This window comes from Mus musculus, chromosome 7 (assembly GCF_000001635.26).
Source record: "Mus musculus strain C57BL/6J chromosome 7, GRCm38.p6 C57BL/6J".
NCBI lineage: Eukaryota > Metazoa > Chordata > Mammalia > Rodentia > Muridae > Mus > Mus musculus.
This window is the reverse complement of record NC_000073.6, coordinates 106,495,628-106,567,716: the sequence shown is the minus strand read 5'-3', so window position 1 is coordinate 106,567,716 and position 72,089 is coordinate 106,495,628. Positions and strand designations below refer to the sequence as shown.

Genomic DNA, 72,089 nt, shown 5'->3' with positions numbered 1-72,089 from the left:
TCTCGCCCATATACCCAGTGTGAGTAGCTCTTAGCGTTTTTGTTTTGTTTTTTTTTTTTTTTTTTTTTTGTAATTTCTGGCCTCTGCTTTTGTATGATAGAAGCAGTTAAGGCAGGTCAGAAAATTTTCATGGAACAACAAGAAAGTATGTCAGAGGAAGATAGGAAACACATAAGTAAAAGAAAGAAAAGAGTGAAAAAGAGAGAGAAAAGGAAAAGGGAGAAAAGGCAAATTCAAAAGGAAAAGGAAATAATGAGAAAGGAAAGGAAATAGTAAAAAGATATCCCTCATTAAAAGACTTAACAATAAGTTCAGCAAGTTCTGACTCCAGTGACTCAGAGCTTGATAAAGATGAGGAAGCTGACCTAGAAGAAGAGGCAGCTCGGTATAAGAGGGATAGGTATGATCCAGATTGGTCATACAAAACCTAATCCTTTAAAAAAAGGGGGGGGGGTCGGCTGGCAAAAGAGTAAAATCCAAAGTGCTGACCACTCCACCTCTTAACCCTGAGTATACAGGAAAAAAGGAATCCACAAAAGCTGGTAAACAAGGTACCTCATTGTGCCCAGTGGTTTGGAAGGAAGATGAACTGACTTTCCCTGTCTTCTTAGATGGCCAGGGACGATGGTATCATGAGCCAATAGATTTTAAAACTATTAAGCAGCTGGCTGAGTCAGTCGGTACCTACGGGGTGAGTGCAGCTTTTGTATTTGCACAGGTCGAGGCGCTTGCTAGATATTGCCTCACCCTGGGGGACTGGAATAATATTACTCGAACTTGTTTGTCGTCTGGACTGTATTTAGACTGGAAGTCCTTGTCCTATGAATATGCAAACAGTCAGGCAGCAGCAAATTTAGCCACAGGACAAGATCCTCAGAGACATTGGGATGCAGACAGGCTTCTAGGTTTAGGATGCTTTGCTTTAGATCAAACAAATTATCCTGAAGCAGTCTATGCCCAAATAAATGAGGTAGCTACCAAAGCCTGGAAGGCATTGCCGAACAAAGGCACAGTCTCAGGCAATCTTATGAAAATCTTGCAGGGTCCCACAGAACCATTTTCAGACTTTGTAGCATGCCTCATTAAAGTAGCTGCTAGAATTTTTGGAGACCCTGATATAGCTATGCCTTTGGTAAAACAGCTAGTGTATGAGCAATGCACTAAGGAGTGTAGAGCAGCTATTACACCCTATAAACATAAAGGTTTAGAAGTTTGGGTGAAGGTTTGCAGAGAACTAGGGGGCCCATTAACCAATGCAGGCCTGGCGGCAGCTCAAAGAATAAAGAACGTTTATATGAAGCCTATATTAAGCTAGTAAAAGAATTAGAAATGAAACAATTATTTATAGCTCCTGACAAAGTTCAGATGGGAAGTTTAGGAGAGTTCTTGGATGCTGGAGTTACTCCACATTTTATTACACCTCAAAAGATAGAATCACGTAAAGATCATTTAAAAACATTAAATGATTTCCAGAAATTGCTAGGTGATATAAATTGGGTTCGTCCATATATGAGGCTATCAAATTTTGAATTAATCCCTCTTTTTGATATATTGAAGGGCGATCCACAGCTTTCGTCACCTCGTGCTCTCACCCCTGAGGCCCGAGTAGCATTAGAAAAGGTAGAAAGGTGTTTAGAAAAGGCCAAGCTGTGTAAATGGAAAGAAGGAGAGGACATCCTCCTATGTGTTTTGAAGACATTCCGTCAACCAACAGGAATGTTGTGGCAGTCAGGTCCCCTATTGTGGATTTATCCTCATGTGTCTCCCAATAAAACCCTTGAATATTATCCCATTGCTGTAGCTCAATTAGTGATTTTGGTCATTAAATCGTGTATTCAACATTTTGGAGCACCCCCTCAGAAAATCATTACACCTTATAATGCTAATCAAATACAGATCCTAAGTTCTTTGATAGATGATTGGGCCCTATTGCGCTGTAGTTTTGATGGGGAATTAGATAATCATTATCCCAAAGATCCTTTGCTACAATTTTTTAGTGAACATCCAGTGATTTTCCCCAAAGTCACAGCATCTAAACCCATATCGGGTGCATTGGATATTTATACAGATGGTTCTAAAACAGGTGTTGGTACCTATGTAGTTAATTCTCAAAAACCGGTTCTTTTTCAATACAATCCTGGCACCCCACAACTTACTGAATGTAAAATTGTGATGGAAGTATTCAAAGCTTTTAAGGAATCTTTTAATCTAGTCTCTGATTCGGCTTATGTAGTAAATGCAGTGCGTGCATTAGAAATTGCAGCACCCATTAGACCTACCAGCCCTGTGTGCACCATCTTATTAGAGTTACAAAAATTGATTTGGAAAAGAACACATAAATTCTTTATTCAACATATTGGAGCTCACTCTACCTTGCCAGGCCCTATGGCTGAAAGAAATGCCTTAGTGGACGCTAGCACTCACATGGAATTTATTTTTCATGCCACCCCACTGGAGCTTGCAAAAAGATTTTCATCGATTGTATCATGTTCCTGCTGCCACACTTCAGCAGAAATTTGATATCTCTCGAGCCTCAGCACGAGATGTGGTATTACAATGCCCACAGTGTGTACAATTTCACCACCCTCCTCATGTTGGTATTAACCCTCGCGGATTGCTTCCTCTAAAACTGTGGCAAATGGATGTTACTCATGTCTCAGCATTTGGAAGATTAAATGTTCATGTTTCAATTGACACCTGTTCAGGTGTCATTTTTGCCTCCCCCATGTCCGGTGAGAAATCCCGCAACGTGGTCAGCCATTGCCTAGAAGCCTGGGCAGCTTGGGGAAAGCCAGATAGTTTAAAAACTGATAATGGCCAGGCATATACATCAAAATCATTCCAAACCTTTTGCAAAATAATGCAGGTTAGTCACTCTACTGGCCTTCCCTACAATCCACAGGGCCAAGGCATTGTGGAAAGAGCACATCAAACCTTAAAAGAACTCTTACAAAAACAAAAAGGGGGAATCGCCGATGGCCGGCCACCCAAAGAACAATTATCTTTAGCCCTCTTTACTTTAAATTTTTAAATTCTGGACGAACATTGTCGTTCGGCTGCAGATAGGCATGCCATGACATGACCTAGCCTAGCCTTAAACAGGATGTCAAATAGAAAGATGTCCTAACTGGAAAATGGTATGGCCCAGATTCCATTATTTTGAGATCCAGGGGAGCTGTTTGAGTTTTTCCACAAGGTCAAGAACACCCGATTTGGGTACCAGAGAGGCTGACGCGAAAATTGCTCCCCCTGACAGAGATATAGATATAGATTGTAATAGTTCCCAAAGGACATGTTTTTTAGCACTTCCCACCTTTGTGCCTATAGTAGATTTTGAAATGTTTGCCACCTATACCCATTAGGTGCCCCTTGTATAAAGTTGTACAAGCTACTTTCTCTCAGTCTCTTGAACAGATTCACCTCTTATCTGAGTAGGAAATTGGTTGGCTAAAGCGGAGCAGTTGTCCAGAAAGCTGCTCCTCCAGAATGCAAAACTCAACAGCACTCGACTGGATCCTGTCACCTTGGGGGACTTCACCTCCTGGATCACCAATGCCTTCTCATCTTTTAAGGAATAGGCGGGTATGTTGGCCTGGGGGCAGGGGCAGTGGTCCTCCTGGGTTGTGTCTTTTGTATCTGGCTATTGTGTTGATTCAAACGAGAGCATGCTCAGTATAAGGCAGTGGTGTACCAAGCATTGATGACGCATCTCCCAATGTTTGGCTGGCCTCTTTAAAAAATTAAGAGTCACCCTAGGTCGTCTGGCAGTTGTAGTCACACAGATCCACGGTATCCAGTGACAGGCAACTTTCCTTATGCACAGACCAACCTAAGACATGGGGCCTGGAGTTGATAGGGTAACCCTAGGATGGGTAAGGCTGTGACATGAAAGGATCGACCTAAGACAGGAGCCGTGGCTGATGGACAGACTTGCCCAGACATAAAACCTGGTTGGAAAAAATTTAGCGGAGAAATCATGATCACCCTGTCGCGTGCAATGAGGAAACCTCAGCGATGTGCAAGGGCTGATCAATGATCATTGAGTCTCTCTCATCCCAGTGCAATGGATCCGCAGATCCGTGGGGTACAAGAGCAGAGAACTCAGATGCCAATTAAGTCTTAAGCATGGATAGCCAAATTTCAGGGGAGGCCCCTTGTTCAATGGCCACAAATGCTTGAGTGATCACGACCTTGTCACGTTTCTGTTGAGATCTGAGTTTGCAAACCAACCATAGCATAAACACTATCCCACAACATAAGGTTGCGCCAAACAATATAACCCCCACCCACTCCTTAAAATAAGAAACTGCAGAGGTACGCCAAGAGGTAAAATCTCCAAGGGTCACTGGTTCCACTCTGATCCCATTAAGGTTCAGGATCTGTATCTGCAGCCTCGTCTGCAACCTTTCCAGCTTCTGCGACCACTTCCCCTTCAGGTAATTCGATAGGTCTGTACTTCTAATAAAAGAATCATTAATATACATAACGGGAGTAATGCACACATGCGGAGTGGATGCCACACAACTCATTTGTATGACATCCATCATTTGTTCCATGTTATGTTGTAAAATATCCATTCTCTGATTCACTAACATTAACCCTGAGGCGATATGAGAATCCACCCTTTGCAGGGTAAGCAATGCCTCAGACGTTTTTTCTGCTATCTGACTTATAGTGTCAGCAGTATTAATTTGATCTGCCCAATTAGAGATAATCTTTTTCTTTAAAAAATATACAGGGTGTAAAAGGTTTATCCACATTATGCACAAAGCATAGTGTATAATTTAAATGAAAACTAGTACTCTTATACACCCGTGGCTCTTGAGGAGTTTGTCATGCATAAGGCACATCCAAAAAACATTCCTTTGCAAAAAACGAAGGTAAGGTAGAAGAATTGGAATGTACCTGTAAAGGTACTGGCCATGATCTTACTATGGCCCACAAAGGTATACTTATCCTGGTCTCAATCATCAGGAGCAAGAGGATCATCTTGGGGTTCATCTTGCTCTTTCACGATCCTTGTCAGTCGAGTTGGGATCCAAAGTGGATTTTCTTCACCCTGTGGAAAAACACAAATAGCTCCCCAAGATCTGATTAAGATAGGATCCGGGCCATACCATTTATTATCAAGGACATTTTTCTATTTGACCATTTCCTTTGGCCTATCGGGCTCCGAACTATGATGATCAGCCACAGAGTGACCATGCTCATCAAGATTTAAAAAATTAATAGTAAAGAGTGCTATGGAAACAGCTACTCTTGGTATGGAGGGTATTACTTCATCAACTCCCCCTTTTTGTTTTATTAAATAAGATTTGATAGTGTGATGAGCACGTTCCACAATGCCTTGTCCTTGTGGATTGTAAGGAAGGCCAGTCAGCTGTGAAACATTCATTTGATGGCAAAATTGTTGAAACTTATTAGAGACATATGCTGGCCCATTGTCAGTTTTTAGAATTTTAGGTTTACCCCAAGCACTCCATGCCTCTAGGCAGTACTGTATTACATGTGTTTCGACTTGAGATAAAGTAAAATTGGCACTAACTCCATAATTACGGACCGACTCGGCAAGTTCCTTGATCTGTATGTGCTCCACAGACGCGTGAACGTGTCCTCCATCCGCTGCCTCAAAGACAGGAAACACCTGCTGTAATTTTTGCCGCTCGTCTCGAGGGATAAAAGAATCTGAATGAAAATTTTCCACATAAGGTGGAGGGGCACTAGGACTGGAAGACTGAACAACGACCTGACCCTTGCTTCCATTCCTTTTGGACTTCCTCTCTGATTCACTAGGCCGTCTTTCATCAGGATGATATCTCTCTTCCTCATAACGAGCTGCTTCCTCCTCCAAATCTTCCTCATCAGTGGGACTAAGCTCCTCACTTGAATCTGAACCATCAAGTCCCAGAGCCTCAAGTTCCTTTACCGGATGAAGGCTCTTCTTTTTGGGGGCCTCTTTTCCCCACTCCTCTCTCTTCTCTTCTGGGGCGTCCTTTCCCTATTCTCTCACTTCATCGGATCCAGGGTCCATGGAAGGGCCTTTTTTCTTAGGTATACCTTTTTTTCTTTGAGCTCCTAATCTTTTACCCCGCTCTGTTTCTGACATGCTGTCTTGAATACTCCTCCAGCACTCCCTGTCCTGCTTTCACTATAAGGAAAAGGATAAGTGCCGCAAGAACAATTACGAAGGCTTCCACTGCCCCTTCTAGTTGTGGAGAAAGACCAGAACCAATCATGCCTCTCAGAGCTTACCTTAAAAACCTAACCTGGCTGCAGTTCTGAATCTGCCCCGCAAACGGAGAGTCTCCTCGGCGCTGGTGATGGTAAGGCGTTTCCCAGATTTTGGCACCACTTCTCACGCGCTATTGTCTCGCCAGCAAGAACACACACGCAAACAACCAGATCCTTCTGCTGCAATTCTTTATTACGCTAGCTTCAGCATGAAGATGAAGACCCCAAGCCCCAAAAAGGCGCTGCTTATATACACCTCAGTGCGGCATGTCCACACCTGATTCGCTGCTCTCTCAGCATGCCCCAGGATGGGCAGTGACTTGGCGTGAACACACTCTTGCACATGCGCATATTGCTTGTTTACCAGGTAGGCCACGCAGGCACAGTGGAAACCGCTTCCCACAGAAATCTGTTCTTTGCTAATATGAAAGAAAGGAATAAACCTGGAAGGAAGGAAGGAAGGAAGGAAGGAAGGAAGGAAGGAAGGAAGGAAGGTGGAGAGGAACTGTGAGGAGTGTTGGGAAAGGGCATACTCAGGAAATGTGTGAGAAAATAATCTATTTCTTTTTTAAAATTAATTTATTTTTTACACTCCATATTTTATTTCCCTACCATCTACCCTCCAACTGTTCCACATCCCACACCTCCTCCCCCATGCTGTCTCCACATGGATGTCCCCACCCCATACCACCTGACCGCTAAACTCCCTTGGGCCTCCAGTCTCCTGAGGGTTAGGTGTATCAATTTTCCATGAAAAAAAAAAGTGAATAAAAATAATTTTGAAGCTTAGAATTTTCATTGGCACTAAAATCAATGCATAGAAATGTAAACTTCAAAACCTAAGTTTCACAATTGACAAACAAGAAGTATTTCTTCATTCATATCAATTCTTTTCATTTCTCTTTTAAGTGTTTTACAGTAGATTGAACTCCAAATGCAGCCTCCTGCATATCCTTAACTTGTGACAAAACCGTCAAACCTGGGTAGGAAAGACAATGTTTTCAATAAATGGCTCCTGAAACTCTAGTTAGCTCTGTGTGCAATAAGAAGACCCTAATTTACCATTTCATACCAAAGGCAAATATTAAAGCAAAGTAGATGACAGGCTAAATTAAAAATAATTAGTAAATTGTTTTTTTAAAAGACATGACAAATCATTTGAATGAGAGTGATTAGACAAAACATGTTTAATTTAATAATCCACTAATTAGTTAATTAATATTAAGCAATGAAAAAAATTACTAAGTAAATCTCATTAAGATATTTGAGTTCCTGTGGAAGAAAAAAACAACAGTAAAGACAACGAAATATCAAGCCACAGAAGAAAAAGGTATTCATGAAAGTGTCTAGTCAACGATTTAAAATACCTAAAGAAATCTGAAAATAATCAAAAGTAGAAAAACAGCCAAAAAGAAAACAGGAATAGTATTTGAGAAAAAATTATAATAGAAAATATGTTAATGATTATTAAGAACATGAAAATCTATTCAACATAGTCCCACAACAACGCAAATTCAAACCACAATATAAGATTATTTCAAGTCCATTCAAACAACTAGCAGAAGCAGTGAGGGCTAGTGGGTGGCGCCAGTGGGTGGCACATGGCCAATTTACATACACTGCCTGTAAGGATAACAAATGGTCCAAACATTTCAGAAAACACCACTTCAGAATTTGAACATAAACATCGATTTACCATGTCTTCCTGCCACATACTTTTAGATGTTTAATGACGAGGGATGAAAATACATGCCTATTAACCACACATACACAAGTATTTGTAGTAACATTATTGATAAGAATCACAGTTGCAAACAATTCCAGCAATTATCTGACCAAGAGATAAAGAAGCTGTTGTACCATTGCAAGTTTTAGGTTTTGTGAAACAGTAGTAGTAGGTCTAGTGAGACAACTCACAGGGTATAGACTCTTGCTGCCAACTCTGAGCATCTGAGTGAAATCACTAAGACCCACATGGTAGAAAGAGGAAAGTTATTTCTGCAAACTGCTCTCTGACTTCTACACACATGTAATTGTATGTGTGCCCCCAGACATACACACTATAGATAGCTAGATATGGAAATAAAATGTTAAAAGTACTAACTCAGGGGAGTAGTGTTTGTTTTCTAATTCATCTTCCCAAGTATGTTTGTGCTGGATAGGTATGTCTTAAAGAACAAAAGTCTAGCTCACAAACTATCTCGTAGACAGGAGAAACTGGACTTACTTGAAGATCAATTTTTTTAAGAGTTGATGTTTTGCTTCATTATGTTCATAGAAGCCTTATATATAATAGCCAGAAGCTGGAAAGAACCCAGATGTCCCTCAACAGAGGAATGAATACAGAAAATGTGGTTCAGCCAGACGCATGCCTTTAATCCCAGCACTTGGGAGGCAGAGGCAGGCAGATGTCTGAGCTCAAGGCCAGCCTGGTCTACAAAATGAGTGCCAGGATAGCCAGGGCTACACAGAGAAACCCTGCCTCAAAACAAAACAAACCAAAACAACCAACAACAACAAAAAAAGAAAATGTGGTTCATTTATACAATGGAGTACTTCTCAGCTATTAAAAATAATGAATTTATGAAGTTCTTAGGCAAATGGATGGATCTGGAGGAGATTATCCTGAGTGAGGTAACCCAGTCACAAAAGAACATACATGATATGCACTCACTGATAAGTGGATATTAACCCAGAAACGTAGAATATCCAAGATACAATTTGCAAAACAAACGAAAATCAGGAAGGAAGACCAAAGTGTGGCTACTTCCTTCCTTCTTAGAATGGGGAACAAAATACCCATGGAAGGAGTTAATGAGACAAAGTTCAGAGCTGAGACTGAAGGAAGGACCATCCAGAGACTGCCCCACCTGGGGATCCATCCCATAAACAACCACTAAACCCATATACTATTGCATATGCCAACAAGATTTTGCTGACAGAACCCTGATATAGCTGTCTCTTGTGAGGCTATGACAGTGTCTGGCAAGTACAGAAGTAGATGCTCACAGTCATCTATTGGATAGAACACAGGGCCCCCAATGAAGATGCTAGAGAAAGTACCCGAGGAACTAAAGGGTTCTGCAACCCTATAGGAGGAACAACAATATGAACTAACCAGTACCCCCAGAGCTTGTGTCACTAGCTGCATATGTAGCAAAGGATGGCCTAGTTGGCCATCAATGGGAGGAGAGGCCCTTGGTCTGGCAAAGATCATATACACAATTATAGGGTGATTCCAGGCCCAGGAAGCAGTAGTAGGTGGGTTGGGGGAAGGAGGCAGAGGGGGGTGGGGTTGGGGACTTTCAGAGAGAAAACTAGGAAAGAAGATAGCATTTTAAATGTAAATGAAGAAAATATCAAATAAAAAAAGAAAAAGAAAGAGTTAATGTTCATTGCTTCACAATAACTAAGAAATAGAAACAGCCTAAATATCCTTTAATCAATGAAAATGGAGTACATATGTATTATGAAGAGCTATTCAGCAGTAAAAAAAAAATGAAGATATGAAAATTGTAGGTAAGTGAATGGAACTAGAAGAGATCATATTGAATGACGTAATCCTCAAACAGAAAGTGTCAACATGTTCTCCCTCATGAGACCCTCCTAGATCCAAATCTTTAGATGTGAGAAATATCTGGGAGTAACAGCAGGAACCAGAAAAGTAAAATGAATCCATTTCTAGGAAAAGGATTTGGGAGCAATAGAAAAAAAATAGCAAGGTAAATGTGACCTGATTGGTTAAATGAAAAGTGAGCTCTTGAAAGAGAAGGGGATAGCTGCAGAGAAAGAAGGGGAGATGGTAAAGGGGAATAGGAAGATACAAGTTACCTGATAAGAGAAATGGGAAAGAGGAGGGTTCCCTTAAAAAGGAAAAGGAAATAAATACAGAATAAAGAGGTAAAATAACAATAAGAATATCTGAAAAAAGGAATCATACTACTCACTATCCAAGAAAAATCATATAATATGTATAATTATTTTTATAAACACACAGATATAGTTTTAATGGACTTCTCTCACCTGGACTGACAATGCTACCTCCACAAGCCAAATACCACCTGATAAAGCACAGGGACAATCATGAAAATTCTTCTTTTGACTTGTTTTACCAGGTTATTCATGTGACTCCCAAACATACAGCCAATTACTATTTCCCTTGGCTGTCCCCAAGAGATGGTCTTACCCAGAGGTAAGTTCCTGTTGCTGAACATATCATTTACTTCAGAAACAGGGCCCAACAAGCCCTGGTCTGAAACTAACTTGAATGTACTTTCCCTGAGGACTAACATTCCTAATACCAAAAGGCATCATGCAAGCTTCCACATGAAAGAGGGAACCAACAGATCTGCCCAGTTGTGATACATATGAACCACACTAACAAGCAGCATGGTACAATAATCCTAAGAGTACAGTAGTGGCATGCTTACGAGTGGAAGGTGCTAGAATAAGAAACAGAAAAATAAAAAAATAATAATAATAAAGAAGACAGAATAGTTGGGACCAGGAGGTCTTGCATAAACTTATCACTTATATAAAGCAAGTTGATTAAGAAGTACATCATCATACAACTATTTACAGGGGGTGGGGAGAATGCCCAAGGACAGAAAAGAACTAAGTTAGACAATGTTGGCAAAAAAAACAAGGGATATCTCAGACACAGCTGCCTATAGACTAATAATTACAGCCCAAGGGGACTAGTTAAGCTCCCAGAAGCTGTCAACTTTAACACCTCTGAGGAGGCTCCAGCCATAGACCAGCCTCACCACTCCTGAACAAGGACACAGAACTAAAGTTTCTCTTTCTCCTTTCATCAAAGTCTCTGAGAAAGTCTTGAGTCAGTCTGGTTCTCTGAATTCAGTAAAGATCACTTGATGCCCATATAGAGCGTCTCCCACATAGAGGTTGAAGTGTGCTTTGAAATCACAACACATAACAACAGTTAAAAAAAAGACTGCTGGCACTAGCAAGTATGATTGGAGTGCTGCTACTAATTCTGCACTGTAGTACTGAAAAGGTCAGGGCTATAGTTTTCCCTTCTCCTTATTGTCCAGATGAGTAGTTTGAATAACTTAAAGAAGGATATGAATGGGAGAGAGATAAAAGAGGTCCCAAGAAATTTCAATTTATTTACTGAATTGAGACTTGGATGTTCCTATATCTAGGCTTACACCAATCTCTCATCCAAATTCCTATTCAAAAAACTCCAAGGGTTTGTCTACTAGTGGGAATCTTTTGTAAGTCTCTCCAAAGAATATGTATTAACTAGAGATTGAATCTGCAGGGGAAATGCCAATCACCAACACGAAGCCTCTAACATGAAAATGTGTTAGGTGGTGCTACATAGTCTACAGTGCCCTTGGTTGAGTGTCTGACCTCTTTTAAGTCCTATAGCACTGTTCTGTGCCTGACTACTTGCTCTAATAAATCTGCTTCTTGAATAACAGTCTACTTCAGGGACCCTCTTTTTATAAAATTGATCAAGCCTGGGAGGAGGCTGGAAGTAGGAGGTTGATCACTGGGGCTCCCAACCCTTGCACTGCTTCCTTCATGCCAAGCACTGGCTCCATACGCCACTTGAAATGAGTTTTAGCTCATCAGGAGCTCTGTCATCTACCCTAAGATTCTTCAGTGAAGTGCAAGATAAGACAATCTAGAGGTATGTATAAGGACAAAGAGTGTAGAGTATCACTATGTTCATAGCATCTTTATTCATAATAGCCAGAAACTGGAAGCATCCCAGATGTCCCTCAACCAAAAAAAAAAAAAAAAATGGATACAGAAAATGTGGTCCATTTACACAATGTAAAATCAGCTATTAAAAACAACAACATCATGAAATTTGCAGGCAAATGAATGGAACTAGAAAATACCATCTTGAGTGAGTTAACCCAGCCCCAAAAGGACAGGCATGGCATATACTCACCAATGAGTGGACATTAGCACAAAAATTCAGAATACCTACAATACAGCCCACAGACCAAAAAAATGTTAAAGAAGATGAGGAGTCCACTTTCTCCTCTATAAGTTTCAGTGTCTCTGGTTTTATGTGGCGTTCCTTGATCCACTTAGATTTGATCTTAGTACAAGGAGATAGGAATGGATCAATTTGCATTCTTCTACATGATAACCACCAGTTGTGCCAGCACCATTTTTTGAAAATGCTGTCTTTTTTCCACTGGATGGTTTTACCTCCCTTGTCAAAGATCAAGTGACCATAGGTGTGTGGGTTCATTCCTGGGTCTTCAGTTCTATTCCATTGGCCTACTTGTCTGTCCCTATACCAGTACCATGCAGTTTTTATCACAATTGCTCAGTAGTACAGCTTTAGGTCAGGCATGGTGATTCCATCAGAGGTTCTTTTATCCTTGAGAAGAAGCCTCGAAGATATGGGCACAGGGGAACAATTCCTCAATAGAACAGCAATGGCTTGTGCTATAAGATCGAGAATTGACAAATGGGACCTCACAAAACTGCAAAGCTTCTGTAAGGCAAAAGACACAGTCAATAAGACAAAAAGGCCACCAACAGATTGGGAAAGGATCTTTAACTATCCTAAATCAGATAGGGGACTAATATCCAATATATATATAAAGAACTCAAGAAGGTGGAATCCAGAAAATCAAATAACCCCATTAAAAAATGGGGCTCAGAGCTAAACAAAGAATTCTCACCTGAGGAATACCGAACAACTGAGAAGCACCTGAAAAAATGTTCAGCATCCTTAATCATCAGGGAAATGCAAATCAAAACAACCCTGAGATTCCATCTCACACCAGTCAGAATGGCTAAAATTCAGGTGACAGCAGATACTGGCAAGGATGTGGAGAAAGAAGAACACTCCTCTATTTTTGGTGGGATTGCAAGCTTGTACAACCACTCTGGAAATCAGTCTGGCAGTTCCTCAGAAAATTGGACATAGTACTACCGGAGGATCCTGCAATACCTCTCCTGGGCATATACCCAGAAGATATTCCAACTGTTAGGAAAGACACGTGCTCCACTATGTTCATAGCAGTCTTATTTATAATAGCCAGAAGCTGGAAAGAACCCAGATGCCCCTCAACAGAGGAATGGATACAAAAAAATGTGGTACATTTACACAATGGAGTACTACTCAGCTATTAAAAAGAATGAATTTATGAAATTCCTAGGCAAATGGTTGAACCTGGAGGGCATCATCCTGAGTGAGGTAACCCAATCACAAAAGAACTCAAATGATATGTACTCACTGATAAGTGGATATTAGCCCAGAAACTTAGTATACCCGAGATATAAGATACAATTTGCAAAACACATGAACCTAAAGAAGAATGAAGACCAAAGTGTGGACACTTTGCCCCTTCCTAGAATTGGGAACAAAAAACCCATGGAAGGAGTTACAGAGACAAAGTTTGGAGCTGAGACAAAAGGATGGACCATCTAGAGACTGCCATATCCAGGGATCCATCCTATAATCAGCCTCCAAACGCTGACACCACTGCATACACTAGCAAGATTTTGCTGCAAGGACCCTGATATAGCTGTCTCTTGTGAGACTAAGCCTGGGCCTAGCAAACACATAAGTGGATGCTCACAGTCAGCTATTGGATGGATCACAGGGCCCCCAATGGAGGAGCTAGAGAAAGTTCCCAAGGAGCTAAAGGGATCTGCATCCCTATAGGTGGAACAACATTATGAACTAACCAGTACCCTGGAGCTCTTGACTCTAGCTGCATATGTATCAAAAGATGGCCTAATCATCTATCACTGGAAAGAGAGGCCCATTGGACATGCAAACTTTATATGCCTCAGTACAGGGGAATGCCAGGGCCAAAAAGTGGGAGTGGGTGGGTAGGGGAGGTGGGGGTGAGGGAATAGGGTGCTTTTGTGATAGTATTGGAAATGTAAATGAGGAAAATACCTAATAAAAATATTTTTAAAAAAAGAAATATTGAATGAGTCCAGAAGAAGAATGGTGTTTGAAAACACACAATTTCTGAGCAGCTGACAGAGGGTACTGAGAGGCTCATAATTTTTCTGATATGTTCATATTTCTTTAAATATTATGGTTGTCTTTCAGTTAAAAGATGTTTAATTCAATTTGATGCTATAAATAAAATGTTTGGGACATAAAAAAAAAAAAGGAGTCCAAGTGAGGATGCATGAATCTCACATAGAATGGGGAGGAAAATAATCATAGAAGGCAGAGGGAGGGAGGAATCTGGGTGGGTGGAGAGCTAGGAGATAGGGGTCAGGATCAGGCATGAGGAAAAACAGGAGTGAGTCTCAGAGGACCAGGTGAACAAATGGAAATATGCAGCTGCCAGGAGTCAGGGATCGAGGGATTCTCTAAGAAATCCCAGAGACACAGGATGAGAAGTCAGTGCAGGTGAACTTAGCAAAATGACCAACCTTTGGGATATGGAACTTGAAGAGACGACCTCCAGTAGCCGGACAGCCCCCTAATGGAGGGATGGGGATACTGACCCACTTACAAACTTTTGATGCAAAATTGGACCTGTCTCAGAGAACACCAGGGACAAACATGGAGCAGAGACTTAGGGAACTGCCAACAGCCACTGGTTCATTTTGACATGCATCCCATGGGCAGGTATTGATGCCTCACACTATTAATGATGCAGACATGAGGCTAGCAAACCACTCCTCTGAGACTCTACCCAGCAGCTGACTGAGACAGATGCAGGCACCCATAGAAAAACATTGGAAGGAGTTCAGGGACCCCTGTGAAGAAGGAAGATTTTCCCCTGTGAAGGGGAAAGATTAAAAACCCACAAAAAGATGGCAATCACACAGAAAAATCACAAAGTCTACTAACCTGGACCCCTGGGAGCTCCCAGAGACTGAGCCAACAAACAAAAAGCAGATAGATAGATAGATAGATAGATAGATAGATAGATAGATAGATAGATAGATAGATAGATAGGTGGGTCTGAGACCCAGACTCATATGTAGTAGAGGGCTGCCTTGTCTAGCCTCATTGAAGAGGATATGCCTAATCCTCTAGAGTCTTGGTGCACAAAAGGGTGGAGAGGTTAGGGAAAGGGTGCTGCCCTCTCAGAGACAAATGGGAGACTGGGATGAGGGGCATTTAGGATGTGAATAAACCAGTGTGTAGGGTAGTAAATAGAAGAAGTCTACAGATAGTTGAGAAGCCCAGAGCTGAGGTGGACAGAATGACATATTCCCAAAAGACAACCACAAGAACTGGTGTTTGGAAGATGGATTTGGGGGAGGCTGGAGACATTTTTCCCCAAGGCAGTCAGAATGAGAAATGAGCTATCTGAGTAATTAGAAGTGGAAATGAACTATGGTTCTTAAGTAACTTAAATGTTCCCCATTTTAGAATATGATTAGATTGGAAGAAATCTAAGAAATTCCAATATATAAGAGCTTGAAATACTCCATGAAACCCTAATGATTCATTTGGAGAAAAAAAATACATTCCTATGAGGTTTGTGGCTAAAGACTTTTGGTTTGAAAGTACAAACCTTTTTGCCTCCACCCTTCTTTATGAAATGAATTCAGATGATTGTCTATAAAACAAATAATCTCCTTCATAGTGTGTAGATCAACAGAGGGTAAGGAAGGTATTTGGCTGTCCCCAGAGGAGACAGTATTTATTTATGCTTCTTACTAGTATTTGGTCTGGCTATACCTGTGGTCTAAAGTGGCCTTTGGGACTCATACCATCCTGGGATAAATGGAGTAAAGCAGTTTTCTCCTTTCTTCCTGACTTCACTGGATATAAGATATCAGCCTATACAAACAATAGTATTGAGGACTCATTAAGTTTTCACAGTTCTCTGAACATAACAGGAAAAAAAAAGGGACTGTGCTATCAAATTTTCTTACTTCAACATTCTGAACAGTGTATGATTTGGGGAGTAACAGCAAAAGAAAAATTGGAAGAAACAAGAAAATGTAAGGAAAAATAACTTCCAAAAGATATTGGTTAATCAACAGACACCCAGTTAACTGACACTCTCCTTTTACTTGTGGTTAAAAATAGGCATTTCTGAGAAATTGGCTTTGATGAAAAAACGAAACTGAATGTCTCTGTTTAGCAACAGGATGCGGGCTGGCTTAAACAGTAGGAGGAAAATATTAACTGAATTTTATGGGGGAAAGAAGCAGAACCTACATTAATCTCTCTACAAAGCTGACTGACTAAAACCAAAATTAGTTTTGGAAATTTGGAATGCTGTATGTCTTTCAAGTTGCTTTGGGCTGTCTTAACCCCTAAACAGTCATCAGTGTACACTTCTATATTTGACCTAACAACCTTGTAACTATTATGTAAGTATATCAGAAAATGCAAGCAAACCCCTAACTTCTACCAAGTTTTAGGTTTTTGGTGCCATCACATATGACTCAAACAGTGAGTCATAACAGACTGATTTACTTTGATGGAGCTTGCCTCACTCATGTTTCTTTTGGCCAGTTTGTTTGTAAATGTCAGAAGAAGTTAAAAATGTAGACTCAAATACCCAAGTGGAGCTCATGAGACTGCAAGAAAAAGAGTAGGCATAGAATGGTGCTTAAAGAAGCTAGGGAAATGTTGTAAGTGCATCTTGTCAGCTTTAAGACAGACCACACATCAAGAAATGTTAGAGGTTCTAGGAAGAGGGCTGTATAGTGAACCTGCCCTGCAATGGATCTGAAGAGGCTGAGGCTAAGGGCATGCCTGAGAAGACCTCATAAGTGAAGCAGAGCAGGGGGGAGAAGAATTGGTCAGAACAGTTTGAGTTTACACATTATTTCAGATAAGTGTTGTTTGAGAACAGTGTTGGTGTATTCTACTTTCCTTGAGGCCTGTGGTCTATAGGGATATGAAAAGAATACTTAGTACCTAGGGTGGGAGTGAGATATTGAGTTATCTTAGAAACAATATCAAGTCTGTTGTTAGATTGTAGATAGCTGGGAGCAGACCAAAATGAGGAAAGACGTAAGATAGGATGTGAGCATCTCTTTCTTGTGTTCTCTCATACCTGGTAGAGAATGCTAACATCCAACCAGACAACAAGTCTACCAATGAGAGAAGATAGTAGAGTCACTAGAAGGAAAAATTTCAGTCCTGTAATGGGAGGTGATCTCATGTCCAGTGGGTAAGAAAGGGAGGTTGCCTGATAGCTCCTTGGATAACAGCTTGAGGGTGATGTGAAGAACCTGTGGCAAGGAGGGAGAATAGAGAGAAAGCAAGGTGAGATATCTCACCATATAATGTGCAAGTGGGAGCCTGTCCTTGAGCAGAAAAGAAAACACAATAGTTACTGAAAATACATCCTGAGTCTTTGAAAATGGCTTCTTATTTATAGTTGAGAACCCTGTGATGAGATTAAATAGGCTAACATGAGACAAGGAATAGGACATGTTCATTAGCACAGGAGGACATTAACTATGGCATATAGGAAGGATATGAAACAGAAGATGATGCATCCAGTTCAGCAATAACATCAGGTTTAGTGTTGCCTTTGACTGTTTGTTCAGAAATGCTCTGATGGCCTCTGCAGTAGATAACAAAGGCAAGTTATAAGAGCTTACAGGTTAATTTGCTTTTAATTAAATGAGTCTAAGGTAAGAGAACCTCACTTTTACCAAATTAATTCAGGAGGGCAGAGAGTGTGGTATGCATGATCATGGTCAGTGTGGGCAATAACCTTTTGTTTTTTGACTGGTGGAATTTCAGTGAATTCTGCCTGTTGTGAATTCTAATGTAGGCTTCTAAGATGATAGTTTCTATGTCAATGACATAGCATTCAGATGGATGGAGTTCTTTCTTTAGGGTCTAGGATCTCTAAAGCAGAAGCTGACAGAGGGACCTCTTTAATTTTGAATCATAAAAGTTGGGCAGGTTGGGAGGGACCTAGAGAGGATCATGAATATCTTGGGGTCCAAATACAAACTTAACTTATTAGTTCTAAAAAAGAGAGAAAGTATCATTTGGTCTGGAAGCAGGGGAAATATGTCCTGCTCTATAGTTTCACAGCTTTGATGTATGTTGGATGAAGAGAGAGGTGAAGTAAATCTATGGTAAGTTCATGCTGAAGGAAGCTGATCTTTACAAGGGATATGATAGTTAATCTTAGTTGTCTACTTGACTAGATCTGGTATCACCTAAAATATAAGCTATGGAGCACACATGTTGGACTCTGTGGTCAGATTATTTGAAGATTGAAGGCCCACCCAAAACATGGTCACCACAACATGATAAAAGAAAGACAGAGGGTTTCTGTCTGTGCCCGAAGCTGATCCTCTGTCTCAGGGCTCCATACTCAACTAGCAACAGGTGAGAGAGAACTAGTCTCCCAGGAGTGCAGACAAGCCTGTGAGTGCAAGTAGAACTACCACTGCTACTCAGATGGACCCTCCCGGAACCCTCGGGACACAGGACCTAAGGAGCAGCTTGGGATAGAAGCCTTCTGTTTTCCATCTGCACCCAGAGCTAATACTGTACCACACCTCTTTATACCCAAATTCCTCTCAGAGAGAACTGGTCTCCCAGGAGTACTAACACAGAGGCTTGCACACAAATACCTTCAAGAGAGAGCTGCTCTCCCAGGACAGCTGAAATACCTGCAAGCTCAGGAAATACCACCACTTCTGTTAAAATTTGTGACCCAAGAGGGACCTTCCCAGAGCCATATGACACAGGAATCAAGTAACATCTGGGGACAGGATCCCTCTGGTTTCTGTCTGCACCCCAGTGCTGACCCTGTACTACAACTCTTCATACCCAAATTCTTCCCAGAGAAAACTGGTCTTCCAGGAGTACTGACACAGAGGCTTGCAGGAGGGACAAGCCACAATCAGAGACAGCAAGATGAGCTAACATCAGAGATAACCAGACAGTGAAAGGCAAGGGCAAAAACATAAGCAACAGAAATCAAGGTTACTGGGCATCATCAGAGCCCAGTTCTTCCACCACAGTGAACCCTGAATATCCCAACACACCAGAAAAGCGAGACACTGTCATATCTCCTGATGATGATAGACAAATTTAAGAAAGACATAAATAACTCCCTTAAAGAAATACAAGCGAACACAGATAAACAGGTAAAAGACCTTAAAGAGAAAAGAAAAAAAAATACTTAAAGAATTAAGGAAAATAAAACCAAACAGGTGAAGGAATTGAACAAACCCATCCAGGATCTAAAAATGGAAATAGAAACAATAAAGAAATCACAAAGGGAGACAACCCTGGAGAGAGAAAAAAAAAAAAAAAACCTAAAAAGAGATCAGGAGTCATAGATGAAAGCATCACCAACAGAATACAAAAGATAAAAGAGAGAATATCAGGGGCAGAAGATACCTCAGAAAACATTGATACAACAGTCAAAGAAAATGCAAAATGCAAAAAGCTCCTAACCCAAAATATCCAGGGAATCCAGGACACAATGAGAAGACCAAATGTAAGTATAATAGGTATAGAAGAGGGTGAAGATTCCTAAAGTAAAGAACCAGCAAATATCAAAGTTACACCAGGATCAGATAAACCATCTAAGCCAAAAATCCCCTTAAGAAATAGAAGTCATTAATAGTCTGCCAACCAAAAATGGACCAGCACCAGATGGGTTTAGTGCAGAATTATAGGAGACGTATAAAGTAGACCTAATGCCAATACTCTTCAAACTATTCTACAAAACAGAAACAGAAGGAATACTACCCAATTCTTTCTATGAACCCACAGTTATGCTGATACCAAAACCTCACAAAGACCTAACAAAGAAAGAGAACTTCAGACCAATTTCAATTATGAATATTGATGCAAAAATACTGAATAAAATTCTCACAAGCCAAATCCAAGAACACATCAAAATGATCATCCATCATGACCAAGGAAGCTTCATCCCAGGAATGCAGGGATGGTTCAATATATGGAAGTCCATCAATGTAATCCACTACATAAACAAACTCAAAGAAAAAAAAAACCACATGATCATTTCATTAAATGCTAAGAAAATATTTGACAAAATTCAACAAACCTTCATGGTAAAATTCTTGGAAAGATCAGGAATTCAGGGTCCATATATGAACATAGTAAAAACAATATATGGCAAACCAGTAGCCTATATCAAACTAAATGGAGGGAAAGTTGAAGGAATATCTCTAAAATCAGGGAGTAGACAAGGCTCCCCACTCTCCCCTTATCTATTCAATAAAAGGAGGTCAAAGGGATATAAATTGGAAAGGAAACAGTCAAAATATTACTATTTACAAATGGTATGATAGTATACTTAAGTGACCCCAAAAACTCTACCAGAGAACTCATAAACCTGAAAAACAAATGTAGCAAAGTGGCTGGATATAAAATTAACTCAAACTAATCAGGGGCCTTCCTCTACTCAAATGATAAACGGGCTGAGAAAGAAATTATGAAAATGACAACCTTCAAAACAGTCACACACAATATAAAGTATCTTGGTGTCACCCTAACCAAACAAGTGAAAAATGTCTATGACAGACAAGAACTTCAAGTCTTTGAAGAAAAAAATCAAAGAAGACCTCAGAAGATGGAAAGGCCTCCTCCCATGCTCATGGATTGGCAGGATTAATATAGCAAAAATGTCCATCTTGCCAAAAGCAATCTTCAGATTAAATGTAATCCCTATCAAAATTCCAACACAATTCTTCATAGAGTTAGAAACAGCAATTCTCAAGCTCATTTGGAATAACAAAAAACCCAGGGTGGTGAAAACTATTGTCAAAAATAAAAGAAATTCTGAAGGAATCACCATCCCTGACCTCAAGCTACACTACAGAGCAATAGCGTTAAAAACTGCACAGTACTTGTACAGTGATGGGAAGGTAGATCCATGGAATAGAATTGAAGACCCAGAAATGAACCCTCATACCTATGGTCACAAGATATTTGACAAAGGAGCTAAAGCCATCCAGTGGAAAAGACAGCATTTTCAACAAAAGGTGCTGGCACAACTGACAGTGAACATATAGAAGAATGCAAATTTATCCATTATTATCTCCTTGTACACTGTTCAAGTGCAAGTGTATCAAGGAACTCCACATAAAACCAGATACACTGAATCTAATAAAAGAGAAAGTGGGGGAAACCCTCGAACACATGGGCACAGGGGGAAAGTTCCTGAACAGAAAGCCAATAGCTTATTCTTTAATATCAAGAATTGAAAAATGGGACCACAGAAAATTGCAAAGTTTATTTAAGGCAAAGGACACTCTCTATAGGACAAAACAGCAACCAACAGATTGGGAAAGGATATGTACCAATCCTAAGTCCAATAGGGGACTAATATCCAATATATACAAAGAACTCAAGAAGCTAGACTCCCGAAAATCAAATAACCCCATTAAAAATGGGTATAGAGCTAAACAAAGAATTCTCAGCTGAGGAATACTGAATGGCTGAGAAGCACCTAAAAAAATGTTCAACATCCTTAATCATCAGGGAAATACAAATCAAAACAACTCTGAGATTCCACCTCATACCACACAGAATGGTTAAGATAAAAAACTCAGGTGACAGCAGATGCTGGCAAGGATATGGAGAAAGAGGAACACTGCTTCATAGTTGGTGGGATTGCAAACTGGTACAACCACCAACCACACTGAAAATAAGTCTGGTGGTTCCTCAGAAAACTGGATATAGTAGTACCTGAGGACCCAGCAATACCACTCCTGAGTATATACCCTAAAGATTCTCCAACATATAGCTAGGAAACATGTTCCACTATGTTTAAAGCAGCCTTATTTGTAATAGCCAGAAGCTGGAAAGAACCCAGATGCCCCTCAACAGAGGAATGGATACAGAAAATGTGGTACATTTACACAATAGAGTACTACTTAGCTATTCATAAATTCATGAAATGCTTAAGCCAATAGATGGAACTAGAAAACTTCATTTTGGGTGAAGTAACCCAATTACAAAAGAACACACATGGTATGCACTCACTAATAAGTGGATATTAGCCTAAAATCTCAGAATACCCAAGATACAATTCACAGACCACATGAAGCTCACTAAGAATGAAGACGAAAGTTTGGGTGCTTCCGTCCTTCTTAGAAAGGGGAATAAAACACTCACGGGAGTAAATATGGAGACAAAGGGCAGAGCAGAGACTGAAGGAAAGGCCAACCAGAGACTTTCCTACCTGGGGGTTCACCCCAGATACAGTTACCAAACTCTGACACTTTTGTAGGTGCTAATATATACTTGCTGAAAGGAGTCTGATTTAGCTGTCTCCTGAAAGGCCCTGCCAGAGCCTTACAAATACAGAGTAGGATGCTCTCAGCCAACTATTATACTGGATGTGGGGTCTCCAATGGAGGAGTTAAAGAAAGGATGGAAGGAACTGATGGGGTTTGCAACCACATAGAAAGAACAATATCAACCAACCAGACCTCCAGAGATCTGAGGACTAAACCACCAACCAAGTAGTACACATGGCTCCAGCTGCATATGTAGCAGCGGACAGCCTGGTCAGGTATCAATGGGAGGAGAGATCTATGGTCCTATGAAGGCTCCATAGATGCCCCAGTGTAGGGGAATCAAAGGAGGGGTAGTGGGAGTGGTTGGGTGGGTGGGTGGAGGAACACCCTCTTAGAAGCAGGAGGAAGGGGAATGGGATAGGAAAAATTGGGTCAGGGGATAACACTTGAAATGTTAAAAAAAATAAAAAAAAACAATAATGTGTATGTGTGTGTATGTGTGTGTGACAGAGACAGAGACAGAGAGACAGAGAGAGACAGAGACAGAGAGACAGGCAGAGAGAGTAAGGAAAATTTGCTTTTTGCCTCTTTAACTTCATGATTGTGGGCAAGTTCATTTATCTTCTGTTGCCTCACTGCAATTTCCTCACTGATATTAGAACCACCTTCTTCAAGCATAGAGCATAAACTGAAGACTCTAGGAGTTATCTAAGCCTTCAGTATCAGATTGGGACTGCGATATATATAGCATTGTAGAGTGAGAAACTACTAGATTCTTGGTCACTCTGGTATGAGACAGCCACTTTTGAACTATCCAGATATTGTCATAAAAGCCAATACAACAAATCCCTTTTCAATAAATATTCATGTTATAGGATTTGTTCCTACCTAATACAGCTGATAATACTGATCAACCAGGAAATTAAAGACAATAGGGCCAGCTCAAAATCTGTTTGGAAGTGTAACCTGTCTGCCACAAATGAAGATGTTCTAAAGAGATTCTTCTGTCTCAATCTTACTATCAGACTACTGAAACAATTCAGACTGTTCACCAAAGAAATGGAAACTACCACCAACACTTGGTGGGAAAAAAGGAACGTCAGGGCACTCTGGAGCTGAAGCCTAGATAATGATGGGTCAATGGTAGGCAAAATTATACCTTGATGAAACTACTCACGTGTCCTGATCCTTGTTTGCCATCCACTTAACTTTGATCACATTTGAAGATCCTGAAGATGGACTTGAGGGACTTGGGGAACTATTTGTACCTCTTTTTACAAAGGCTGCATTGGAAAATCTCCTTTTTCTTCTTTCTTCTATTAATATTGCTCTTTTAATTGGCTCATTGATGATGGGTGTGTAGACCTGGCCTAGGGAATAAATAATGAACTGCAAATTTGATATCAAAAGGACTAGCAAGATCAGAGGCGTAGACTTTTGGATATGAGAGTCTGTTTGTATAGAAGTGGTAAAATTGTGACAAAATGAGTTAAGGGAAATAAAAGTATCTTTGGGATTCAGGAGTAGGAAATGAGAGACAAAAAGAGGAGTATCAGATAGAAGGTTGAAGATGGCCAAGTGGGTAGAAATTATAGCTTACTTACTTACTAGGTCATAAGCCTTACCTTTGGGTTAAAAGTCATCTGGATTTTATACTGCCATAATACATGGTTGCAAAGTAAGTTATTGGCCATAAAATGTAGGTTGAAAATTATAAAATGAAGAAGCCTGATAATTATAGAATGAATTCCCTTAAATCCCTCTGGAATTAGATACTGAATCTGGCACAGAGGAATAAGGGACCTCCTATTGATTAGTATTGGAGAATAATGGATAGCAGCAGTTGGGAGGAGGAGCCTGAGGATGGATTGATGGTAGGGGAGAGGTAGGAGATTCCCTGGGAGGGGATGAGTCAGGAAGACAACATAGTAAGAACCATTCAAGGGAAGTTTTATGATGGAAAAATAATAAAGCCATGAAATTTTCTAAAATGTCATGGGGACATGGAGTGGGGGCAACAACCAAAAATGACCAGGAAGAAATGGGAAATATCTGTGCAGTGACAGGTCAGTCTTTTTAGATTTGGTAGGAATTCCATCCAGTCCCATAATAAAGTGAGTGAAAATCCATTTCAATAAAAGAAAAAAATTAAAAACATTTCTGACTTAAATCAACATTATTTCTGCTTGTTACATTCATTCATTCTAGAGCAAAAAACAAAAATTCATATTTATTTACATATGTAACATATTTATGCTTATGTCATATATTACATGTTTTCTGTGACATGTGGAAACAGAAAAGAAAATCTGAAACAAAATCATAAGAAGAGGTGAAGTGAGAGTAGAAAAATGGGGAGATGGTAAATGCAGAATACATGAATGTATAAAAATAGTAAAGTGTGCCCCCTTAATTCTAATAACCACTGATAATTATAGATAAATATCTGTACAGTCAAAGAGAAAATGATTTAAGCCTTTCACTGTCCTTGCAGAAGTATTTTAACACTTAGTATAATTTGATGAGGAAATCCAATTTTAAAATATCAAAACTTATTTTAAATCAACCAAAGAAACTACATTTCAGTGCTACTTATATTTTGAATGCAAAATATTCATTTTCCAGTTCCAACCTATTGGATTTTTAAAAAGATTAAGATATAGTGACCTACTCTCTAAAAGTCTCTATAACATCCCCAGATGCTTCATCAACATAAGCTTTAAATCTATTTACATTGCTTAGAGATACCAAAGTTTTGGAATTGCTTGCCTTATCCAAATGACACAAAAGACATCAAGCTCTAATAATAATATTCATGACATTTTATATTTTTTTGCCTTTGTTTTTATTGTTGTTCCTGCTACCGTTGGGTTTGTTGTTGTTAATGGTAGTGGTGATGGGTGTCTGTGTGTCTGTGTGTGTCTGTGTGTCTGTGTGTGTGTGTGTGTGTGTGTGTGTGTGTGTGTGTGTGTGTGTATGTGAGAGAATGAGAGAGAGAGAGAGAGAGAGAGAGGGAGGGAGGGAGGGAGGGAGGGAGGGAGGGAGAGAGAGAGAGAGAGAGAGAGAGAGAGAGAGAGAGAGAGAGAGAGAGAGGAGAGAGAGAAGCTCTCATGTAGCCCTGGTTGCCCTGGAACTCACTCTGTAGACCATGCTAGCTGGTCTCAGACCCACGGAGATCTGCGTGTATTTACCTCTCACATGCTGGTATTAAAAGTGTACACTACTATGCCTGGCTCAAAGCACTTTAAATTTATTTAATCATTTTTTTTACAGTCCAGATTTTATCCCAATCCCGGTCTACCCTATGACTGTTCCACATCTCATACCTCCTCCCCGCTGTTTCCATGAGGATGCCCCCACCTCCCTAACCCCACCCCACCAGATCTCTCCCCTACCTGGGGCGTCAGGTCTATGGAGGGTTAGGTGTATCTTCTCTGATGGAGTCCAGACCCGGAAGTCCTCTGCTGTATATGTGTTGGGGGCCTCATATCGGCTGGTTTATGCTACCTGGTTGGTGGCCCAGTGTCTGAGAGATCTCAGAGGTCCAGGTTGGTTGAGACTGCTGGTCGTCCTACTGAGTCGCCCTCCTCCTCAGCTTTTCCCAGCATTTCCCTAATTCAACAACAGGAATCAACTGCTTCTGTCCATTGGTTGGATGTAAACATCTGCATCTGACTCTTTCAGCTGCTTGTTGGGTTTTTCTTAGAGCAGTCATGATCGTTCTCTTTTTGTGAGCATTCCATAGCCTCAGTAACAGTGTCAGGTCTTAGGGCCTCCCCTTGAGCTGTATCCCAATTTGGGTCTGTCCAAGGTCCAGCATTTTTTGTCTTAAGAGCAGACTTTTCTTGTTTTTCTTTTGTTTGTTTTATGTTTTTCGTTTGTTTGTTTGGTTTTGGTTGTTTTTTTTTGTTTTTTGGTTTTTTTTTTTTTTTGTATTCTATAGTATTCTTGTCCAGGATAGTTAAATATTCATATTTTTGGCAAGATATTGAATCTGTACAAAAGTTAATATTTTTCCACTCAGGAACGAAGTGCACTCTATTGCACTGACACCAGCTAGGGTCCCATTTCCCTTGCTAACTATTAAATTTAAAGTTAGATTTGGTTATGTCTACAAGACCTATAAAATTCTGATTTCTAACTGAACTTCCCTTTAATGTTATTAATAATATAAAAGATATGAAGAAACACAGTTTTATGAAGAGAACATTTGAAACAACATTCTTTTTCTACCTGAATTTTTTACTTTATTTTATAATTAAATAATTACTAATTTTGTTATTTTATACTTCATTTACTTCATAAAACTTAAATCTGAGTTGCTAAAACAGATCAGCTGAGTAACCACAACTAAGAGCTATGTAATCCTCTAGCTATCAAAGATTAAACTTTCCTAAGAATTAGAGATAGCCATGTCCCAGAACTTAAGGACAAACGTGCTCCAATGAGCCAGGTTTAGATACTTGTCCATGATAAGCCCATTAAAAGAGTCATATTGACAATAAAAAGCAAAGAAATGAGATTTATTCAGTGTGGCCACATTGTGAAAAGTGAAAAAAAAAAACCATCCAGCAACACCCCTAAATCCATCCTCAGAGACCTAAAGTCAGCTGAAGTTTGAAATAGAGAGCTAGGGTTGGGTGCACCTGAGCAGTCAAGGCCGAGGTATGGCCCTTCCCACTACCTACCAATACTGACTCTTCTGTAAGGTAGTCTGGCAAGTTGTAAATCACTTTCCTATAGAAAAGATTTCTGCACTGACTAACCAAGGTTTAGACTTTTTCTTCTCCTAACATGAGTTCCTTGGGAAATATCAAGTTCTTGATAGCCCATTGTTTTCATAGTCTGATAACCCAAAAAAGGTTCACAAGTATCTTCTTAAGATATATTCATTCTTGCTGTGCAAACCTTTTATAGCTACTCCACATGAGATGATAGGTACCTCCGGAGAAGAAGCTACAATTAAAAGACAATCTCTTCAAATACCCTAATCATTCCTTAAAATAATTCAAAAGATACAGGTGGTATGGGCACAGGGAGAAAAATATATCATTAGTTCAGTTAAATACGATGGCATTGGCAGGTTTTTTGTTGGTTAAATACCTACCTCCCATATCTGCTGCCTTTACTTCTTAGGGCACATAGTGTTGTTGATTTTAACTCAACATAATTATCCAATTATGTATTACATGTAATTTTTTCTACTGAGGGTGGAAAAAGGAAAGAAATTCACATCACAATGGCCAATAGATTCGATGATATGATCCAGGGAGTTCTTCCTTGGATCACAACTTAAAAGCTATGGCTATATCTTTTCCTCATGAGACTCAGAACCTAAAAAGGGAAAACTGCTTTTGTGCTAACACTTAAGTGTCATTGCTGGTGACATTCCAATGACATGATTGTCACTCTGAATATGCAATTAAATAACCAGAGCAGACTGGTAAGCTCATTTCCTGTTTAACATCACATGTTTCTTGGATATCCATACACTTCACGCACTTTCTCTGCAATGCTCAGGTAGATAGTCAGAAACCTGCAGGCTTAGGGGTGATTAGGATGTGTTCCTTCCTCAACAGGTTTGGCTCCTCATCAGTGTCCCTGAAAACATTTCCAGTTGGGGAAGTATAGCATCTGGCCCTCCTTAGAATATCAGGTATCATATGAGAGGAGTGAGTTATGTATCATAGCAGCCCCTCCTTTATACTAAAAATATTTAAAGACTTGGGATGAAAGTTGAGGTCACTCATGGAAAGGCTGCTTTCTTCTGGTAAAGCAGAGTTCTCATATAGATTATGTTTCTTTGTTTTGTTGCTTAATTCTTTTACAACTACTCTACTATATTAGTTTTTTTTTTTAATCAAAATAATGGGATCTGACTTGCAATCCTGGCCCTAGGTAAAGACATGATATTATAAACTACCTAAAGGATTATAAAATCACAAAGACATACTACATTCTTCTGAGGTAAGAGTTAATCCAAATAGCCTTGACAATTGCTTAGACAAAAAAGTTCTTCAGAAAACCCAGCCTGACCAGGGTCACACCAAGGTGCCAGCACCTGGTCACCTTGGGTGTGGAATCAACAGACTCCCCCAAGGTCCCTAGAGGACTCTCCATGTGATCTTAGGACCACTGGTGAGTGGAACAGAACTTCTGTTCCAATCCAATCCCATGGGGCCAGAGACAGCATTAGGGAAGTAGAAAACCCTGCATGACCAGGGTAACAAGTCCCTTCCAATTGGCTCTAGTACCTGGTCACCTCGTGCATGGAGTTGGCAGACAACCCCATGTTCCCTAGAGGACTCTTCACGCAATCTTAGGACCACTGATGAGACAGCTCCACGATCCTCAAAGGAGACACCACTTCCAGGCACTGTAACATGCCCACAATCTTTGACAACAGGATCCCAGGATAAAAGGAGCTTGGTCACACCAGTATTTCAGGGTCTCAGAGGAACTTGATCCAGAATCTCAAGTTCATAGGAGCCCAAAAGCAAAGGATCACAGAGAAATCTGGACTCTGAGGAGTACTGAATCAACTGGGATTATAGGAAGGATAGACTCCAATCAGATATATTGAGGACAGCAAATACTTGAGATAATCAGATGGCAGGAGGCAAGCGTAAGAACAGAAGCAACAGAAACCAAGGTTAGTTGGCATCATCAGAACCAAACTTTCTCACCATAACAAGTCCTGGATACACGATCACACCAGAAAAGCAAGATATGGATCTAAAGTCACTTCTTATGATGATGATGGAGGACTTTAAGAAGGAAATATAGGAAAACACAGGTAAACAGCTAGACACATTTAAAGAGGAAACAAAAAATGCCTTAGAGAGTTACAAGAAAAAAATACCAAACAGGACATGGAATTGAACAAAACCATCCGGGATCTAAAAAGGGAAATAGAAACAATAAAGAAAACCCAAAGGGAGACAACTCTGGAGATAGAAACCCTAGGAAAGAAATCAGGAACCATAGATATGAGCATCAGCAACAGAATACAAGAGATGGAAGAGAATATCTCAGATGCAGAAGATTCCATAGGGAATATGGACAAAACAATAAAAGAAAATGCAAAATGCAAAAAGATCCTAACTCAAAACATTCAGGAAATCCAGGACATAATGAGAAGACCAAACATACGGATAATAGGAGTAGATGAGAATGAAGATTTTCAACTTAAAGGGCCAGCAAATGTCTTCAACAAAATTATAGATGAACACTTTCCATACCTAAAGAAAGAGATTCCCATGAACATACAAGAAGCCTACAGAACTCCAAATAGACTGGACCAGAAAAGAAATTCCTCCCGACATATCAGAACAACAAATGAACTAAATAAAGACAAAATATTAAAAGCAGCACGGGAAAAAGGTCAAGTAACATATAAAGGCAGGCCTATTAGAATTACTCCAGACTTCCACCACAGACTATGAAAGCCAGAAGATGCTGTACAGATGTTATACAGACACTAAGAGAACACAAATGCCAGTACAGGCTACTATACCCAGCCAAACTCTCAATTACCATAGATGGAGAAACCAAAGTATTCCATGACAAAACAAAATCCACACAATATCTTTCCACAAATCCAGCCCTTCAAAGACTAATAATAGAAAAAAGATACAAGGATGGAAACTATGCCCTAGAAAAAGCAAGAAAATAATCCTTCAACAAACCTAAAAGAAGACAGCCACAAGAACAGAATGCCAACTCTAACAACAAAATTAATAGAAAGCAGCAATTACTTTTCCTTAATATCTCTTAATATCAAATGGACACAATTTCCCAATAAAACGACATAGACAAACAAACTGGCTACACAAACAGGACCCAAAATTTTGCTGCTTACAGGAAACCCATTTCAGGAAAAACAGACACTACCTCAGAGTGAAAGGCTGATAAAAAATTTTCCAAGCAAACAGTCTTTAGAAAAATTTGGAGTAGCCATTCTAATATCAAATAAAATCGATTTCCAACCCAAAGTTATCAAAAAAGACAAGGAGAGGCACTTCAGACTCATCAAAGATAATATCTTCCAAGAGGAACTCTCAATTCTGAATATCTTTGCTCCAAATGAAAGGGCAGCCACATTCATTAAAGAAACTTTAGTAAAGCTCAAAGCACACATTGCACCTCACACAATAATAGTGGGAGACTTCAACATCCCAGTGTCATCAATGGACAGATTGTGGAAACAGAAACTAAACAGAGACACAGTGAAATTAACAGAAGTTATGAAACAAATGGATTTAACAGATATCTACAGAACAATTTATCCTAAAACAAAAGGGTATACCTTCTTCTCAGAACCTCATGGTACCTTCTCCAAAACTGGCCATATAATTGGTCACAAAACAGGCCTTAACTGATACAAAAATATTTAAATTGTCCCATGCATCCTATCAGATCACCATAGACTAAGACTGATCTTCATTAACAACATAAATAATAGAAAGCCAACATTCACGTGGAAACTGAACAACACTCTCCTCAACGATACCTTGGTCAAGGAAGGAATAAAGAAAGAAATTAAAGACTTTTTAGAGTTAAATGAAAATGAAGACACAACATACCCAAACTCATGGGACACAATGAAAGCATTTCTAAGAGGAACACTCATAGCTCTGAGTGCCTCCAAAAAGAAACTAGAGAGAGCACGCACTAGCAGCTTGACAACACACCTAAAAGCTCTAGAAAGAAAGGAAGCAAATTCACCCAAGAGGAGTATACAACAGGAAATAATCAAACTCAGGGGGGAAAATCAACCAAGTGGAAACAAGAAGAACTATTCAAAGAATCACCAAAGGAGGAGCTGGTTCTTTGAGAAAATCAACAAGATAGATAAACCCTAATCCAGACTCACTAGAGAGCACAGGGACAGCATCCTAATTAACAAAATCAAAAATGAAAAGGGAGACATAACAATAGATCCTGAAGAAGTCCAAAACACCATCAGATACTTCTACAAAAGGCTATACTCAAGAAAACTGGAAAACCTGGATGAAATGGAAAAATTCCTAGACAGATATCAGGTACCAAAGTTAATTGAGGATGAGATTAATGACCTCACAGTCTTATATACCCTAAAGAAATAGAAGCAGTCATTAATAGTTTCCCAACCAAAAAAGAGCCCATGACCAGATGGGTTTAGTGTAGAGTTCTAACAGACCTTCAAAGAACACCTAATTCCAATTCTCCTCAAACTACTCCACAAAATAGAAACAGAAGTTACTCTACCCAATTCATTCTATGAAGCCACAATTACTCTGATACCTAAAACACAGAAAGACCCAACAAAGATAGAAAACTTCAGACCAATTTCCCTTATGAATATCAATGCAAAAATACTCGATAAAATTCTCGCTAACAGAATCCAAGAACACATCAAAACATTCATCAATCCTGACCAAGTACATTTCATTCCAGGGACTCAAGGATGGTTTAATATATAATCCACTATATAAACAAACTCAAAGACAAAAATCACATGATCATCTCCTTAGATGTGAGAAAGCATTTGTCAAAATCCAACATCCATTCATGATAAAAGTCTTGGAAAGATCAGGAATTCAAGGCCCATACCTAAACATGACAAAAGCAATCTACAGCAAACCAGTAGCCAACATCAAAGAAAATGCTAAGAAGCTGGAAGCAATCCCCCTAAAATCAGGGACTAGACAAGGCTTTCCACTTTCTCCCTACTTATTCAATAGAGTAGTTGAAGTCCTAGACAGAAAAATTCGACAACAAAATGAGATGAAGGGGATACAACTTGGAAAGGAGGAAGTCAAAATATCACTATTTCCAGATGATATAATAGTATATAAAAGTGACCCTAAAAATTCCACAAGAGAACTAATAAACCTGATAAACAGGTTCAATGAAGTAGCAGGATATAAAATTAACTCAAAGAAGTCAATGGCCTTTCTCTATACAAAGGATAAACTGGCTGAGAAAGAAATTAGGGAAACAACACACTTCACAATAGTCACACATAATATAAAACACCTTGGTGTGACTCTAACTAAAGAAGTGAAAGATCTGTATGATAAGAATTCAAGTCTCTGAAGAAAGAAATCAAAGAAGATCTCAGAAGATGGAAAGACCTCCCATACTCATGGATAGGCAGGATCAATATAGTAGAAATGGCTATCATGCCAAATGCAATCTACAGGTTCAATGCAATTCCCATCAAAATGCCACCTCAATTCTTCACTGAGTTAGAAAGGGCAATTTTCAAATTCATCTTGAATAACAAAAAACCCAGGATAGCAAAAACTATTCTCAATGATAAAAGAACCTCTGGTGGAATCACCATACCTAACCTAAAGCTGTACTACAGAGCAATTGTAATAAAAACTGCATGGGACTGGTATAGTGACAGAAAAGTAGACAAATGGAATGAAATTGAAGACCCAGAAATGAACCCCACACACCTATGGTCACTTGATCTTTGACAAGAGAGCTAAAACCATCCAGTGGAAAAAAGACAGCATTTTCAACAAATGGTGCTGGCACAACTGGAGGTTATCTTGCAGAAGAATGGGAATTGATCCATTCTTATCTCCTTGTACAAAGCTCAAGTCTAAGTGGATCAAGGAACTCCACATAATACCTAATACTGAAACATATAGAGGAGAAAGTGGGGAAAAGCCTCGAAGATATGGGCACAGGGGGAAGATTCCTGAATAGAACATAAATGGATTATGCTGTAAGATCGAGAATCGACAAATGGGACCTCATAAAATTGCAAAGCTTCTGGAAGGCAAAAGACACTGTCAATAAGACAAAAAGGCCACTAAAAGACTGGAAAAGGATCTTTACCAATCCTAAATCAGATAGGGAATTAATATCCTATATATATATATAAAGAACTCAAGAAGGTAGACTCCAGAAAATCAAATAACCCCATTAATATCAGAGCTAAACAAAAAATTCTCACCTGAGGAATACCAAATGGGTGAGAAGCACCTGAAAAAATATTACGCATCCTTAATCATTGTGGGAAGCCGCCCTCACATTCGCCGTTACAAGATGGCGCTGACATCCTGTGTTCTAAGTGGTAAACAAATAATCTGTGCATGTGCCAAGGGTAGTTTTCCACTACATGTGCTCTGCCTTCCCCGTGACGACAACTCGGCCGATGGGCTGCAGCCAATCAGGGAGTAATACGTCCTAGGCGGAGAATAATTCTCCTTAAAAAGGGACGGGGTTTCGCCATTCTCTCCTTTTGCTCTCTTGCTCTGGCCCTGGCTCCTAAAGATGTAAGCAATAAAGCTCTTGCGCTCTTGCGCTCTTGCTCTGGCTCTTGCTCTCTTGCACTCTAGCGCTCTTGTGCTCTGGCTCCTAAAGATGTAAGCAATAGAGCTCTTGCTCTCTTGCTCTCTGGCTCCTGAAGATGTAAGCAATAAAGTTTTGCCGCAGAAGATTCTGGTTTGCTGCGTCTTTCCTGGCCGGTCGAGAACGCGTGTAAGAAATCATCAGGGAAATGCAAATCAAAACAATCCTGGAATTCCCCCTCACACCAGTCAGAATGACTAAGAACCAAAATTCAGGTGACAGCAGATGCTGGAAAGGATGTGGAGAAAGAGGAACACTCCTCCATTGCTGGTGAGAATGCAAGCTTGTACAACCACTCTGGAAATCAGTCTGGTGGTGTCTCAGAAAATTGGACATAGTACTACGGAGGATCCCCCAATACCTCTCCTGGGCATATATCCAGAAGATATTCTAACTGGTAATAAGGACACTTGCTCCACTATGTTCATAGCAGCCTTATTTATAACAGCCAGAAGCTGGAAAGAACCCAGATGTCCCTCAACAGAGGAATGGATACAGATAATGTGGTACATTTACACAAGGAGTACTACTCAGCTATTAAAAACAATGAATTTATGAAATTCCTAAGCAAATGGATGGACCTAGAGGGCATCATCCTGAGTGAGGTAACCCAATCACAAAATAACTCACATGATATGTACTCACTGATAAGTGGATATTAGCCCAGAAACTTAGAATACCCAAATTACAAGTTGCAAAACACACAAAACTCAAGAAGAACAAACACCCAAGTGTGGTCACTCTGCCCCTTCTTAGAATTGGGAACAAAACATCTATGGAAGGAGTTACAGAGACAAAGTTTGGAGCTGAGACGAAAGGATGGACCACCTAGAGATCCTGGGGATCCATCCCATAATCAGCCTCTAAATGCAGACACCATCGCAGACGCCAGCAAGATTTTGCTGAAAGAACCCTGATATAGCTGTATCTTGTGAGGCTATGCCCAAGCCTGGCAAACACAGAAGTGGATGATCATAGTCAGCTATTGGATGTAACATAGGGCTCACAATGGAGGAGCTAGAGAAAGTACAGAAGGAGCCAAAAGGCTCTGCAACCCTATAGGTGGAACAACAATATTAACTAACCAGTACCCCCAGAGTTCGTGTCTCTAGCTGCATATGTAGTAGAAGATGGCCTATTCGACCATCATTGGGAAGAGAGGCCCCTTTGTCTTGCAAACTTTATATGCCTCAGTACAAGGGAACACCAGGGCCAAGAAGTGGGAGTGGGTGGGTAGGAGAGTGGGTGTGGGTGGGAAGGGTTTGGGGACTTTTGGGATAGCATTTGAAATGTAAATGAAGAAAATACCTAATAAAAATATTAAAAGAATAAGAGAATTTCAAGTCTCTGATGAAAGAAATTGAAGAAGATCTCAGAAGATGGAAAGATCTCCCATGCTCATGGAATGGCAGGATTAATATAGTAAAAATGGCTATCCTGCTGAAAGCAATCTACAGATTCAATGCAATCCCTATCAAAATTCCAACTCAATTCTTCACTGAGTTAGAAATGGCAATTTGCAAATTCATCTGGAATAACAAAAAACCTAGGTTAGCAAAAACTATTCTCAACAATAAAAGAACATCTGGTGGCATCACCATGCCTGAACAAAAGCTGTACTACAGAACAATTGTGATAAAAACTGCATGGTACTGGTACAGTGACAAACAGGTAGATAAATGGAATAGAATTGAAGACCCAGAAATGAACACACACACACACACCTATGGTCACCTGATCTTTGACAAGGGAACTAAAATCATCCAGTGGAAAAAAGACAGGATTTTCAACAAATGGTGCTGGCACAACTGGAGGTTATCTTGCAGAAGAATGCGAATTGATCCATTCTTATCTCCTTGTACAAAGCTCAAGTCTAAGTGGATCAAAGAACTCCACACAAAACCAGAGACACTGAAATTTATAGAGGAGAAAGTGGGGAAAACCCTGGAAGATATAGGCACATGGGGAAAATTCCTAAACAAAACAGCAATAGCCTGTGCTGTAAGATCAAGAATCAACAAATGGAACCTCATCAATTGCAAAGCTTGTGTAGGGCAAAAGATACTGTAAATAAGACAAAAAGGCCACCAACAGATTGGGAAAGAATTTTTACCAATCATGAATCTGATAGGTGACTAATATCCAATATATACAAAGAGCTCAAAAAGCTGAATTCCAGAAATTCAAATAACCCCATTAAAAAATGGGTTACAGAGCTAAACAACGAATTCTCAACCAAGGAATACTGAAGGGCTGAGAAGCACTTGAAAAAATGTTCAACATCCTTAATCATTGGGGAAATGCAAATCAAAACAACCCTGAGATTCCACCTCACACCAGTCAGAATGGCTAAGATCAAAAATTCAGGTAACAGCAGATGCTGGCCAGGATGTGGAGAACGAGGTACACGCCTCCATTGCTGGTGGGATTGCAAGCTTGTACAACCACTCTGGAAATCAGTCTGGCAGTTCCTTAGAAAATTGGACATAGAACTACCAGAGGATCCTGCAATACCTCTCCTGGGCATATATCCAGAAGATGTTCCAACTGGTAATAAGGACACTTGCTCCACTATGTTTATAGCAGCCTTATTTATAATAGCCAGAAGCTGGAAAGAACCCAGATGTCCCTCAACAGAGGAAGGGATACAGATAATGTGGTACATTCACAATGGAGTACTACTCAGCTATTAAAAACAATGAATTTATGAAATCTTGGGCAAATGGATGGACCTAGAGGGCATCATCCTGAGTGAGGTAACCCAATCACAAAAGAACTCACATGATATGTACTCGCTGATAAGTGGATATTAGCCCAGAAACCTAGAATACCCAAGATACAACTTCTGAAACAGAATAAATTCAAGAAGGAAGACCAACTCGTGGATACTTCATTCCTCCTTAGAATATGAAATAAAATATCCATGGAATGAGTTGCTGAGACAAAGTTTGGAGCTAAGACGAAAGAATGGACCATCCAGACACTGCTGCTCCCAGGGGTCCATCCCATAATCAACCACCAAATGCACACAATATTGCATATACCAGCAAGATTTTGCTGAAAGGATCCTGATATAGCTGTCTCTTGTGAGGCTATGCAAGTGCCTGAAAAATACAGAAATAGATGCTCACAGTCATCTATAGTATGGAACACAGGGTCCCCAATGTAGGAGCTAGAAAAACTACCCAACAGCTGAAGGGGTCTGCAACCTGATAGGTGGGTCAACAATGTGAACTAATCAGTAACCCTGGACCTTGTGTCTCTAGCTGCATATGTAGCAGAAGATGGCCTAGTTGGCCATCATTGGGAAGAAAGGCCCCTTGGTCTAGCAAACTTTATATGCCCCAGTACAGGGGAAAGCCAGGGCCAAGAAGTGGGAGTGAGTGGGTAGGGGTGCAGGGCAGTAGTGTGGGTTAGGGGACTTTTGGGATAGCATTTGAAATGTAAATGAAGAAAATATCTAATATAAAAATAAAATTAAATTTAAAAATAAATAAAAAGATTAAAAAAAAATAAGTTTGTTTCTTGTTTTGTCAATTTTCACTTCTGTGTTTTCTTTTTCTGGTTCAATCTAGAGGCCAAGAGGGACAGAGCAGACATGCTTTCGGTCATCTAGTCTGGGATTATGGAGGACAGCCACGAACCCCATCTGGAAACCTTGGTAGTTCTAATCTGATTTATGAATCGCTGTGTGTTTGTGGCTCTTCAATGAACAGGAAGGAAGACCACCTGAGACAGTCTTTTCATTTTGGTTTTGCTTTGCTGGGAACATTATTCTGTGCCTGTCAGTGTGTACTTTGCTTATGGTTTCTGTCCTAGAAAAACAGCCAAAATGAAAATAAGTATAGTATTTGAGAAAAAAGTTATAATAGAAGATATATTAACAATTACTAAGGACATGAAAATATATTCAACATAATCCCAAAACAATGCCAATTCGAGCCACCATGTAAGTTCATATCAAGCCCATTCAAACAACCAGTAGAAGCAGTGAGGGCTGGTGGGTGGCAGCAGTGGGCGGCACATGGCCAATTTGCATGCATTGCCTGTGAAGATAACAAATGGTTCAGTCATTTCAGAAAATGCCATGTCAGTATTTGAAAGTAAACATCTATTTAGATATGATGAGAGATGAAAATAAATGACTACTAGTCATATCTACACAAATATATCTAGTAACATCATTGATAAGAATCCCAGACATAAACAGTTCCAGTAACTAACTGGTCAACAGATAAAGAAGCTGCTGTACCATAGCAAGTTTTAGGATTTGTGAAACAGCACTATGTAGGTCTAGAGAAGCAGCTCACTGGCTACAGTCTCTTGCTAGGCCACTGAGGCAGGAGTAGAGGGGAGCACCCTCATAGAGGCAGGGGGAGGGAAGAGGGGATAGGGGGCTTGTTTTGGGAAACTGGAAATAAGGATAACATTTGAAATGTAAACACATAAAATAATCAATTTAAAGAAAACTCTGATTCTGAAAGAATTGCTATCATCCTTTTATCCACACCCTGTCCCCACTTGGCAGCTACTAAGATTGGCAGCTAGGCTGATTTGGGTTATTTTTGGTTTTTTCTTTGTTTGTTTTATTGTTTGTTCATTTTTTCTCTAAAACTCACGTAAATCTTCCTCAGTCCATATTTAGCTACAAGAACTTACACAACAGACCCAAGAAAGAAACGAAACCTCTGTGAACAGGGTGGAACAGGAAGGAAAAGGGAGGTGCCTGGTTTTGAGTGTGATTTCAGTCTCTGACCTCATAGAGCCCTATCTGAGCCTCTGCAGATGGACAGCAGCCTGGCAGGCTGGAGGAAGGTGCATGTCCACCTCCAATTACTCTCTAGAGCAACAATCTGAAGACTGGAACTGGGCTTCAAGCACACAAGTAAGTGAAAGGAGTTAAATGGCTAGACAGATAAGTACAATAGACTTAAAAACTAGAGTAGAAAGAGAAAAGATGAAACGTATGGACATTCGGGGATTGTAACAAGCTAAAACCACAGATAGGAAATTAACATTTCCAGGTTGCTAGAACCTAAGGCTCACAGAAAGATTAGACTTTTGTCCATGACACTTCCAAGAACTGACAACAAAACAGGAATTGAATCTTTAACCGGTGCTGTATTGAGAAAGCTAAATGCTAGAATCTGCCTTCTTTTTTTGTAGGTTCTGTTAATTTCTTAAAAGTTGTGCCTTTTGTTTGTATGGGTGAGGTGCTTGTTAAACATGGCTTTCCTTGAAAGCATTGAAAACATTTACTTCTGTGATGGTCCCAGGTGTACTGGTTATAGTCAGATCTTTGAGATCTCACTCCTTGGGCTCTCGGATTAGGAAGGCAGCTGATTTACTGAAGCTGTAAGACTCTTAGAGACATCCTATTTTTCCCTGCTCCCTTGGTAATCTATTGACCTGAAGTGATGGCCAAAATGTTGATATCCCTTTTAGACTCTATATTCTCATTGATTTGGGCCTCTAACTATGATTATTGAGCAACCAGAGCTTCGGTTACAGCAGTATTGACAAATGAATAAAATTTGGTTCTATAACACTAAAGTGAAGCTCGACAAATATTTTAAAAGAAACCTTTATTCCTTTAATACAGAGTTTTCTATTTAGAATCATATACATCTATATTAATAAAACATAAAATCCTTGCTCTTTAAGCAATTTTTTATGAATTATAATACTTTTACATTTACTCTATGTGTGTGTGTATGTGTGTGTATGTATGTGTGTGTGTATGTTTGTATGTATGTCTGTGTGTGTGTGTCTGTGCATGTATGTGTCTGTGTGTATGTGTGTCTTGGGAATTGGGTGACACAGCATATGTGTGGAGGTCAGTTCTGAGGTCTGAGGATCAAACTCAGTCTATCATTGCCTTTACCCACTGAGCAATCTCACTGACTCAATACACTATTTTCAAGTTTTAACTTTTATAAACCATTTTGTGATACACATAAACTCAGTTTTATCCAATCTCTTTACGTTTATTAGAACAATCTTTTACCTTAAAATCTACAAATCAACTGCCCTCTCACCTAAAATTATGCTTTTAATATTCTTATCAAAATATATGTTGTATTCATAACATTTTATATCTTTCATTTTAATTGATATTACCTATTGCATTATATATTTTGAGCCAACAAAATTTAGAAAGCTCTTGCTTCCTAACAAGATATCTGTATTTCAAATAAATACACATGGAACTGTATTTGAAACTCAGGCAAAATAAGTTAGCAATCCCGGAGTCTGCTTTCTCTTTTCATCCTGTTTTTGTCTTTCTGGTCTTAAACTGGTCAAGATAAGAAACTTAAGGAGAAATCTGTTTTGTTTTGTTTGGGGAAAGACTCAATCAGGTAGAAAATAGTTTTTACACATAAATGACACAACTGTTAGATAAATTTATCTTCGAGATATACTATACTGTGTTAGCCATACTAAATAAATTACCATTTTAAAGAACTGCATGAAGTAAGCTTCCCTACATTATGTATTCTACTGTTTGTGGGGTAGGATCTTCGGTAATTCCCATTATGAAATGGAAAAGTAATATAAAGATATTTTGCAAATGTATATGTATGTATAGTTATCGTTTTGTTTGTATCACACTCTTCATGAAAATCTTGCATTTATCATATCCATGTAAAGGTTAATTTGTTTGTTTGTTTTTTGGGAGGGTTGGGTTTTTGTTTTGTATAGCTTATTTTTTTCTTAATTGTATTGTATATTTTCTTTATTTACATTTCAAATGTTATCCACTTTCCTGATCCCTGCCTCCCCTCCCGGAAAACCCCTATCCCATCTCCCCTCCCCATGCTTCTATGAGTGTGTTTCCCCACCTACACACCCACTCCCACTTCCCCATCCTCGAATTCTCCTACACTGGGGCATTCAACCTTCACAGGACACAAGGGCCTCTCCTCCCATTGATGCCTGAAATGGCCATCAACTGCTAGTTATACATCTGGAGTCATGTGTCCCTCCATGTGTACCTCTTGGTTGGTGGTTTAATCCCTGAGAGCTCTGCGGGTCTGGTTTGTTGATATTGTTGTACTTCTTAAGGAGTTGCAAACCCCTTCAGCTCCTGCAGTCCTTTCTCTAACTACTCCATTGGGGAGTCCAGTGGTTGGCTGTGAGTATCCACCTCTATATTTGTCAGGCTCTGGCAGAGCCTCCCAGCAGACAGCTATATCAGGCTCCTGTCAGCATGAACTTCTTGGCATCCACTATAGTGTCTGCATTTGGATACATTATATGGGGTGGATCCCCAGATTGGGAAGTCTCTAGATGGCCTTTTCTTCAGTCTCTGCTCCACACTTTGTCCGTATTAGCTCCCATGATTGTTTTGTTCCCCTTTCTATGGACAAAGCACCCTGTAGGTTAATTTTTTTTCCATTTTTTATTAGGTATTTAGCTCATTTACATTTCCAATGCTATACCAAAAGTCCCCTATATCCACCCACCCCCACTCCCCTACCGACCCACTCCCCCTTTTTGGCCCTGGCATTCCCCTGTACTGGGGCATATAAAGTTTGTGTGTCCAATGGGCCTCTCTTTCCTGTGATGGCCAACTAGGCCATCTTTTGATACATATGCAGCTAGAGTCAAGAGTTCCGGGGTACTGGTTAGTTCATAATGTTGTTCTACCTATAGGGTTGCAGATCCCTTTAGCTCCTTGGATACTTTCTCTAGCTCCTCCATTGGGAGACCTGTGATCCATCCAATAGCTGACTTTGAGCATCCACTTCTGTGTTTGCTAGGCCCCCGCATAGTCTCACATGAGAAAGCTACATCTGGGTCCTTTCGATAAAATCTTGCTAGTGTATGCAATGGTGTCAGCAGTTGGATGCTGATTATGGGGTGGATCCCTGGATATGGCAGTCTCTACATGGTCCATCCTTTCGTCTCAGCTCCAAACTTTGTCTCTGTAACTCCTTCCATGGGTGTTTTGTTCCCACTTCTAAGGAGGGGCATAGTGTCCACACTTCAGTCTTCATTTTTCTTGAGTTTCATGTGTTTAGCAAATTGTATCTTATATCTTGGGTATCCTAGGTTTTGGGCTAACATCCACTTATCAGTGAGTACATATTGTGTGAGTTCCTTTGTGAATGTGTTACCTCACTCAGGATGATGCCCTCCAGGTCCATCCATTTGGCTAGGAATTTCATAAATTCATTCTTTTTAATAGCTGAGTAGTACTCCATTGTGTAGATGTACCACATTTTCTGTATCCATTCCTCTGTTGAGGGACATCTGGGTTCTTTCCAGCTTCTGGCTATTATAAATAAGGCTGCTATGAACATAGTGGAGCATGTGTCCTTCTTACCAGTTGGGGCATCTTCTGGATATATGCCCAGGAGAGGTATTGCTGGATCCTCCGGAAGTACTATGTCCAATTTTCTGAGGAACCGCCAGACTGATTTCCAGTGGTTGTACAAGCCTGCAATCCCACCAACAATGGAGGAGTATTCCTCTTTCTCCACATCCTTGCCAGCATCTGCTGTCACCTGAATTTTTGATCTTAGCCATTCTGACTGGTGTGAGGTGGAATCTCAGGGTTGTTTTGATTTGCATTTCCCTGATGATTAAGGATGTTGAACATTTTTTTCAGGTGCTTCTCTGCCATTCGGTATTCCTCAGGTGAGAATTCTTTGTTCAATTCTGAGCCCCATTTTTTAATGGGGTTATTTGATTTTCTGAAGTCCACCTTCTTGAGTTCTTTATATATGTTGGATATTAGTCCCCTATCTGATTTAGGATAGGTAAAGATCCTTTCCCAATCTGTTGGTGGTCTTTTTGTCTTATTGATGGTGTCTTTTGCCTTGCAGAAACTATGGAGTTTCATTAGGTCCCATTTGTCAATTCTCGATCTTACAGCACAAGCCATTGCTCTTCTGATCAGGAATTTTTCCCCTGTGCCCATATCTTCAAGGCTTTTCCCCACTTTCTCCTCTATAAGTTTCAGTGTCTCTGGTTTTATGTGAAGTTCCTTGATCCACTTAGATTTGACCTTAGTACAAGGAGATAAGTATGGATCAATTCGCATTCTTCTACACGATAACAGCCAGTTGTGCCAGCACCAATTGTTGAAAATGCTGTCTTTCTTCCACTGGATGGTTTTAGCTCCCTTGTCGAAGATCAAGTGACCATAGGTGTGTGGGTTCATTTCTGGGTCTTCAATTCTATTCCATTGGTCTATTTGTCTGTCTCTATACCAGTACCATGCAGTTTTGATCACAATTGCTCTGTAGTAAAGCTTTAGGTCAGGCATGGTGATTCCACCAGAGGTTCTTTTATCCTTGAGAAGACTTTTTGCTATCCTAGGTTTTTTGTTATTCCAGATGAATTTGCAAATTGCTCCTTCTAATTCGTTGAAGAATTGAGTTGGAATTTTGATGGGGATTGCATTGAATCTGTAGATTGCTTTTGGCAAGATAGCCATTTTTACAATGTTGATCCTGCCAATCCATGAGCATGGGAGATCTTTCCATCTTCTGAGATCTTTAATTTCTTTCTTCAGAGACTTGAAGTTTTTATCATACAGATCTTTCACTTCCTTAGTTAGAGTCACGCCGAGATATTTTATATTATTTGTGACTATTGAGAAGGGTGTTGTTTCCCTAATTTCATTCTCAGCCTGTTTATTCTTTGTGTACAGAAAGTTCACTGACTTGTTTGAGTTTATTTTATATCCAGCTACTTCATTGAAGCTGTTTATCAGGTTTAGGAGTTCTCTGGTGGAATTTTTAGGGTCACTTATATATACTATCATATCATCCTCAAAAAGTGATTTTGACTTCTTCCTTTCCAATTTTTATCCCCTTGATCTCCTTTTGTTGTCGAATTGTTCTGGCTAGGACTTCAAGTACAATGTTGAATAGGTAGGGAGAAAGTGGGCAGCCTTGTCTAGTCCCTGATTTTAGTGGGATTGCTTCCAGCTTCTCACCATTTACTTTGATGTTTGCTACTGGTTTGCTGTAGATTGCTTTTATCATGTTTAGGCATGGGCCTTGAATTCCTGATCTTTCCAAGACTTTTGTCATGAATGGGTGTTGGATTTTATCAAATGCTTTCTTCCAATCTAATGAGATGATCATGTGGTTTTTGTCTTTGAGTTTGTTTATATAATGGATTGTGTTGATGGATTTCTGTATATTATACCATCCCTTGCATCCCTGGGATAAAACCTGGGTGAGGATGGATCCATATATTGAACCATCGCTGCATTCCTGGGATGAAACCTGGGTGGGGATGGATCATTGTTTTGATGTGTTCTTGGATTCAGTTAGCAAGAACTTTACTGAGGATTTTTGCATCGATATTCATGCGGGAAATTGGTGTGAAGTTCTGTATCTTTGCTGGGTCTTTTTGTGGTTTAGGTATCAGAGTTTGTGGCTTCAAAGAATGAGTTCGGTAGAGAATCTTCTACTTCTACTTTGTGGAATAATTTGTCAAGAACTGGGATTAGATCTTCTTTGAAGGTCTGATAGAACTCTGCACGAAACCCATCTGGTCCTGGGCTTTTTTTGGTTGGGAGACTATTAATGACTGCTTCTATTTCTTTAGGGGATTTAGGACTGTTTAGATCATTAACTTGATCTTGATTTAACTTTGGTACCTGGTATCTGTCTACGAACTCGCCCATTTCATCCAGGTTCTCCAGTTTTGTGGAGTATAGCCTTTTATAGAAGGATCTGATGGTGTTTTAGATTTCTTCAGGATCTGTTGTTATGTCTACCTTTTCATTTTTGATTTGGTTAATTAGGATTTTGTCCCTGTGCCCTCTAGTGAGTCTAGCTAAGGGTTTATCTATCTTGTTGATTTCCTCAAAGAACCAGCTCCTCATTTGGTTGATTCTTTGAATAATTCTTCTTGTTTCTACTTGGTTGATTTTGCCCCTGAGTTTGATTATTTCCTGCAGTCTACTCCTCTTGGGTGAATTTGCTTCCTTTTGTTCTAGAGCTTTTAGGTGTGTTGTCAAGCTGCTAATGTGTGCTCTCTCTAGTTTCTTTTTGGAGGCACTCATAGCCATGAGTTTTTCTCTTAGAAATGCTTTCATTGTGTCCCATAAGTTTGGGTATGTTGTGGCTTCATTTTCATTAAACTCCAACAAGTCTTTAATTTCTTTCTTTATTCCTTCCTTGACCAAGGTATCATTGAGAAGAGTGTTGTTCAGTTTCCACGTGAATGTTGGCTTACTATTATTTATTTTGTTATTGAAGATCAGCCTTAGTCCATAGTGATCTGATAGGATGCATGGAACAATTTCAATATTTTTTTATATATTGAGGCTTGTTTTGTGACTAATTATGTGGTCAATTTTGGAGAAGGTACCATGAGGTGCTGAGAAGAAGGTATATCCTTTTGTTTTAGGATAAAATGTTCTGTAGATATCTGTTAGATCCATTTGTTTCATAACTTCTGTTAGTTTCACTGTGTCCCTGTTTAGTTTCTGTTTCCATGATCTGTCCATTGGGGAAAGTGCTGTGTTGAAGTCTCCCACTATTATTGTGTGAGGTGCAATGTCTGCTTTGAGATTCACTAAAGTTTCTTTAATGAATGTGGCTGCCCTTGTATTTGGAGCATAGATATTCAGAACTGAGAGCTCCTCTTGGAAAATTTTACCTTTGATGAGTATTAAGTGCCCCCTCCTTGTCTTTTTTGATGACTTTGAGTTGGAAGTCGATTTTATTAGATATTAGAATGGCTTCTCCAGCTTGTTTCTTCAGACCATTTGCTTGGAAAATTGTTTTCCATCCTTTCATTCTGAGGTAGTGTCTGTCTTTTTCCCTGAAATGTGTTTCCTGTAAGCAGCAAAGTGTTGGGTCCTGTTTGTGTAGCCAGTCTATTAGTCTATGTCTTTTTATTGGGGAGTTGAGTCCATTGATTTTAAGAGATATTAAGGAAAAGTAATTCTTGCTTCCTATTATTTTTGTTGTTAAAGTTGGCATTCTGTTCTTGTGGCTGTCTTCTTTTAGGTTTGTTGAGGGATTACTTTCTTGCTTTTTCTAGGACGTGGTTTTTGTCCTTATATTGGTTTTTTTTCTGTTATTATTCTTTGAAGGGCGGGATTCATGGAAAGATAATATGTGAATTTGGTTCTGTCGTGGAATACTTTTGTTTCTCCATCTAAGGTAACTGAATGTTTGGCTGGGTATAGTAGCCTGAGCTGGCATTTGTATTCTCTTAGTGTCTGTATAACATCTGTCCAGGCTCTTCTGGCGTTCATAGTCTCTTGTGAAAATTCTGGTGTAATTCTGATAGGCTTGCCTTTATAAGTTACTTGACCTTTTTCCCTTACTGCTTTTAAAAATCTGTCTTTATTTAGTGCATTTGTTGTTTTGATTATTATGTGTCTGGAAGAATTTCTTTTCTGGTCCAGTCTATTTGGAGTTCTGTAGGCTTCCTGTATGTTCATGGGCATCTCTTTCTTTAGGTTTGGGAAATTTTCTTCTATACTTTTGTTGAAGATATTTGCTTGTCCTTTGGGTTGCAAATCTTCATTCTCATCTACTCCTATTATCCGTAGGTTTGGTCTTCTCATTGTGTCCTGGATTTCCTGGATGTTTTGAGTTAGGATCTTTTTGCATTTTCCATTTTTTTAATTGTTGTGCTGATGTTTTCTATAGAATCTTCTGCACCTGAGATTCTCTCTTCCATCTCTTGTATTCTGTTGCTGATGCTCCCATCTATGGTTCCAGATTTCTTTCCTAGGGTTTCTATCTCCAGTGTTGCCTCACTTTGGGTTTTCTTTATTGTGTCTACTTCCCCTTTTATGTCTTTAATGGTTTTATTCAATTCCATCACCTGTTTGGTCTTGTTTTCCTGCCATTCTTTAAGGGATTTTTGTGCTTCCTCTTTAAGGTCTTCTACCTGTTTAGCAGTGTTGTCCTGTACTTCTTTAAGTGAGTTATTAAAGTCCTTCTTGATGTCCTCTAACATCATCATGAGATATTCTTTTAAATCCAGGTCTAGCTTTTCGGGTGTGTTGGGGTACCCTGGACTGGGCGAGTTGGGAGTGCTGGGTTCTGATGATGGTGAGTGGTCTTGGTTTCTGTTAGTAAGATTCTTACATTTGCCTTTCGCCATCTGGTAATCTCTTGAGTTGGTTGTTATAGTTGTCTCTGGTTAGAGATTGTTCCTTTGGTGATTCTGTTAGCCTCTATCAGCAGACCTAGGAGACTATCTCTTTCCTCTGAGTTTCAGTGGTCAGAGCACTCTCTGCAGGCAAGCTCTCCTCTTACAGGGAAGGTGCACAGTTTTCTGGCGTTCGGACCTCCCTCCTGGCCGAAGATGAAGGCCCAAAACAGAACCTATCCCAGAAGCTGTGTTCCTTCGGCCTGTCACAGAAGCTGTTAGCCTCTGTAGTCCAGACTCTCACCTGCACAGTCTAGTCTCAGAGGGATCCAGGAATCAAGATGGTTCCCCCAGGTGCTCCTGCAAAGCCCTCCCAGGCAGGGCAGACACCTCTCCTCTGGCAGGGAAGGTGCCCGGATGTCTGGGGCCCAAAAAGGGGGCTGCCTCAGAAGCTCTGTGGCTCCCACCTGTCCCAGAAGCTGTTATCTTCTGTAGTCCACACTCACCTGTGTAGACTAGTCTCGGTGGAGCACCAGAACCAAGATGTCTCCAGCAGATGCTCAGGCAAAGCCCTCCCTGACATGAACTTTATTTTCTTTAACTTTTTCAGGATTTCACAGACAGATTCAAATCAGAGTTCATTTCATTCTAACTACACTTGAGATGGGGCAAGGCCGCTATCCGTTTCTCCTCAGCTTGATGTAGGACCTTGGCACATACAGGGTAACTGGCTGCAACAGTCTGTATTGCATTTTTAAAAACACAACATATAATATATATGTTATCATATATAATTTATAGTAGGAGCACACATATATAAACTTATTATGCATATTATATTATATATGTGTTATATATCATATAGATAATATGTGTTATATATTATATATGCATATGTTATGTGTATTGTGTATACTATATATCTAACTTTTATAACTTTCCATCTCCTTTTCTGCAATGATCCCTGAGACTTAGATATAGGAGTTGTATTTTAGATGGATCAGTTAGGCTTGATCTCCACAATTCTGCTACTTGATTTGTTATAATTTTCTGTATTTGTCTCAGTCTGTTACACAGGTTTCTTGATGAGGAATAAGACTATACTTATATGTGTATATAGGGTATGTCCTCAATATAAGTACAAATACTTAGGATGTAATTATGGGTTATGCTGGTTTAGCAAAGTGGCAATTGCAGGGTCTCCAAATACATGACATCATTAGCACTGATTAGTTGGCTAGGTTTTCTGTCTTGTTGGCATGATTTCTGTCTTGTTGAGCAGTTTTTAGGTTAAATTAGAGAACTATTGGTTATGCCATAGTATTTGTGACACACCTGCAGCCTTCATGACATTCTGGTTATTGTGGTGGTCCATAGGCATCATATCTAGCTTGCTTTTACCCTTTAAAGCTTGCATAGCTCCTTCTACTAACATGAAATCTAGTACTCAAAGAGGAAGATTTCAGGTCATATCTAGCTCAAGTCCTCTGGGCCCTGTGTCTGAAGAGCATATCTTCAGCAACAGACACTTATCTTCTACCTCTAAGGATATGGGGTTGTCAGGGGCAATAGAAATAACCCATAATGTTTTGGGAATCTCTTGGACAACCCTGACCTAAAGAGGGTTTCTCAGCTTCCCACACCTTTTGTTGGGGTTTTTATTAGATGGTCTATAGTTCTTGAGGGAAGCCCTTTCAGCCCAGATAGGAAACTTTCCCTTAAACTATATATGTATATTTATACACTGATTTATGTATATTATAGGTATTTTTAGTAGAAAGTTAATAGTATGATTACTTGTGACTTTGTCAGGTAGCCATATTATTATTTTGTTCTTCTCCCTCATTCTTCTATATTAATCTTTCTTTCCCTCCTTATTTAGAGCCCCTCACATTTTCCCATTACCTCTTTCAGATCAGTTGTGCTCTATTTGTTATTCCTTCTTTTTTGCTACACACACACACACACACACACACACACACACACACACACATACATATCCCCTTTTATTTTCCTGGTTTCAGCAGTTAATCCAGATTATATACTCATTCTGACAAGTTGGATCTAGGAACCTCAAATGAGAGTGAACTCTTGCTCCTTGTCTTTCTGGGTCTTGTCTCAGTACAATCTTTTCTAGTTCTATCCGTTTACCTGAAAATTTTATTATTTCATTTTTCATTATAGCCGAAAAGCATTCCATAGTGTGTGTGTTTCACATTTTCATTTCCATTTGTTGGTTGAAGAATATTTAGGTTGTTTCCATTTCCTAGCTATTTTGAACACAGCAGCAATGAATATGCAATATGCAATGAATGAACCAGTTCCTGTGGATTTGGTGTCAATCCTCCAGGCATACAAGGAGAGACACAGCTGGATCATATGGTAGACTCATTTTTTAGCTTCCTGAGGATTCTCCACACTGATTTCCAGAATGACTGGAACATTTTTGCAATCACATCAGCAAATGAAAGTCCCCTTTCTCCACCATTAACTTTTAGCTTATTAAATATTTTCCACACTGATTTTCAGAGTGGCTAAACCAGTTTGTAATCCCACAAAGAATGAATGGGAGTTTTCCTCTCCCTATATCTCACTACCCAGCATTTGTTGTAACTTGTTTTGTTAATCTTTGCCATGCTGGATGGGGTAAGATGAAATCTCAAAGTTGGTTTGTTGATGTTGTTTGTTTCTTTCATCTTTGACATTATAATACAATTACATTATTTCCTCCTTCCCTTTCCTTCCTCTAAACCCACCTATATATCTATCTCTCTGTGCTTTTTCAAATTCATGGTCTCATTTTCATTGCTGTTACATACACAGAGATAAAACAATCAAAATTGTTTAGGTTTGCCCAATTCTTAGAAATAATGAACATTTTTAAAATATTTCTTAGTCATTTTGTTTCTTTTCTTTTGAGAACTCTCTGTTCAAATCCCAAGCCCATTTTTTGAAAGAGTTGTTTGTTTTCTTGACTCAGATGTGCTGTGTTTTATAAAACAATGGTATAATTGCAGCAGAAGGGAAGTTGTCCCCCTGAATAATCCACCTGTGTGAGAGACCTAATATAAAGACAATGTATATTAGAGTTGAAGGGAAGGGGACCTGGAAAGGAGTAGTGACTGAGAAAGGGGGAGGTCAGAGACGGACAGAAGAGAAAAGAGGAAAAGAGAAAGAAAGAAAGAGTCCATCATGTAACTTATGAGGACAAAGAGTCTAAAGAATGAAAGAGAGGAGAAAGAAAGAGAGAGGGGAGAGAAGGGAGACAGACAGACAAGACAGACAGACAGAGAGAGAGAGAGAGAGAGAGAGAGAGAGAGAGAGAGAGAGAGAGAGAGAGAGAGAAAGAGAGAAAGAGAAAGAGAAAGAGAAAGAGAAGATGAAAGGACAGAGCTGAAGTAGCTGACCAGGCCCTCTTATACACCAGGTTAGATTGGACCTGGAGGTGGTGTAAGCTGTTCCTAGGTTGCTGTTGCTAGGTACCTGTGAGGAGCCTAGTGTGATTGTAAGCCAAAAAAATATATAATTGGCAAACATTCTCTCCCATTCTCAGGCCTTCCTTGTCACCTGATTATTTCTACAGCTGTGCAAAACCATTTTAGTTTTCTAAATTCCTACCTACTAGTTCCTGCCAGAACTGTTGAACAAGTGAAGTCCTATTTAGAAACTGAGGGTTGGGGAGAGTGTGTGGAGGAATGGATTGTCAGACCCACCTGACAAAATCATGGAGAAAAAATTGCAAGGGTGGAGAGGTTGGATGTGGAGTAAGAAAAACCTGTGGTCAGAAGCAGGCAAATCAGGATCTAATGGAAGCCTAGAGATCAGTTGTGACACTGGGGTGACCAGACTAAACCAGTGTACAGGATTTGGGACCTAGACTATATCAAGGGGTGAGATGTATAGAGGAGAAGAGCAGAAGAACTCATTCTAATTGACCCTGGAGTAGAATGTTCAGGATCTGACCAGGCAGAGACATTGGATGTCATGCCCAGCTATTTACAGGAAGGGTGGATATTTGAATTCAGATCCTAATATTCATACCAATGAGCTAACTCAAGGGCTATTGTTTGCCCTCTTCCCCCAGCTCTCAAGCTCTGACCTAAGAATCTATAACTTCTCTCTAAAACTCAACCTCTGCAGTCCATAAGTATCGTTATTTGAATTCAAAAGCCCAAAAGCTATTGTCTAAGGGTGGATGACTTTAGGGCAATCAAGTCTTCCAGGACCCTAACATCCATCTCTCACCTAATCCCAGAGAAGTTCTATGTCTTACTTCTATCAAAGTCTAAAATACCCCAAATATTACCATATCATAACTTTTCCAACAAATCTCTTAATCAAAGGGACAGTCTGGCCTATTGTCCTTCTTGAAACCTAACCTGAGACCTTATTAGTTTCATGGTTTAGAAGACACTTGAGTTATGTATTAGTCAGGATAGAATTCTCTAAAGAAATTGTGTGTGTGTATGTGTGTGTGTGTGTGTGTGTGTGTGTGTGTGTGTGTGTGTGTGTGTTTATGCATGCACCCTCACTTGCGTGGGGAGGCTTGCTTAGTTAGGGGGATTTAGTGGAATGGCCTACAGTTTATGATCCAGCTAGTCCAACAGTGGCTGTCTACACAACATTTCCTTCTTTGTACCTACCCTAGAAAGAGATGAAATATTCTAAATAAACTTGAGCTTGTGTCTTTGGCTACCAGACTATTAAAAATATGGATACCTCCTTCCCCAAGAATTAATATTTTTTCAGGTGTTCATGGTGAAGGAAAGGAAATGCTCAAGTTCTAGTGCCAATAAAAGAAGCTAGCTCCCCACCCCCCACCCCAGGAATAATTCCACACTGTTCTGACAACATAATTGATCATTTTTCAGGACAAAATGGAACCAAAAAAAAAACAAAACAAAACAAAAAGCAGGACCATATTTTGTCAGGATTTTCCTATACTTGTAGGTCATCTGTATGTATTCTTTTTAAAGTTACATTCATTTATTGATTGGTTTTTCTGTATGTGTTCTGTGTGCCATGGTATTCAAGTAGAAGTCAGAGGGCAGCTTGCAAGGATTATCAGAATTGAACTCAAATCACCAGGCTTAGCAACAATAGCCTTTACATGTCAAGCCTTACTTAGATCTTACTTAGATCTACTAGAGAGAGGGGCAGCAAGAAGGGGGAGAGAGAATGTAGGCATGCAATTGTAAATAAAGGTAGGGAGTCAACTCATAGAAGATAGTTCTCTTAGTGTATATCCTAGAGATTAAATTCAGACCCTCAAGGATAGTGACAAATACCCTTAGCCACTGAGCCATCTCACAAGCCTCCTATTGTCTACTTTTGAATCAAATTTTTGCTTTTACCATTGAGATTTTTTAAGCTCACTATATACTCTAGATAATAATGTTTTATGAGACATTATCATTTTACACTATCTTCTAAACTGTTCATTGTCAGTTCGCTTCTTAAGTTCGCCTACTCTCAGAATACATGTGGCATTCTAAATTCCTATACACATGGGGCTTTTATATCCTACTTCTGCACAAAAATCTCTCTCCACAGTCTTTTTGAGATTTCTAGCATGTCTGATTTTCTTTATAATTCTTTTCTATGTAGAAGTGGGTTGTTCTTTTCCATTCAAATACATTAGAAATTATCCTCCATATGGTAATTTTTATTTTATGCCTTTATTTCTTTTTTCTGAGAAAGCATTAATCTAAGGGGGAAAAATGTTCTCTCTCTATAATCAGAGATCAAGGACTCACAATAGAAACGCAGGCTATCTTCAAGACCTCTGATGAGCAAAGGAAGGTAATTCAATTCTACAATACATCCTAACCATTTTTAAGCTGCCTTTTTTTTCTTGAATCATCATTTCTTCTATTTCTGTTGGTTGGTTGGTTGGTTGGTTGGTTGGTTGGTTGGTTGGTTGGTTGATTGGTTGATTGGTTGGTTGTTTGGTTGTTTGGTTGTTTGGTTGAATTTAGATTGTTTTTTGAAACAAGGTCTCACATTGTGTCACATTGTAGAAATAGAGGAGAGGGATTGACATAACGCAAGTTAGTAATGCATCTAAAAGTCTAGAGAGAAAAATAATATAATGAGAATATAAATAAACTGGCTTGAAATTCTGGAGATAGGGGTATCTAAGATAAAGGCACTGGTGCCTGGTCAATACCTTCTTGCTACATCATCCCATGAAGTTAGAGAAGTAAAAGAGTAAAAGGCAGCTGAATTTGCCCAGTTACACAGTCACTAACTCCATGCATAATGGATAGCTCTGACACTCTACTCCCCACTCCTTATTACTATTAGGGTGGCGAGTAAATCTCATTTTTCTATGACTTTATAGAATAGAATTTTGGGTCTACAACTATATTGCCTTGAATATGCTTGATCTAATCTGAGAAACAGAATTTAGCTGCTTCTATCATACTAATTTCTTTATCAAATAGCTGTTTGACTTTTTCTTTGGTTTTCTCTCTTAAATATATTTTCTTATTCTTTACACGGGTAGACTAAGAATGCTTTTAAGTCTTTAAGTTCTGCTTTCCCTTAAATTGTATTTAAATCACTTCTCTTTTTACTTTTTAATATATGCAGATTAATCCCAGCACTCGGGAGGCAGAGGCAGGCGGATCTCTGAGTTCGATATCAGCCTGGTCTACAAAGTGAGTTCCAGGACAGCCAGGGCTACACAGAGAAACCCTGTCTCGAAAAACCAAAAAAAAAAAAAAAGCTATGTAGAACATTGCTGATTAGATATTTCTTCAGCCATCTAACTCATCACTCTTAAATTGTGATTTCATGAGGCCAAGCATGGACAGAGTTCAATTAAAGTCCTTACCGATTTTGAACAAGGAGATACTTGCATTTAGCTTTCTGTCTTAGTTAGGGTTCTACTGCTAGGAACAGATACCATGACCAAGGTGACAAAGGCAAATCTTATAAAGGTCATTATTAAACTGGGCTGGTTTGCAGGCTCAGAGTTTCAGTCTGACATCATTGCTTTGAGAACAGGGCAGCATCTAGGCAGGCATGATGCTGGCAGAGCTGAGAGTTCTACATCTTCATCTGAATGCTGCTAGTAGAATACTATCTTCCAGAAGCTAGGAGGAGGGTCTTAAATCCACACCCATATTGACACACCAACTTTAGCAAGGCCACACCTTCAAATAGTGCCACTCCCTGGGCCAATCATATTCAAAGCATGCCACATTCCAATACCGTGTTCTTGCTTTTGTGAAAGGCCTCATGAGAATTACTTTAACTAACCACATTCTGATCTTAATATTTAGGTAACCTCTAAGAAATTTCAGACTTGTCTTGTGAATCTTTTCTTCTGAGCTATCACCAGAATTGCCTCCGTACTCTTATTCATGTAAATATAAACTTTCATAGCCAATGCATCCAATCCCTTACAGCCTCTATTGTCCAACTCCAGGGTTATCTGTAAAATTTGACATCTCTATCACAAAACCCACTTTTCATTTCTCTGGGATCAGTTTTGCCCTCAAACATTCAAGGATGCCATAACAGATTCATTCAGACTGAAGGTTAGGAAGTTCAAGAGCAGGGAGGCAGCCAGCATCAGGATAAAAAAAAAAAAAGCAAATGAGGCTAAATTTGCTCTTTTATAACAGCATTAATCTCATCTTCAAAAGAATGACACCTTGCCAGTCATGAAAACACACACCTTTAATCCCACTCCTCAGGAGGTAAAATCTCATAATTCAAAGCCATGTTGATCTACACAACCAATTCCAGAACAGCCAGAGCTACATACTGAGACCCTATCTTAAAAGAAAAAAAATCTCATATCTTAATTTTGTACAATGGAAAATGAATTTAAAAATGAGTTTGAGAGAGGACAAACACTCAAACAATGGAAAATGGGTTGACTATGATTGTAATCCAGCAAAAACTTAAGAAGGCAAAATCTAAAGGAGATATAGCATGGGAGTACAAAATGGAATGAGATTGAAGGCAGATGTAAGAGAGCAAATTAAGTATTAGTAATATACTAAATTCATGATCAGAGAAAAAAGAAATAAATAGAACACTTGCTGGCCTGGATATATGGTAGTGTAATTCAGAAGGGCAAAAATGATAGGAGGAAAGGAAACTTGAATAAGTACAAAATTGAAGTGTGAAATTTTGTCCCACTGTATGCTTTAGAGGCAATGAGGGAGAGATTCCTATAAAACTGAGAAAATATTGGACACAGAGGAGTATTTATGTTCATATATATGTATATATGTATGTGTGTATGTGTGTATGTGTGTGTGTGCCATTAGTAAATAGTCTTCATAAGATTCAAAGAAATTAACAGAAGGAGAAAATGAATAACAGTTACTAAAACAAAACAAACTAGTAGTGTGTCTAAATACCAGGAGAGAAATTTAATGTTATGAAATGACCTAGACGGACATGACAAAGCCAGGCATGGTGATGCACACTGGTAATCCCAGCAGTCAGGAGGCCAAAAGAAAAAAATCATGAGTAAGAGTCCAGCCAAGACAAAATAACAAGCTCCAGGCCAGTATGAGCTACATAGTAAAATACTGTCTGAAGAGGAAGAAAAACATGATATAGAAATAGGAATGGTACCAGTCAAAACAGGTTTCACAAAAATTAATAAGGAAAATATAATCAATAGATGATATCACATTTTTAAAAAACATCAAGCAAACACATGTACATTATCAAATACTATCTTTCACATTAATTCTCTCAAAGCAATTAATTCTATGCAAGAGAAAGTTTTAAAATCAGGCCAAGTGTCAGGCAATGGCGGTGCATACCTTTAGTCCCAACACTCAGGAGGCACAATCAAGGAAATCTCCAAGTTCAGGACCAGCCTGTTCTACAGAGTGAATTTCAGAAAACCCAGGGCTACTAAAAGAAACCCTGTCTTCATAACAAATAGAATCAGGCAAAGTGGCAACTCAATATAGTATCCAACAAAACAGGTCATGCTGAGAACACCCACAATGAAAAGCTTCACACACACACACACACACACACACACACACACACACACACACACACAGAAAGTTGTTTCCAAATCCATTTTAAAAATTACAAGAGATGAAAAAGATTAATGGATTTGAAACATTAGTAATTCAGTATTCTGGCCACACAGATTTCACTTCCTAAGCTCAGGACACAGAAAAAACTAATGACAATCTGTTCCTTACAGAGACATGGCAACACCAAAGTGGATCACTGATGAGCCTCAACTAAGAGGCAGAAGGAGGCATGATCTGGAGGAGATGCTGACAGAAGTGGGACTGTCTGTTGACTACTGGCTGCCAAAGCTTCAAGAAGACCTAGGTATAACCTCTGGACAGGCCTTACAATATTTAGAAAAAACAGACCTCCAGAAGCTGAAGTCCCACATACAGCACACTTGGGAGAAAAAAGCTCTGGAGAAGCTGATGGACCTCTCACATACAAATAGTGTTGCAGAACTGCAGGAGACTCCAGGGAAGATGATAAAGAACAGGCAGAGGCAGGCAGGCCAAGCACTTCAGGCTTTGAGAGCCTTGCAGTCAGAAGGGAAGAACAGAGAAGAAGAGGCAGTGAGCAGAAAAGAAGCAGAGCTGAGGCAAGCAATGGAGATCCCTGAGGAGTGCTGGCCAATGCCTGAAGTACCCCTAAAAGATATCATTGAAATAATGGAGAGACATCTTAGTTACATGGAACAGACCCTGACTCACAGTAAAAAGCTCTCAGATGGAGACTTGGTAAGATGGGCATCTGGAGGGCTGGCTCTGCAGGGAATTTTTAAGACCAACCACCCAAGAAGCCTGATTCAGAAGAGAGAAGAGCTACTTAGTGTCCCTAAGCAGTTCTCACTTGTTCGCCCAGAACGGGGTACCAAAATAAAAACGAAGGAATTTTCATCTTTTCAAGAACAAGCCATGTTTACACAAACTATAGAGAGGATGGGTTTCAGTTCGACCTCCTTGGTTAAAGGCGAAGGTTGGGGAATAAGTCTAGAAGCTGGTATGGGTCAAAAGAAAGAGAAAGCATCTGAGGATATCCACCAATCCCATTCAGAGCAAACTTATTTCTGCTTAACCAAGTTCAGCTACATCCCATTGGCCACCTGCCATTTTCACTTCAACAATCTTCAACTCTCCAAGGCTGCTCTCCAGGAACTAAAAAGTATTGAAGAACTCCTGGAGCAGACTACACACCCAGATGGACTACCCTTACTAAGGCACAGGGCTAAAAACTTTTTCCACAGATTTGGCTCTCATGCTAATCAAGGCCCTCTGCACCTGGGGGGAATCTACTGCTGGAAAGCCATTTCAGAAGGTTTCAAAAGTGAGCACTTGGTTGATGTAAAACAGCAAACAGAAGAGTCTTTGAATGTTTACATCAGGAGCAGCTATAGTGGCTTTGGAGTTAAAGTTGGTGCAAGTGTAAATATAGAAAACTCTCATTCAAAAGGAGCATCTTACCTTATAACACGTCAAAAATTTCAAACCAAGGTGCAACTATCTGTAGCCCAGATAGGTGGACCAGCAGAAGCAGATGGAATTGCCCAGTGGACAGCTGGTCTTGCAGCTCACAATCAAACCTGGTCTGTCATTGATAGGGAACTGCAGTTGGTACCTATTTGGGACATCATCCTGTCCAGTCACAGAACTGATTTTAAGAATGCTCTTGAAGTGGCTAACTGCCTAAAACAAAACTACACTGCTCTGACTAGACCCGCTGCCCAGATTCAAGAAGGGGAAGAATTTCAGACTGCTAGAGAAGAAGCTCAGTTTTTCCTAGAGGACATGAAATGCTGGGGGTTTTCTGATCCTGAAGAACAGCTTATGGAGATAATAAATTTTATGCAAACATTGAGTCAAAAAGAAAAAAGTTATGACATTTGGATTAATACATGCCTCACAGATTGGGATCTGCAAAATTTTCTAATAAACATTGTCAATTTCTGCAAAAATTCACCCACTTATAAAACTCAGTTTATTAAATCTCAGTTGTGCAGCCTTCTAGAACCTCATGTCTACAAAGTGACAAACTTTCCTCAGGCACACTCCATCATACAGTGGATCAATCAGTCAGAGTCGGAGGAAGAACTAGTCAAAATTACCTCATTTTCTGAATTCATTAAGACCTTAAAGAAAACCCACAAATACATGATGGAAGTGAATTTCAAAAATGAGCCCCCAGAAACAGTGGAAGAAGCACAAAGAACAGCTACATATGAGGTCACCACAGCTCTCACCTCCTTCTTGAAGTACCTCAGAGAAACACGGCAGCCAGACATGCAGCTGCTACTACTCTCCATTGCAGCTAGTGCAGGCTATCAGTTGGTAAACAGTATTTTTCAGCATCTTCTGGGGTGTGGTGAGTTAAACTTCCTCTTGGATCAAATGCAAAGTAACCAACACAAATACCAAGAGCTTAAAAATATTTGCAATTACAGAGCCCAGGCATTCCTGGTGCTGACAGCTCTAAGAATCACAGTTAAAATCACAGATATTTCTACAGAAGAGAAAGGACACCGCTTGACATTAATTAAACAACATATGGCGACACTGTTGACTGAAGAAGTTGCACATGTTCTCACAAAACATGGAGAACATCATGACTGGGAAAGGCTGGAGAATGATTTGAGATTACTCATTGAGGGGAACTATAAAGCCACCACACATTCCTTGCAAATGGATGAGGTAAAAAAGCAATTGCAAAGACTCTGCCATGAAAAGAAACAGACTTATAAACAACAAACTAATGAAAACAGCACAAAGGAATTGATAGAAAATGGACCTTTCCTGGACTTACTCCAAAGCCTAGGCCTAGATAATTACTATCCAAAGAGGATGCACAGACATGACTTTCATCTGATCTATAAGACCTCTGTGTACAATTCACAGCCAAGGTCTGAAAAGGAGCTTCCATTCTATTTCCTACAAAAGCTACTAATGTTGGATTATGGGTTGAGACATCTTGCTTTAAATGATGATGAAAGCATAAAAAAACAGATCTCCATAGGTTCCTCCAATCATGAAAATGAAGACTTTGATCCATATGAGGATGTCATTAAACACAATGACAGTCCTGGCTATCCTTCAGGCACTGAGTCCTGGCCCCAAATTCACCCAATGGATATACAGATGGCCATTTTTCACTGTGCAGATGATCTTACCAGGCAATATATTTTATCCAAACTTTCCATTTGTCAATATGCACTCCCTCTTGTGGTACCAAATCCCAACACTTCTCAGGTTGAATTTTGTCTCTGGTCTCTCAGACAAATTAGGAAAAGTTGGCAAGATGCAAGTAAATCACCACAGGACAAGAGCTACAGTCACAGAAATCAGCAGATGTGTCGTGTCTCTACACCCATTGTGTCCTTCATTAGGGTTGGAAATGGCCTCTCTGCTTCCAAATCTCAGATCATGAACTCTCTTCTCAGTAATCGTAAACATGATGTGTTTTTTCACAGACACTGCAGAGGAAGCAACAAACACTGTGTCCTGATGCAGGGAGTGGTGGAAATCTGTTGGTTCTATCCAGCCGGCCAAGGTGAGGACATGTTTGACAATTGTCTGATGTTCACCAATCTTCATGGAGATGCCAAGGAACATACCCAACAACTCAGCTTCCTCCAACATGTCTCTTCTATCATTGTGGTCCTCATGTCAGCTTCTGATAACAATAAAGAAAACCAAAAGCTTGTCAGACACCTCTGTCAGTCATCAACACCTTTAATCTGCTTGATTGATGACAAAGAAAAGGCTATAGCAAATACTTCTGGTAAAAGAATGAGAATTGGCATCAAGAATAGAAATGAGGCAGAATTAACAGAGGAGCTCACCAATGCCATCAAACATTTTCTAGTGTTCTCTAACACTGTTCTCAGTTTAGAGGACTGTTCACAGACAGCTCGAGAGCTAGGATTCATTATTGATGAAGACCAGAGAGACTGCAAGGAAGCCAAAGAAAAGGCACAGACTATAATGGCCCTCCTGGAGGAATACAAGTTATCTCAGACAAAAGAAAATTTACTACCCCTTCAAGGACAACTTTGGCACCTTTGGTGTAAGAAAGACAAAGAATTCTATCATCTGAGAGAAAAGGGGAATCAGAGCATCGAACAACACAAGAGTGAGATTGAAACAGAGAAAAGAATAATTCGACGTCAGCAGTTGGAAAAAGCCTTTCCTCTCAATGATTTAATGCGCTCTGTTCTCGAACTCCTCCAAGATTATTCAGAAACGCATAAGAAACTCTACTTTTTGCAGTGGCTGACTCTGTTTTTTGACAATCTGACTATAGAACACCTGGAGAAGTTACACAAAAAGCAGAGATCTTTGTGGTTAATAGTACAAACAGAAAAGCAAAAAGCACAGAAGAGCAACTCCCTGACACTCTGGCACAAGCAGATAGAAGCCATCTCCACAGAGATTCAAGACTATACTTTAGGAATTGAACACCTTCTCCGGGAAGTTGGCCAAATCTATGAAGCTCTGGAAGAAACTTCCTCCTCTAGAGATAGCCTTTTTCTCTGCCTCCCTCAAATTGCTGCAGACCTGATGATAGCTGGTGTTCCCATTGAGCTGATGGATGGGGATGCTTCATATGTGCCTCTAAGGTGGGTAGCAGCTATTTTTGACAAGATCACAGAGAAAGTTGGAGACAAAAGGCTGTTTGTTCTCTCTGTCCTTGGCCTGCAGAGCTCAGGGAAGTCTACCCTGCTGAATACTCTGTTTGGTCTACAGTTCACAGTCAGTGCAGCCAGGTGTACCAAGGGTGCCTACATGCAGTTCCTGAAAGTGGAAGAGACATGTACAGAAGAACTTGGCTTTGATTATGTGCTTGTTGTAGACACAGAAGGGCTTTGGGCTCCAGAACACAACAACAAATCCCAGAAGAGGGACAATGAGTTGGCAACATTTGTGATTGGCCTTGGAAATTTGACTCTGATCAATATTTTTGGTGAGAATTCCTCAGAGATTCAGGACATTCTACAAATATCTGTTCAAGCATTTCTGAGAATGAAACAAGTAAAAATCTCTCCCAGTTGCCTCTTTGTCCATCAAAATGTGGGAGAAATTACAGCAAAAGACCAAACTATGGAAGAAGGAAGGAGACTTGAACAGAAACTGGATGAAATGACAGCATTGGCTGCAGAGTTGGAAGACTGCTCAAACATAACTCACTTTAGTGATGTAATTAAGTTTGATGCCACTTCCCATATCTACTACTTTGCTCACCTCTGGGATGGCAATCCCCCAATGGCCCCTCCCAATCCTCACTATAGCTACAATGTCCAGGAACTACGGAATGTAATTCTTTCAAACGCCCAGAAGGAATCTAGGGGAAGGATCTTAAAAATCTCAGATTTTAAATTCAGAGTACAAGATTTGTGGAAAGCTCTTGTCAATGAAAACTTCATTTTCAGTTTCAGGAACACCCAAGAGGTCATAGCCATGAGCAAACTGGAAACCATGTATAGTCAATGGATCTGGGAGCTAAGGAGTCATGTACTGGACTTAGACAATCAGCTGAACATTCAGATTCAAAATGGTAAAATCCTGACACTCACATCTAATTTACTGGAGGATCCACTTAGCAAGAAATATGAAACCATCAAAGAACAATTTGACAAATATTTTGAAAAAGACCCAGATAGTGAAATATTGTTTCAGTGGAAAACAAATTTTGAACACAAGCTACAAATCCTTAAAGACACACTTATTTCAGACACCAGACGGAAATGCAATGAACATATCAGTCTTAAAAAAAGCCAAGAAATACTTGATAACCGAAAGTCACAATATGAAAATCAGTTGTTAGAGAGGAGCAGAAAATTAGCTTTCAATTTGAAGGGTAAGGAATTAAGTGATGAAGAGTTGCATGAGAAATTCAGTCAACTTTGGACAAGTTGGATTTATAATGTATCTTCCAATGTTCCTCATGTCACAGAGCCTAACATTGATTTGGACTCCGAAAATATCCTTCTGGAGTATTTCAAGAAGGACAAAAATATTGTGGAAAGACTAAAAATAAAGTCTAGAGAAAAGTTTGAAATCTTGTATGACAAACATATTCAAATGAAAAAAAGATACCATTTACATAGAAAGAGTTCAGAAACCTGTCATGTTGAATCCATCAAAAAGACCACCAACAACATTTGGTTAAAATTTTCAGAAACACTTAAAAACATTTGGAAGCAAAAGCGTGATTACAGTCACAATTACTTTCATGAAATCTTGAAGATCATAGAAAATGAGCTGAAATCTGAACCCTGTGAGGGAGACTACACATTTACCAGAGACTACATCATTGACTTATCCTTGTACTTATTCCAAAGAGCATCCAAGGATTTCAAGAAAATGCACGAGGCATTCAAGACTGCAAATGACCCTGTGAACTATCTGGAGAGAAAGAAAGACCATTTTTTTATTAGTTTTAAGATCTCCTGCCAAGGTGCCACCGCAATCACATCCTTTGTTGACTTCCTATGGCGCAAGCTCACTCCTGCTATCTCTGCCACCATATGGAAAATAATAGCTCAAAAATTAGCTGGAGACATGCGAGCCACCTGCCCTAAATTCAATCGAAACAGAGCTAACCTGGAGAAACATACATTTGGCTCTATAACAGAACAAAATAAGCCTGATGTGTTTGGGGAATTAATAGATTCCCTTTACACGCTTTGCCTTAGATACCACATTAAGAGTTACTGTTCAGAAAAAGGAAATGAAAAAATAAAAACTTTTTTAAACCTAAGTTTAGGTGACATCAAGAATACCATCCTGTCTGCCATTCATAACTCCACAAAGGTAGCTAAAGCTAAAGGCAGCACTGCATCTGGCTGGCTGGATTTGTTCTGTGACCACCTAGGGAGCAACCTCATCTTCCCAAGGAGAGACCTGGTAAGCATAGAGCACCAGGAGCTAATTGATACTGAGTTTCTTAAAGAAGCCATGAGCAAAGCTTTGGATCCTGCAATGAGGAAAGTAGAAGAAGATTGTTCAAGTAAGCACATAGATGAAATTGTTCCTGACATTGAGAAAATTCTCTGTGATCATCGCTGTGGCTGCTGAAAACAGTGTCCTTTTTGTAATGCAATTTGTACAAACACTATTCCCCAACATGAAGGAGACCACAGTGTGCCATTCAACTGTCCTCAGGCTGTCAATGGTGTTTGTTATTATGAAACAGACTACTTCATCATTGATCTTTGTTCTAGTGTTGTAGCAAGTGATTCTTTCTTCATTTTACATGACCGCCGGAAATTCCCATACAAGAAATATTGAGAAGCAGGAGGTGAATAGGCCACATGGAGCATCACCCCAGACTCATCCAACCAGCCATATTGGAAATGGTTTGTCTGTCATTTCAGATCAAAGCTAGAAAAGAAATATGGCAAAAAAATTACAGGAAGAGGTAGTATTCCAGATTCAAGGACCAAAATCACAAAGCAAGAAGTCCTGCATGACTTAAAACTTAAAATGTTCTTGTAAACTTTATATGCGCTAATACAGGGGAATGACAGGGCCAAGAAGTAGGAGTGGGTGGGTTGGGGAGCCGGCTGGGGAGAGGATATAGGGGACTTTCGGGATAGCATTTGAAATGTAAATGAAAAAATATCTAATAAAAAATTGAAAAAAATATCATGACTGAGGAAGAAGTATGCTTGTCAAAAGAGAAATGGTAAGAGTGATATTCCAGCACCTCTATAAGAATGACAACATTGATGAAGACACAGAACTGTGCATCTGCAGCAAGAAACTTAGGTATGCAGAAGACACTAAGTGAACTCTGTATTTATTAAAAGACTATGCATACCTATTTGAATTGAGCTGGGCAGTGAAGAGTTTGGAACAATAACTAAGAAATTTGTCCCATATTTCCAGGAAGTAACAATTTAAAAAGCAAAAAACTTAACCAAGAAAAATGACAGTCCTAAAATGCATGATAAAAAGAAAGAAAGAAAGAAAGAAAGAAAGAAAGAAAGAAAGAAAGAAAGGAAGGAAGGAAGGAAGGAAGGAAGGAAGGAAGGAAGGAAGGAAGGAAGGAAAGAAAGAAAGAAAGAAAGAAAGAAAGAAAGAAAGAAAGAAAGAAAAAGAAAGAAAGAAAAAGAAAGAAAGAAAGAAAGAAAGAAAGAAAGAAAGAAAGGAAAGAAAGAAAGAAAGAAAGAAAGAAAGAAAGAAAGAAAGAAAGAAAGAAAGAAAGAAAGAAAGAAAGAATAATTGCCACAGACAGAACACTAGACAGGCCACAGAAATTTTACTTTAGCCAAGGGAGCCTAATGGAGAACAGCATGCAGGAGGAGTTCAGTAGGCAGGTGAGCTTCCTTGAGATGGCCCACTCTAATGGACAATTTTCCTGCAGATCGATATGAAGGTAAACTTTCATAAAATAAGATTGTATAGATGAATTAATGATTTTATAGAATTCCTGATTTGATTTAAATAGTTTTAGGGAGTTAGGGTAAATGATAGAAAGTTTAAGGAGATGGCTTAAGTTGTTCTGCTAAATAGATATGATAAAGTTAGAATTAAAAGCAGAATGTGTGCCTGGCAGTGGTGGCACATGCCTTTAATCCCAGCACTTGGGAGGCAGAGGTGGATTTCTGAGTTCGATGCCAGCCTGGTCTACAGGGTGAGTTCCAGGACATTCATGACTACAAAGAGAAACCCTGTCTCGAAACACCAAAGAAAGAGAGAGAGAGACAGAGACACAGAGACAGAGAGACATAGAGAGAGACAGAGAGCAAGCAGAACGTGCCCTTTCTCTTGTAGTATAGTGAGGGCTACATAGGTTTGTAAAGGAGTACAGTGAGCTTTCATGCATTGCAAGGATGTAATAGTGCTTAGAAGAAGAAAGTAGGCTTGGGACAAGTTAATGCTCAAAACATAAATTATAGTTTGGGTCTGAGTACCTGGATTTTTTGTGACCTAGAAATGTAGTCACAGATTTTGGTGTGCACCATAAAAAGACATGGTAATGAATAAGAAGTAAATAATTCTATTATTAGTATAGAACAGAGCATAGATGATTAGCCAGTCTAGCTGAACAAGACTTCAAAAATAACATATAAGAGATTGTTTCTTGGTAAATACAGATAGGTCATCATCTAAGCATAGGGAAGACTTGCTACTACAGACTTGGCTTGTTTAAACTTTGTTAATCAATGACAAAAGAATTTTGGCTTTAGGGTTACTATGGAGAAAAAGATGAGAGAAAGATGAGAAATGTTTAGTTAGGTATGAGTTTCAAAAGAGGAATACACAATCAATACTCCTCTTGTAATTTCCTTTTGTGTGATGATTTTATTGTCTTTTTGAAGAACATGTGTTTTGGTGATTGTTTTTAGAAAATTTGTAACTTGTGGCTCTGAGGTAATCTTTGTCATATAGAGAGAACTTTGTCTTAGATGGTGTTAAAAGGCTACGAGAAAAAAAAAAAAAACATTGTTAAAGCTCACTTGTTGGAGCTTGCTTCATCCACTACGTGTGTGAGCATGTGCCAGCTTTACATTGTCTCCAATCACACATGCAGTCCTTGGATCATTGACATAGCTAGTCTTCAACATCCTCATATCAATTTAAGTTGCATTATAAATTAAATAAGTAAAATAAATTAGTTACTATTACAAGACTTAAAGATTTCTATGAATATGATTTTATTTCTCTCTGATTTGATATCTCCTGCTTTATCCACAGGAATTAAATATGTTAATGTTTTATTGTTTTGGCTTTTTTTTTTGCTTGTTTACTTTGATTTTTGGTTGTTTTCTGTTTTTGTTCTTCTGGGAGATATGTGTTTCTTATTTTTCTTTTTGTATTGTATGTTTGTGTGTTTGTTTGAAATAAATAATAATAGTAATAATAATAATAATAATAATAATAATAATAATAATAATAGTAATATTGTAGTGGTAGGGAAATGGAGAGGACCTGAAATGAATTGGGAGAGAGCAAACACATGATCAAATTATAGCATATGAACCCCTCAGACCTTGCTGAGACTGGGTTACCAACCGTACATGGGCTGCTCTGTGGCCCAATGGCACACATGCAGCAGAGGACTGAATTGTCTGGCCTCAGTGTGAGAGGATGCTCCTAATCCTGAAGAGACATGACACATGAAGGTGGGGTATGCTGGTGGGGAGTGAGGTGAAGGTGAATGGGTGCGTGGGGACCATCCCCTCAGAGGGAAAGTGGAGGGGGGAATGGGATGAAGTTCTCAGCGATGGGGGGGGCTATAAAGGGGACATTTGGAATATAAATAAATAAAATAATTTAATAATAATTTTAATAAATGAAACAGAAAATAAAAAGGTTTTCAATAAAAACAAAATGAACATAAAACCTAAAACCTGGTGTTATATATAGGTCTGAACAGGAATCATCCCTGGAATTCTATTATGGTGATCATGTCAAAAATTTGGGAGGAGGGCTATGATGTTTGTGATGGTTTGCCTATGCTTGGCCCAGGGAGTGGCACTATTACAAGGTATGACCCTATTGGAGTAGCTGTAGCCTTTTTGCAGTAGGTGTATCAATATGGGTGTGGGCTATCAGACCCACTTCCATCTAGCAAATCAGTCTTCTCTTAAAGATCAGCAGATGAAGATGTAGACCTCTCAGCTCCTGCTGCTCCATACCTGCCTGGATGATGCTATTTTCCTGCCTTGATTATACCAGACTGAACCTCTGAACCTCTAAACCATCACCAATTAAATGTCCTCATAAGGACTGCGTTAAAGTTTGCAAGACGTACAGAGGAACACCAGGGCCAAGAAGTAGGAGTGGGTGGGTAGGGGAGTGGGACGGGGCTATGGGGGACATTTGGGATAGCATTTGAAATGTAAATGAAGAAAATACTGAATAAAAAAATTTAAAAAATAAAAGCATTGCATTAGTCATGGTATCTGTTCATATCACCCTAACTAAGACAATGCTTAACAATGATTGTGAATGTGACATGATCTACAATCACCTAGAAGACAAGCCTCCAAGTACACCAGTGAAAGATATTTTTAGATTGGTATTCTATGTCCATGAGAGTTGACAATTATTAGATTAAAGGATGTAAAAGGACTGTCCCTAGCTGGAAAGCAACACTTCCTGGGCTGAAGTCCTAGACTGCATAAAAAGGAGAAGGTTTCCTGAGCACAGAACATTCACTGCTCTCTCTCTCTTTGTTGGAGATCCAGAGCTCAAGTTCCTGCATCTACAAATTCTCCCCACCCTAAACTCAAACCATGAACTGAAACTATTCTTCCTTCAGTGACTTTGTCCAGTATTTTGTCCCACCAATGAGTAATGTTACCTAGACTAGGTACTTTTCTGTTCTTAGGATAAAATAACGAAAGCTATTTACAGAAGAAAAAGATGGTTTTGGCCAAGGTTCTAGAAGTCTAAAAGTCCATCACAGTGGGGAAGGAGAGCAACAAAAATCAGGACCAAGAAGTTGAGAGGTCACATCTCAACTTCACAAAGGAAACAAAGAGGGCAAACTTTATGCCAATGGGGCTATATACTCCTAAGCCAGTGTTATACTTCTCACAGCAACAGTGTAACTAGTAGGGGACAAACCACTGACATATATAAGCCTATGGGCCACTTCTCATCAAAATCACAATATTCCACCCCTGAATCCTATAGGATCATGGCCATATCAAAATGCAAAAATGCATCTACTCCAACATTAAAAAAATTCTAAAATATTTAATAGCCTCAAAACTCCAAAGTCCAAAGACAATTCTGAGACATGAGGGAAACTCCTAACTGTGACAACTTGAACAATCATAAAAGATAAATAAAAGTTTTTAGAAAGAATTACATATTTTCAACAATAGGAGAATACATGTTCCCAATTCAAAATGGGGAAGGCAGGGGTATATTGAGGAAAGAATAAATGAAAGCAAGAAGAAATCCACCAGGGAAAATGTCAAGTCCTGTACCTTTATATCTAATGTATAAAGTTTAGGCATATTTAGTCTCAAAGGACTTCAGTGTATCCAGCCCTCCAGCTCTCCTGCCTGCAATGTACAGTTCTCACTTATTCTGTTCTCATTCTCTGTATGTGCCTCCTCTTCATAGATAGCTTATGCCTCAGATATCTTCAACTTATTGGTAACATGTAGTATACGTTTTTTAAAGAAAGATTCACATAGATTCTTAAAGGGAATCCAACAGTTTGTACTCCCATCAAAAAAGTGTTCCCCTTTCCCAGAATACTCACCAGCATGGCTTGTGATTTGTATTTTGACTTTGGCCATTCTGATTGTCTTACAATGAAATCCAAAGTATATTTATTTTACATTTCCCTAACAGTTAAATATATTGAATATTTCTTTTTTTCTTAGATATTTTCTTCATTTACATTTCAAATTATACCCTGAGAATCATCTATAACATCTGCCACCCTGCTCCCCAACCTACCCACTCCTGCTTCCTGGCCCTGGCATTCCCCTGTACTGTGGCCTATGATATTCATAAAACCAAGGGCCTCTCCACGATTGATGGCCTACTAGGCCATCCTCTACTACATATGCAGCTAGAGACACAGCTCTGAGAGGTACTGGTTAGTTCATATTGTTGTTCCACCTATAGGGTTGCAGACCCCTTTAGCTCCTTGGATACTTTCTCTAGCTCCTCCAGTGGGGGCCCTGTGTTCCATCCAATAGCTGACTGTGAACATCCACTTCTCTATTTGTCAGGCACTGGCATACCTTCAAAAGAGATAGCTATATCAGGGTCCTGTCAGCAAAATCTTTCTGGTGTATACAAAGGAGTCAGGGTTTGGTGATTCTATATGGGATGGATCCCCGGGTGGGTCAGTCTCTGGATGATTCTTCCTTTGGGCTCTGCTCTGAACTTTGTCTCTGTAACTCCTTCCATGGGTATTTTGTTCCCCATTCTAAGAAGGAACAAAGTATCCACACTTTGGTCTTCCTTATTCTTGAGTTTCATCGGTTTTGTAAAATGTATCTTGGGTATTAAAATTTTCTGGGCTAATATCCACTTATCAGTGAGTGTGTATCATGTGTATTCTTTTATGATTGGGTTACCTCACTCAGGATAATATCCTCAAGATCTATCCATTTGCCTAAGAATTTCATAAATTCATTGTTTTTAACTGCTGAGTAGTATTCCATTGTATAAATGTACCACATTATCTGTATCCATTCCTCTGTTGAGGGACATCTCAGTTCTTTCCAACTTCTGGCTATTATAAATAAGGCTACTATGAACATATTGGACCATGTGTCCTTATTACAATTTGGAAAATCTTCTGGGTATATGCCCAGGAGAGGTATTGCTAAAACTTCTGGTAATATTATGTCCAATTCTCTGAGGAAACGTAGGACTGATTTCCAGAGGGATTGTACAAGCTTGCTATCCCACCAACAATTGAGGAGTGTCCCTCTTCCTCCACATCCTCACCAGCATCTGCTGTCACCTGAATTTTTGATCTTAGCCATTCTGACTGGTGTGAGGTGGAATCTCAGGGTTGTTTTGATTTGCATTTCACTGATGATTAAGGATGTTGAACATTTTTTCAGGTGCTTCTCAGCCCTTTGGTAATCCTCAGTTGAGAATTCTTTGTGTAGCTCAGTACCCCATTTTAAATAGGGTTATTTGATTTTCTGGAGTCTATCTTCTTGAGTTCATTGTATATATTGGATATTAGTTCCCTATCAGATTTACGATTGGTAAAGATTCTTTCCCAATCTGTTGCTGGCCTTTTTGTTTTATTGAAGGTGTCTTTTGCCTTGCAGTACCTTTGCAATTTTATGAGGTCCCATTTGTCAATTCTCGATGTTACATCACAAACCATTGCTGTTCTGTTCAGGTTTTTTCCCCCTATCCCCATATTTTCAAAGCTTTCCCTTACTTTCTCCTCTATAAGTTTCAGTGTCTCTGATTTTATGTAGAGTTCCTTGATCCACGTAGACTTGAGCTTTATACAAGGAGATAAGAATGGATTAATTCACATTCTTCTACATGATAGCCACCAATTGTGCCAGCACCATTTGTTGAAAATGCAGTCTTTTACCACTGGATGGTTTTAGCTCCTTTGTCAAAGATCAAGTGTCCATAGGTGTGTGGGTTCATTTCTTGGTCTTCAAATCTATTCCACTGATCCACTTGTCTGTCCCTGTACCAGTACGATACAGTTTTTAATCACAATTGCTCTGTAGTACAGCTTGAGGTCAGGCATGGTGATTCAACCAGAAGTTCTTTATTGTTGAGAATAATTTTTTGCTATCCTAGGTTTTTTGTTATTCCAGATGAATTTGCAAATTGTCCTTTATAACTCAGTGAAGAATTAAGTTGGAATTTTGATGTGGATTACATTGAATCTGTAGATTGCTTTCGGCTAGACAGCCATATTTAGTATATTAATCCTGCCAATCCATGAGCATGGGAGATTGTTCCATCTCTTGAGACCTTCTTTGATTGGTTTCTTCACAGACTTGAAGTTCTTGTCATACAGATCTTTCTCTTCCTTAGTTAGAGTCACACCAAGGTATTTTATATTATTTGTGAGTATTGTGAAGGGTGTTGTTTCCCAAATTTCTTTCTCAGCCTGTTTATCCTCTGTGTACAGAAAGGCCATTGATTTGTTTGAGTTAATTTTATATCCAGCTACTTCACTGAAGCTGTTTATCAGGTTTAGGAGTTCTCTGGTGGAATTTTTAGGATCACTTATATATAGTATCATATCATATACAAATAGTGATATTTTGACTTCTTAATTTCCACTCTGTTTAGATTCTGTTTCCCGGATCTGTCCATTGATGAGAGTGCGGTGTTGAAGGTGCAATTATGTGCTCTGAGCTTTACTAAAGTTTCTTTAATGAATGTGGATGCCTTTGCATTTGGAATATAGGTATTCAGAATTGAGAGTTCATCTTGGAAGATTTTACATTTGATGAGCATGAAGTGCCCCTCCTTGTCTTTGTTGTTGTAGTTGTTGCTGTTTTTCGAGACAGGGTTTCTCTTTGTAACCTTGGCTGTCCTGGAACTCACTCTGTAGACCAAGCTGGCCTCGAACTCAGAAATCCGCCTGCCTCTGCCTCCCAAGTGCTGGGATTAAAGGCTTGCACCACCACACCGGCCCCCTCCTTGTCTTTTTTTGATAACTTTTGGTTGGAAGTCGATTTTATTTGATATTAGAATGGTTACTCCAGCTTGTTTCTTTAGACCATTTGCTTGGAAAGTTATTTTCTAGCCTTTTACTTTGAGGTAGTGTCTGTGTTTTTCCCTGAGGTGGGTTTCCTGTAAGAAGCAAAATGTTGGGTCCTGTTTATGTAACCAGTCTGTTAGTCTATGTATTTTTATTGGGAAATTGAGTCCATTAATATTAAGAGATATTAAGGAAAAGTAATTGTTACTTCCTGTTATTTTTGTTGTTAGAGTTTGGATTCTGTTCTTGCGGATGTTTTCTTTTATATTTATTGAAGGATTACTTTCTTGCTTTTTCTAGGGCGTAATTTCAGTCCTTGTGTTGGAGTTTTCCCTTTATTATCTTTGGAAGGGCTGGATTCATGGAATGTTATTGTATGAATTTGGTTTTGTCATGAAATACTTTGGTTTCTTCATCTATGGTAAATGACAGTTTTGCTGGGTATAATAGCCTGGCTGGCATTTGTGTTCTCTTAGGGTCTGTATAACATCTGTCCAGGACCTTCTGGCTTTCATAATCTCTGGTGAGAATTCTGATGTAATTCTAATAGGTCTGCCTTTATATGTTACTTGATCTTTTCCCGTTACTGCTTTTAATATTCTATCTTTATTTAGTGCATTTGTTGTTCTAATTATTCTGTGATGGGAGGAATTTCTTTTCTGGTCCAGTCTAATTGGAGTTCTGTAGGCTTCTTTTATGTCCATGGGCATCTCTTTCTTTAGGTTAGGGAAGTTTTCTTCTATAATTTAGTTGAAGATATTTACTGGCCCTTTAAATTGAAAATCTTCATTCTCATCTAAACCTATTATCCTTAGGTTTGATCTTCCCATTGTGTCCTGTATTTCCTGGATGCTTTGAGTTAGGATCTTTTTGCATTTTGCATTTTCTTTGATTTTTGTGTCCATGTTCTCTTTACAATCTTTTGCATCTGAGATTCTCTCTTCCATCTCTTGTATTCTGTTGCTGATGCTCGAATCTATGGTTACTGAATTCTTTCCTATGATTTCTATCTCCAGAGTTGCCTCCCTTTGGGTTTTCTTTATTGTTTCTACTTCCAATTTTAGATA

General features: G+C 39.4%; 1 long non-coding RNA gene and 1 other non-coding gene across 2 annotated transcripts in view; both read left to right on the top strand.

Annotated features, from left to right (window-relative positions):
- The window catches only part of Gm39065, a 6,881-nt gene extending 209 nt beyond the window's left edge, over positions 1-6,672 (top strand). The window contains exons 2-3 of the long non-coding RNA XR_869859.1: positions 3,403-3,582; positions 5,599-6,672. This is a non-coding gene — a long non-coding RNA (predicted gene, 39065). The remainder of the gene's footprint in view (positions 1-3,402; positions 3,583-5,598) is intronic.
- Positions 6,673-38,514: 31,842 nt separating this feature from the next.
- Positions 38,515-65,564, top strand: Gm8995. Its single transcript, XR_003946664.1, has 4 exons — positions 38,515-38,653; positions 47,459-47,571; positions 52,590-52,650; positions 56,042-65,564. It is a non-coding gene; the product is annotated as a predicted gene 8995 (transcript).
- The last annotated feature ends 6,525 nt before the right edge of the window (positions 65,565-72,089 follow it).